The sequence below is a fragment of the Lepidochelys kempii genome, chromosome 10 (genome assembly GCF_965140285.1).
Source record: "Lepidochelys kempii isolate rLepKem1 chromosome 10, rLepKem1.hap1, whole genome shotgun sequence".
NCBI lineage: Eukaryota > Metazoa > Chordata > Testudines > Cheloniidae > Lepidochelys > Lepidochelys kempii.
Window position 1 is genome coordinate 40,598,492 of NC_136389.1, and position 71,798 is coordinate 40,670,289.

Here is a 71,798-nt window from a genome sequence, read left to right on the forward strand (position 1 = left end):
ACAAGTACTCCTGTTCTTTTTGCGACTACAGACTAACACGGCTGCTACTCTGAAACCTGTCATTATGCAAGGCACTGAATTTAGTCATATGGAGTGGAAATCTATCAACTTCATGAAAAATCTCAACGGGGGTGAAATTTAACACATTTATACCCGCCCCGGTGTCCAACAGGGCCAAGCATGGGCACTGCGTGACTACAGTAGCGATTCTGGGGTGGTGGTTAGAGTCCCAGGTTACTTTACCCCGATACTGCCAGTGGGACCCCTGGCCAACAATGGGGCCACCCTAGGCCGAGCCCTTCCCCTGGTCCCCAGTCCATGAAGATTCAGTGTGGTACTGGCAGTGATCTTCCACCGGAGGGGCAGATGGAGTGGCAGCTGCCACGGGTGCAGGTGGGGGCAGCCACTCACCCGTCTTGTGAGCCTGGGTTTTGCGAATGCTGGTAGTTCGTTTCCCCCTGCCAGGCGGAGAGGGCCAATAGCCATTCCACCAACAGGACTGTGGGTTTTCTATCCCACCGCTGCATATCTCCCACAAAGGTTATGCCAGAGGTTATGCCAAGTTTGCTTCCGAACCTCCATCTTGGTCCTTTCCAAATCCTCTTTAGTGTCCGGTAACAACTGGCCTTCCCAGGAGCGCTGGTCCGACCGGCCCACAACTGGCTCTTTCCCGCCTTCCGCCGGTACCCAGTTGGTGTATGTGGGGGTGCCTCCCGGTTTTGGGCTGGCCTGGAGGGCAGCCACTTTTACCCTTTTAATTGGCTCCCCAAAATGCTTAGCAATTTGCATGATTTTACCCCTTAATTCTTCCCAATTAGTGGGTTCATCCTCAGCCCAGAGCCCTAATTTATCCCTCCACCAATTGTTCATCCCTTCCGTCAGCTCCTGTAACTGAGCGACTGTCCATGGAAGCAGGCCCAAAAGGCACTGCCTCTCATTCTCTGGTCGAACCTGCTCCAGGACCACTGTAATCAAACTCTGTTGATAAAAATAGTCTAACGCGGTTTGCACCGTGGCCTGATCTAAATTGGATAAATGCTTTCGTTTCTCCCTGGCAGAGAGAAGGACGTCCGCTACCACTTGAACAATAAGCAACCCCTCTTCCTGCAAGTCAGCCACCGCAGTTTTCATGGTGGTGGCCAGCTCCGAGCTGGCAGCGGTGAGCATCCACTCAATTTCCTGCTGGGACAAATTATTTATATGTATGATGTTTCAGAGGGAAAGGAGCCAGGTAGTGGCCTTTTTCATTTTAAAGGGGCCCAGCTTGCGAGCCAGCATGGAGATGTCCGCTGTGCCCAGCGGACTCTGAATTCTGGCTGTTACACACTGAGTTTGGACCGAAGCCCCCTCCTGAAGTTGTTCAGTGAACCTCTCCTTGGTCTTGATGAGGGCTGCTACGGGGGCACAGCAAGGGTCTGCCCACCCTTGGGAATCCTCACAAAGGGAAAAATCAAAGCCCTCGCAAGGGTCACCTGAATCATCCCCCATGAAGCTTGCCACCTGGACTGAATGCACGACCAATTGGTGTTTTAATTGCTCAATCTTCTTTTCATGACTAGCACACTGTCATTGTGGTGTATCATGGGAACGGATAGTCAAATCTTTGATGAGTCCCTGAAGGACTGGTACCTGCTTAGCCAGTGCTTCCAGGCGGGTGCGTTCCGCCTTCTCTGCCTGGAAGTCCAGTCTCAAGGCTGTCAACTTGTCCTGGGCATAGGCCTGGGTTGTTGCCTGGTTAGTAATTTGCACTTTCAGTTGCTCAATTTCCACCTGTCGGGTACACACCTCTTCCCTTTTTCCCAACTCCTCTTTCTGTCCCAACAACATTTGATACCACATGGCTGCTGCAGTCCAAATTAATTCCACAGCTGCCCCTAGGTTTTTACTCTTCTGCTCTTCATACTCAGTATATAGGTCCAACAAATCCTGCCAAGAATGCACACTTCTCTGAAGCTCCATCATGGTACCCCAGGGATTGTATCCCACCTTGCCGGGAGAGGTCTTTACCCCCCTTTGAAAGAGGCAGCAGGGTCCCATCCCTCTTTGCTGCCTCTCCTGTGGCTCGGGCATCAGGTTCACCTGCCTCCCATGACACCAGACTGACTGGACAGCCGGATTATCGTGTCCGCGCTCCCTAATGCCCGTATGTCCAGGCTTGAATCCATCGCTGATGCCATCGCCCACGACTGCGGGACTCCTGAGTCCACAGCTGTACCCTTCTGTTTCCTGAACATGCTGACATAATCCATTGGGACAACTCCTAAGATCTGCTGATCACTTGAGATTTCACGTTGCTCACCTTGGCACCAGGGCTTATAATGTTCACCCTCACACTTGGGCCGGAGGGAGAGATGCTAAGTCTCCCTCCGTATTACTCGGTCCAAAATTACCGAGGATCCATATGCCAAAACCATTCCCGGGCACAGCGAGACACCTTACATTCTCCTCTTATACTCAGGCACACTATGGCTGAGGGCGTATGAACCGAGGATTATTTCCTTGGAGCGAGAATCTCTATATTCTCCTCCCTTCTAACACGTGGGACTTCTACAGCTGGGGTGTACCCACTTGCACCCTTCCCCCGGTGCCCGGTTCTCAGGCATACTACAGCTGAGGGTGGACACACCTTTAATCATAAAATCCTCAGCATGAAACACCAACAGTGCTGGGCTGAGCAAACATGAAATATCAAGGGCAGAACAGTTGGTGCACTCTGCAGGGCTCCCCCCTGCCGCAATTCTCCATCAAAACTGTGACAGATTTCTGCTACCAATCTGCCTGAGGTGTCAGGTGATCAGGCTGAAGCCACAGGATCATTTGGGGAGGAGATGACGAAACACATTAAGTCTCTAAATTTTAAAGCTTTATTGATAAAATAATAAAATAACAGTGGAGCGTGATGGGTGCTCCCTACATCACTCAGAGGAAGGAAGAAAGCGTTAGTGCCCCAAGCCCTAACCCACTTTCATACTCACACAGTCAGTATCTGAGGCTGGCCAGGCCTGAGTGTAACGTAAGAAGAAGAAGGGGGGATGGGTGGATGGGAGTTCTGTCCTGTGCGCACAGGTCATCCAGGGTCTGCTGTGATCTCCAAATTGCTGCAGGTCTCAGGAGGGTTTTAAGTCCTGGGCTCCTTTGGGGTGTTCCGTTCCATGACCTCTGTTCCTGGTGCTCTTTGTGCCAGTCCAAACGGGCTTGATGTGGTCTTCTCCACTTTCCCAAAACATAAACAGCTCCAGGGACGCGATGCTCTGCTCTCCCCGTCATTGTCTTGCTGGTGTTTTCCATCTCTGCAGTCTTGGACCTTGTTCTCTTCTTTGCTGGCCTTGCTGTCTTGCAGGTCTGTGCAGTTGGATTTTTCTTTCTCACGGCTGCTCGGGCACATTAAAGCCCCTGTCTTTCTCAGCTGTTAGCCAAGTTTTGGCTTTGAGTAGTGTCCTTGGGTTGGGGCCAGCGTTTTATCTTCACACTGAGCTAGCTCCAGGGTTGAGTTAACTCATTCTCTGCTCTTTTCTTCTTCTTCCCCCCTTCTTGGCCTCTTGTAACCTACAAAGGAAACTTTCACTCCTCACTCATACCATTACCCCTTCCCAGCATGCTTTGTGATGCTTGCAACAGTGTCAGCCACATACAATGCTGATCTGCCCGCCCCGGGAACTCGCTGAAGGAGGGGCACCTTGGGGTGTGACACATGGAAAGTCTGGGGCCACCCACCAGGTATTTTGCTGTGGCCCTACGGTGTCCATCTGGACCATGCATTGCCCCCATGGCTCTTCCCCTTCAGCCTTGTGCCACATTGTGGCTTGGGCCCCATCATTAGCTCGAACCATGAAGAGCTTCTTGAGGTATTTTCCCTCCTCATAATTATAATCATTCAAATAATCCCATGGACAGATGGAGACGCAGATGGTCCAGGCAGGTGGCTGGTCCACAACTGAGGCCCACGACACCATGACCAGAAACCTAGGGTGAAACATGTTTTGAGTTGATTGGCATGTACCCATTTTAGTTTACTGGATATGAAGCTGGTACACTACCGGGGAGATGTGATTCACAATGGAGTATGGACCCACCCACTTGGCGTCCAGAGTGTGGGTCACCTTCCCCAGCTTTTGCAACATTGTCTTGTCTCCAATTTGCCATCCTCGGATGTCTTTAATGACGATCCCCTTACGCTTGGCCTTTTCCTTATCTAAAGCGGCCTTTATGGCTTCGCAGGTTTTTACATAGCTCCTCCCTCCACTGGGCAAAGCTGAGACTTTTCTGGTTGTGGCAAACAGTAAATGTGATTATTGGTAAACACAGTACTTACATTACATTTGTCTACTAGCGGGTTGCTAACACTTCCCTTCTCCCAAAACACTTCTTTCCAGGAATTAACACATACACATTGCCCATTATACAGGGCTCTGGAGCAACAGGCAAGGACAAGCACATCCACTTTTGAGGAGTCCACTTGGTACAACCTCTGGTGTCCAATATCCCACTGGCTCGAGGTCTGGGGTAGCCAGAAGGATTCCATGTGCCATATGAGGAGTGGGATAACCTTTCATATCTTTGCTTCCGGAGCTTGTTGGTGTGAGTTTTTAACAACAATTTCCCCAATTAAAAGGCCTGGCCTTACTATGCTAGAAACCTACTGCATCCATTCGTATTGATAAGTATCAAACAGTGATCTTTTGCTTTGCTTTAGCAAGTGTATTAAAACCTTAGTGTTTCCTGATATTACCCAAAACATTTTGTGTTCCAAGGTGGACAAAGCAACTATCTGCATTTCACTACATCCCATAGCTATAGCAGTATGGTTTTTCATTTCCATTTGTTTCTGTATTAGGCTGTCCTGTAGCTGGGACAGAGAGCTTAATTTATTTGTAATTACCTCCAGGTTTACTGTATTTATAACCCCTGCTCCAAAACCAATTCCCCCTAATATGGTGCCTACTACCTGAGGATGTTTCCCTGCAGTTTTTTTTTTTAGTACACAACAGTGCTAGCAACAAGACAAACAACACAAGACAAAACACAGAACACAGAACACAATTTCTATTGTAACAGTAGATTCATGGAATTTTGGGTTGCTCTTCAGCTGGTGTCAGCTTTTCCTGATTTTGTGAAAGACAAAAATAACATGTTTCTACCCCTTTGGGGGTGACAAATTATTTCTTAAAATATTCCTTTCTTTTACAAATACCCTTGCTGATTGCAGGCAAAACAGAGAAATTACCCCCATATTTTCCTGTGTTTGTTCTATAGGCAGGCCAGGTTTCAATGTCTTCTACCTTTATCAGTTAGGCAATTTGCATTAACACAGATGCTTTCTGGTTTGCTTTTGGATCCAAAGCCATTAGCAGCTCAGAGACTCTGTTTTAAAAGGAACACAATCAATTTTCACCAGAGTTTTGATTACTTTTCATTTTCAACTCCTGCTTTTAAAACATACAAAAATCTGAAAAAGAAAACAACCTATTGTGGCTCCCTTTGGAGCCCTAATAGGATTTTAATTAAGTAGTATGGTATGTTTGCATTTCTTTTACCCCTTCTACAATATACACTGCACATTTCCTTTACCCTGCTCTGTTTTTACATAGCTGTATATAGATTACATTCCTTTTATACATTTGGGGGAGTTAAGTTCCAATAGGACCCCCTTATATTCTTTTAGCAAATTTGACTAAATTGTCCGTAGTCAAATGATTTCAATTAGATAGTCTCTTTGCCTGGATTATTTACAGACATTCCTTTGGAAAAGGGCCCATTTTTCCTTCAGAATGGCTGCAAAGAAACCAAGAATTTTCTTTTTTATAACACTTTTCCTTTTTAACACTTTTACAGCGTTTAACTGCTTAATTCCCTCCAGCCTCTGCAGAGTTAACTTCTCACTCTCTCCTTAAATCTCTTGCTTATCTTCCAAAATGACACCTTAATCAATTCAGATTTCACCATTCCAAATACTTTTTCAGGGATCTAAATTACCCATGTTTGCACTTACTCCTTTCCTTACTCCTGCCACTATGCCCTCAGGGCTTCCAACCTGTTTTCCAATTTCTTTATCTGTTGCCTGCCTGCTTGTCTTGGCCCAATCCTGTTTTCCTCACCGAACAGTCCCTTTTCATGGACACAAGCTTTGTTCCACTACCCATTTAGCAAGGAGGGTGGGCTCCTTAATTACCCACCACCCCTCCTGGTCCCTTTCCTTAAACATTTCTTTCAAAATTGTGAAATCACCACACTATCACTCACAAGAAATACTACACTGCCCAAACTCCTATTTGCTTCAGAGCTTGGTTTAACAGAGCAAGATCTGTTTCAAAGAAGTAATCTTTTGAACAAAGTATCATCTTTGGATTGCTTCCCTTTAAATATTTCCTACACAAGTGCTACCACTATTTGTCCACACTCCTATATCTTTCAGAGTTGGGTCTCACATAGAATATATCACCTCATTGGGTTTTGACAGGTGGTCCCAGGCTGAAGGAGAGTTCCAGCCTGCATGTGAAAGATCTGTAACCTGCTTGTACTATCTATCAGGGTGAGACACTCCTTGATTCAAATCCTGTCTAGTTTATAGAATTCAGATTGCGATTTTACTTTTATTTCTTAGGTAACCAACTTTGATCTGTATGCTTATTACTTATAATCACTTACAATCTATCTTTCTGTAGCTAATAAACAGTGTGTTTTGGTTGAAGTGCTTGGAAAATCTGCTCAGGTTGCAAGGGCTGGTGCATGTCCACTTTCTTTTGTGGAAGTGGTCGACTGGGTTATAAACTTACACTGGTCAGATTTCTGACCAGGGCAAGATGGTGTAGCTCTAGGGTGCAAGGCTGGGGAGCTGAAGGGAATTGGCTGGAGCCTCTCTATTGTCGGCTCATGAGTGGCTGGCAAAAGCATTCATGTAACTCAGTTGGGTGTGCCCCTGCCTGTGGATGTTTGTGTAACTGCAATACCTGGAGAGGTTTGCAGCTTGTCACAGCATCACAGTGTGAGAGGGTACCCTGGTTGGTAATCCAGAGGACTCAGCGTACCCCAGTTTCAGGTTGCACCCCAGGGAAACCATCACACCCATATGATACCAGAGCTCTGAAGCTATCTCCCGCATTTAGGTTAAGAAAGAATAAAAGTAAAGTCCCCAACAAGAGAGCATACAGTGTGTGTGTATGTCCTCTCTTCATCACAGGCTACAAAAGCTCTGGGCACAGGCCAGAGACAGGCCAAGAGAGCTGTTAGACATTTAAAGATGCACTACTCAGGAAACAAAACTCCAGCTTTGTAGATGTGTGAGCCACACATGCCTGCAGGGCAGAGGCAAGAACTGATGATTGGCACTGGCACATTAGCTAAGAATGCAGGTCTGTGCTTTCCATGTGGGGATCACCTCCAGCACTACTGAAGCTGGAATCAGCACTGGACTGGGAGTTTTCTCAATGGTGCACAAGACAGAACACAATCCACTTGAAGAAGAAAACGTATCTGAATGTTGCTGCACACAACAGCAATAGTGACTTGATTGCCACAGTCAAGCCACAAGCAAGCAGCCATCATAAGTGACTGCATGTGTTGTGTGCCACTGCTGCCTAGTAGCTGTTCTTGCTTGTACCTATGTCACCCTCCGATGGATGTCTTGGAGAGATTGCTTCTCCATTACTGCTGACCAGATCTACATGGAACTCAAAGGAGCTAGCCTTACAGCTCACTATCCCCTCTACCAATCTGTTGATTTGCTGGATCAGTACCATGCACAGGCAAACATGGAAGCAGTTCTGGGCTGAGATACTTTGTAAAGTTTGGTGTGTGTCCCAGAATGGGAAGAGTATGGTTCTTGCAAAGCAGAACTGAGATGCATGGTCAGAGTTTGTGGGATGGAGGACTCAAGCCTGGAACAGCAGGGGAATGCAGGTCAGGACTGAAGTGCAAGACTGGAGTAGCAGTGTCTGCAATGGATCAGGATTGATATACATTAGCAGAGGGATATGAGGGCCACAAACTGGAGTGGCAGGCAGTGTTTCAGATTAGGCATGAGCTATACTGGCAGAGTTAAGTGGGGGCCAGGCACGAAAGAGGGGATCAGGATTGGGGTGCCTTGGCAGAGCGGGTGGGGAGAGGGCAGAGCTGGGATAATAGATGAGCTGCAAATCTGGAGAAAGGGTATGGTTACACTGCAAAAAAGACCTGCGGCACTGAGTCTCAGAGCTTGGCTCAACTGACTCTGGTTCACGGGACTTAACGTTATGGGGCTAAAAGTAGCACAGGAGAGGTTGAGGCTCAGTCTGGAGCCAACACACTGAGATCCGTGCCCCTAGCCAGGTTTCAGAGCCCTGGTGACAGCCTGATCCCAAATGTCCACACTGCTATTTTTGGCCCTGTAGACGAGCCCAAGTCAACTGATCCAGGCTCTGACACTCCTGGCCCTGGGGCTCTGTCTGCAGTGTAGACGTACCCTAAGACACACTGGTGGAGTTAGGGTGGAAGGGCCAGATTGCAAGAGAGTGCTGCGTAAAGCTCGTGCAGTCTGTCACTTTTATGAGCACTTCAAATGAATGCACAAAGGTCAGATTTCAGTCATGAAGACGACAGATTTCCCAGGCAGTCCCACACCTGCTCATATATCAGCCTTGATGGAACCACAGCACTCCCTGGTTCTGCTACAACTTGTCAGAGACAGAAACCCAGTTCACTCTTCTCTACCAACTTCATTAAACAAAACAAATAAACCCACAACGTGCTTTGAAATTTAAAAAAAAAAAAAAAAAAAAGCATAAGCGAAGCAACCCCACTTGGAAGGAATAATCTTGTTAAAAATGTCAGCAGGGATGGAACATAATTAATACTAACAAATTCATTTCGGAACAGTCCCTCATTCACCTCAGAATAAATCAGCAGCTGTCACACAGCTCATTTCATCATCACAAAGAGGGAGATAAAAAAATCAAATCCATATTTCTCCAGTGATATTGTGGTGGATACAAAATGCAATTAACACAGGTACTTTCCAAGCACAATAAATCCTTGCCTTTCTCAAGAGGCTGCTAAGATGTGTGTTGTACTGACTAGGGAACATACAGTTGATACTGTGGAGGGGATATAGCTTCTTATTAGATTGTAAGTGCTGTGGGGCAGAGACCATTCTTTTGTCCTGGATTTGTATACATTAGATGAGTTTGTGAACAAATAATGGATGGGGGACAGAGAGAATGTTTTTGTTAGTGGGAGCAATAAGTATGCGGGCCCATGGCACTTCGCAGAGATTAATGAGCAGCTCTGGAGATGTGAGGGCCAGAGGTGGGACTGAGGGACACTATGCTGAGTCATTATTTTACAGAGCTGACGCAGAGAGGAAAACATGAGCAAATTCTTTTCAAACGCACCATTCAGAACCCCACTGTGCTCCTCAATGCTATTTTTATATGGCAAGATTTGTAACAATTAGGGTTTATTTTTGTTCTATGTCCTTCTATATCTCTAGACCACCGAGACCACCAAATTGAAAAAAGCTCCCTGGTGAGCTAAAATTATTCCTCACTGACACAGAACAACTGGAAAGGAACATTATGCTTAAAGCTGGAAATGCTTGGGGATTTCCAGCCAGAGATACTTAGGAATATCTAATTCCATTAGCATTCTCCATCTAAAGCCTCAAAAACAGCCTTAACTCTGCCCCAACCCACCAGATGGAATAATTGATAATAATACCTAGCTCTTTATATAGCATTTTTAAATACTATATCTCAAAGCTCTCAGGCATACAGTAAATATTACAATATCTTCAAGACATTTTCACATCACAACTTGATTGTTAGTTATGTTAACTTCCAGATACAATAGATCTCCATGGGATATGAGCTACATTGATAGATACACCAGCTTTGTTGTACTCGTAATTGAGTGATTAAAAACAGGAGACCCAATATGGGGAACACAGCCCATTGTCTTGCACTTGGTAGATCCACTGTGTGCTATGTAATGAAACAATAAATGAGGTAGGATTTCCTGTTGTGTTAAGTCTTATACAGAAGCTAGCTGGCATTCTCATACTCAATAGATTAGTGGACCAAAGATGGTGTTTGGTTTAGCTTGTACCCAGAGAACGAAGTATGAAATGTTCTGATATTTGGGTCACAATTTGAGCCTGATCCGAAACCAATTGAACTCTCTGGAAGGCTTTGACTGGGCACTGGATCAGGCCCTTGGATAGGCTGTGATAAAGTCGGTGGCCTACATCTCTGCCCTAAATGGGAAGATATTGATAGGTTTAGACATGTCTGTAGTGGATTAGCGGTGGTCCCTCCTCCTCTGGGTCAGTACAGTTAGGGATTTAGCTGGGCAACCCAGCCTGTGGCTCTGGCAAGCAGTCCAGGCAGAGGGGTAGTGGGTTAGGGTCTCTAGCCTGCAATCCGGGCAAAGGAGCAAACAGCTGTGAGTCCAAGTCCTTTGGCAGGGCAGGGCAGCCAAGAGTCTATGGCTCAGGCCTGTATTGAGGGCCGAGCAGCAAGAGGGTCAGGCATCCTAGCTCTGGTGGATGACTGACATTCGCAGGCTCCTTGGCCTAGAGAGGGGGAACTGCCACTCCAGGGGTGAAGTGGCAGGAGTAGGGTGACGCAGGCCCACCCAACCCCACTGCCTCCCAGCCCAGGGCCCTAACAGTGGCAGAGTTTTCCACCACTGGGTTAGTGGGGTATCCAGCTGCAATATGCTGACGGGGTCTCTGGCAGCAATGGAGCCAGACTAGAGTCGGCTGCCCCTGGGCCACTTCCTCTCCTCCCCTCAGGGGGTACCTGAATCCGTAGGGGGTCCTCTCATTCATCTGGGTAGAAGGCCAGTGGCAGTCCCAGTGGCTCCTCAGTACCTGGGTCAGCAGGTGGCTCCAGCAGCTCTGGCCAGTCCTCAGCTCAGTGGGGATCCGCTGCAGACTCCCAGCTCGGGAGTGGTCAGGAGGTGTCTGTCTCCTTCAGCAGCTGCAGCACAACTGAGGGGAGGGATAGCTCAGTGTGGGAGGGATAGCTCAGTGGTTTGAGCATTGGCCTGCTAAACCCAGGGTTGTGAGTTCAATCCTTGAGGGGGCCATTTAGGAATCTGGGCCAAAAATTGGGGATTGGTCCTGCTTTGAGCAGGGGATTGGACTAGATGATCTCCTGAGGTCCCTTCCAACCCTGATATTCTATGAGCACCAGAACCCACCCTTTATACTTCCTGTTCATCCCTCTGACTTCCAGTGGGAGGGGCAAGTCTGACCTGGCTTCACTCACCAGGGTTCACAGAGTGGTCCCTTTGGCTCAGTGGGAGGCTGCTCTGCCTTACAACAATGTCCAGTAGAATTTAATAAGGAAGAAATCAACCTATAGAAACAACTCTCTACACCTAGAGAGGTTACTTGAGTACCTGGTCCTGGTTCTGTAGCACTCTATAGCAGCACAGGCTTCTCTCCTGCATTCCGTAGGCTGGTTCCCAAAGTCTGGAGACAGGTGAGCCCTTCCATTCAGTTCTCTAGTACTTGCCCATGCAATCTCATTGGACGAGGGGCCAGATTCTGATCTTGTCAGCACCCAGGTCATTCTAGAGTAACTCTGCTGACATCAATGGACACATTCCTCTGGTCTGACCCGAACGGCCTCAGCTACTCAGGGCAGTATGCCTTCCCACTCCTAGCCCCTCTGAGTCCAGTTCAGCCCCTGGTGCAAGCAGGAGCAGTCTTAGAGCTGCAGCTCAGCTCTACTTGGAGCAATCCCTTTTGTATGTTCAGTCTGAGTGCGGGAAATGGCTCCATGCCTTGTCATCACTACCACATACCTTGGGGCAGTCCCTGACCTAGTCTGGTTTCTGGGCAGCCCTTTTCTATCCTGCTTTCTCCTAAGGAGGTAATGTCTTCTGATACGGCCCTCCTCATGGCACTGACAGGAAACCCTTCACTTCCATTTGGCTATGGGCCTCCCATGGTCTTTGCCTTGCTCAGCCCCTTTCCCAGGGCTAGCCTTAACTTTACAACTCAGGTCAGGGCGCTCCCGCCACAGGTGCCCCTGTCACCCACAGGCCCAGCACGCCTGTTCCCTCCCTGTTTGCCTCACAGGTGGGACTCTCTTGGGTTCTTGCTCTTTCCCGCTCTTTGTGAAAGGCTTCTGTCCCCCATCCCAGCAAGGGCATTCTCTCTTGAGAAGAGAAGAATGAGGGGGGATTTGATAGCTACTTTCAACTACCTGAAAGGGGGTTCCAAAGAGGATGGATCTAGACTGTTCTCAGTGGTAGCAGATGACAGAACAAGGAGTAATGGTCTCAAGTTGCAGTGGGGAAGGTTTAGGTTGGATATTAGGAGAAACTTTTTCACTGGGAGGGTGGTGAAACACTGGAATGCGTTACCTAGGGAGGAGGTGGAATCTCCTTCCTTTGAAGTTTTTAAGGTCAGGCTTGACAAAGCCCTGGCTGGGATGATTTGGTTGGGGATTGGTCCTACTTTGAGCAGGGGGTTGGACTAGATGACCTCCTGAGGTCCCTTCCAACCCTGATATTCTATGACTGTGTACCTGCATTCTCCACCACATGTGATGGGGTGGGACTCACCACACTAGTGCCTCCTGCTGGTCATCTTGTGGATCAGCTCCACAAGTTGTCACGCTGACTCTCAGTGGTGTCTCACCTGCCATCACTTCTGCTCCTGGACTCGTGTCACTCCAAAGACCAGGGTGTCCTCTTCAGGACACAGCCCTCCGGCTGTGTCACACTCTGTGCTCCGCACTTCTGGGGGACAGTCCCACAGTCCAGCCACTTCCTCAGTGGCAAGTGTGTGTGTGGGGACCCGGGCCCACCCACTACTCCAGGTCCCAGCCCAGGGACCCTGTAGATGGCAGCTGTGTCGCCGTCAAACCTCTCAGTCTATTTCCCTGGGTCACTTCCTCACAGCCCCAGCATCTTCTTTGCCTTTGCCTCAAGGTCTCAGCCTGCAACTTCCAGCCGCTCCCTAGCTCCCTCCAAGTAGCACTGCTCTGTCCAGAGTGCTGGCTTTCTTCCACCTCCAAGGCAGCCAGTATTCCCTCCTTGAGCTCCAGGGAGCAACTGAACCTGCTCTGCCTTGCAGCTCTTCTTCTATGGGCCTGCTGGGCCCTGATTGGCTGCTCCTCACAGCCCCTCTCCTATTAGCTGCTTTCTGCACAGCCTTCCTAGGGCTCCATCCCTTACAGGCCACTGTGGGGCAGACACCCTATCACAGAAAGCTTCTCCCATCTGAGGTCCTTCCAACTTTTTCTCTTTTCACTGGCTCTTCTTATCTCCCAAATGAAGTGTTTCAGGCTGAATTAGCTCAGCTTCCCAAATCCCCACCCAGGGAGCATCTGTTGCAAAATAAATAGCCCAATGTCAGCAAAAATGTCTGGAGTGATAAAATGCAACTCTGTGTTAATATTCACTGGACACCTCCAGAACACGTGCTCTGAATATGATTTCGGCAGATTTTCTGCTCCACCTGCCAACCTGAGCATTTCCAACACGGGCTGGCATCTCTTTCTTCATCTTAAAATCTCACTTTGTTTTACAGCTGGCCTGTCTTCATGGGGAATGACAAAAGCCCCCAAACTTGGGGCACAATTGAAGTGCGTCTCTCTGTTTTTAAACAAAGTATCTCGCTTTCCTTCACAATAATAGAAGCCTGCACTCCTGCAACATTTGTCTTTAATAATCACAGCCTACTAATCATAGAATCATAGAATATCAGGGTTGGAAGGGACCTCAGGAGGTCATCTAGTCCAACCCCCTGCCCAAAGCAGGACCAATCCCCAACTAAATCATCCCAGCCAGGACTTTGTCAAGCCTGACCTTTTAAACCTCTAAGGTAGGAGATTCCACCACCTCCCTAGGTAACGCATTCCAGTGCTTCACCACCCTCCTAGTGAAAAAGTTTTTCCTAACATCCAACCTAAACCTCCCCCACTGCAACTTGAGACCATTACTCCTCATTCTGTCATCTGCTGCCACTGAGAACAGTATAGATCCATCCTCTTGGGAATTCCCCTTCAGGTAGTTGAAAGCAGCTATCAAATCCCCCCTCATTCTTCTCTTCCGCAGACTAAACAATCCCAGTTCCCTCAGCCTCTCCTCATAAGTCGTGTGCTCCAGTCCCCTAATCATTTTTTTTCCCTCTGCTGGACTCTTTCAAATTTTTCCACATCCTTCTTGTAGTGTGGGGCCCAAAACTGGACACAGTACTCCTGATGAGGCCTCACCAATATTGAATAGAGGGGAATGATCACGTCCCTGGATCTGCTAGCAATGCCCCTACTTATACATCCCAAAATGCCATTAACCTTCTTGACAAGAAGGGCACACTGTTGACTCTTATCCAGCTTCTTGTCCACTGTTACCCCTAGGTCCTTTTCTGCAGAACTGCTGCCAAGCCACTTGGTCCCTAGTCTGTAGCGGTGCATGGGATTCTTCAGTCCTAAGTGCAGGACTCTGCATTTGTCCTTGTTGAACCTCATCAGATTTCTTTTGGCCCAATCCTCTAATTTGTCTATATCTCTCTGTATCCTATCCCTACCCTCCAGTGTACCTACCACTCCTCCCAATTTAGTGTCATCTGCAAACTTGCTCAGGGTGCAGTACACACCATCCTCCAGATCATAAATGAAGATATTGAACAGAACTGGCCCCAGGACTGACCCTTGGGGCACGCCAATTGATACCAGCTGCCAACTAGACTTGGAGGACTAAGGACTGTTGTGGCAGCCACAGGTACCACGGTTGATGGTGTCGCACCAGGCATCATGTAGGGAAGTTCTCAGATTTTGTTCACTCCTATTAATCCACAAATCTTTGTGGTGGCCCCGTGGATGGAACCAGGTAGGCCAAGACATGCATCCCTTTGTGTGTCAGTGGAGAATTTGAGAGCACAGTGTGCTGGGCTGTTTTTGTCCATCATCACAACATGGCCAAAGAGCACACAACACTGCTTCTGAATACAGTGAGCAATGGTAGGAAGGCCAGATCTTTTTGAGATTGTGACATTGAGCACAAAGTCATACCACTTTATTCTCAGGATTTGGCACTGACCGCACACCTGGAATGACTCTAGTGGCTCCAAGTCTGCCGTTGAAAGTGTCTTGGCTTCTGATCCATCTAGCAATACAGGCAATACATACATTTGATAGATCCTCAACTTGGTCTCAAAGAAAGACATTTTTATGTCCATAGGTGAGACATGGACATCATGCAGGAGGTGGCAAGACCTACTCATCAAAGAATGTTCAGTTTGCTGTGAATGTTTGAATTCTCCTTGCAGCCTAGGCAGATGAATTCATCAACATTCTCCATGGTACTCGCCACCAACCTGCACTGGGGGTTCTGGTGCCCAACTCTAAGATTTTGGATCTTGGTGTTCTTCCAGGAATGTTCAACCCCAGAGCCCAGGTGACATCTTGGAGACTTCGGAGGGCAGGGATGAAATTCTCTGACTTTTCCACAAGAAGGGCAGCATTGTCGATGGTTGGTGAACATTGCTTGACCAACCTTGATTCCAGTGTGTGGAGTGGCATGTGCTAATATCCAGTCGATAACTCAACAGAATAGTTCCAGGGTGAGAATGCATCCCTGCTGCACACCTAAGAAACATGGCAAAAGCCATGAACCAACATGCACTCTCACACCAGTACCGGTGTGATGATTGCACACCAGATTCAGCAGAACATTTGGAACACCTTCCAGTGCAAGCCAAAATGCTGACCTGTCAACTCAAAAGTTGCTTTGATGTTGATACATGCCCCTTGAAGCTGAGAAGCATGAAAAGATAGTTAGCAGCAACAATATGCCAGACGGGTGGCGTTCACTGGCACATGATGTCTGGCTGGAGATGGAAAGAGGAGCAGTATGAAGAGAAAGGCTTGGAAGACAGCCAGGGGATGGTGGCTAGGGGATTACCCCTCCCATGTTAGTGGTTGGTGGTTTTATTTCCATCAGTGTTTTATTAAGAGGTGAAGGCTGGTCTTGTGGTAGCCACAAGTGATGATGTGGTTAAGCTGGACTCAGGTCATTCTCTGGGATCCTGGAGAAGTCAATATGCCTCAGTTACCTATGGGGTAATGATCTTCCCTTTGCCCATTTCGCTCATCGGCACTTCAGGGCACGCATTGCCCATGCAATGCCCAATGCATAGCTGGGAACAACCTAGCCAGCCAGAGCTCAGAGGGATGGGAGAGTGTGGGAAGAGAAGACGTGAAGCATAAAGGAAGCAGAGCCTAAGCCAGGGACAATCTGTTTAGTCAGGGAGTGAAAGAGGCGAGGCAGAGTATGTATCTCACATGAGGGTTGATGCAAATGTGCCCCAGGCGAATGCATTGTGGCACGTTGTCCCACTCTAGTGGCCAGACAATGCATATAATTTTATGAGTCTGCCCCTGCTCTACCATAGCTGGCTTTTTTGCTCAGCGGGTGGAGGCTCATACTCTTTCAATGAACAGCTTGTGGGTTCAATCCCTGTATGTGATGACCCAGCCTTACACAAGGTCTAAGCTGAGGTGAAGGGGAAGGAGAGGTGGTGGAAGGCTTCAAGGAGGTGTGAGCGCCTGCTGCAAGCCTGGGGACACATAGGCCTATCAGAGTGCACTGCCTCTGTTCTGCAGAACCCCTACAGGTTTCATGCCTGCCTGGTTCCAGACCAGTTTTCCAGAAGGAGAGGGAATTGGATCCCAACCAATAGGGTTAGCCCTCTGGAAGGGGAAACCCCCTACTGACTTCAGTACCCCCAGGCCTCCCATTAAGCCACCAAGCACTTTGTGGGATGGATGCCAGGGGAAGGCGACCAAGCCCATTTCACAGGATCGATCTGCTGTGCCACCTGGCTGGGGCTCTAGTGGCTTTCCAACATCCTGAGTCACTCCAAAAGCATCTCCTGTCCATCCCTGTCTCTTCTGAGGAGAGTCTCCTGCAGGGCGCAGGTTCCTGGCATATCACTTAGAACACACTGCAGATCAGTGGGCAGCCCTGCTCCATTGCAGTTACAGTGCTCCTTCCCAGGCTTTGTTTATTTTGTTGGTACAGGGAGGCACCTGAGAACCTGCCATCTGCTCTCCCCACGGCATGCAAAGCAGCAAGGCAAAGAGAGCAGAGCAGTAGGGTTGGAATGGCTGCGGAAAGTGGAAGCTCTGCAGAGTGCTCTTGGCTTCCCGTCAACCCCTTAAATGGACATGGGTGACTCTCAATAAAATGTCTGCAGCAGGCTGGATATTAAAGTGACATGGGCAGATCAGAACCAACTTTGACGTGCGTTAAGATTCCCAACCAAATGTGAGCGAGTGTTAGGCAGCACCGTGGCTTTATGTACCTAGGTTCCCCCCCTCCACCTGGCATACTAAGGCTGCCCCGGGGGACTAGGATTCACTGTAGTCAAAATGGGCCCCAACAAGTACGATCAGAACTGATGGAATGGTCTGAGAGTCCTGGCACTGGACTAATGGCCTGATCCAGAGCCCACTGAAGTCAACCAGAGTCTCTCCATTGCCTACCATGGGCTCTGGGGACAGCCCTACCAGTGGGTGTTGGAGGGCAGGCTGTGACTGAGAAATAGTAGCGGAGCTGGGGGAGGGGAAACTGAGGCAGGACAAAGCCTGCATGTGGACTAGTTTGGCAGAGGCAGGATTGGTGCATCCAGTGCTTGGTCCCAGGGCCTACCAGGAGCACTGCTGTAGTTCAGCAGAGGCTCAGAACCACAGTACAAGGAGCAAGCCACTGGGCAGGACTCAGGTGCACTGGCAGAGCTGTGGGGGCCCAATCCTGGAAGAACGGGGAGCAGGGGTGGGTGCTGCTGCCCAAGACCAGACTATCTGAAAAATTGGAGTAAGTCCAGCAGAAGGCAATGAAAATGATTAGAGGGCTGGGGCACATGACTTACGAGGAGAGGCTGAGGGAACTGGGCTTATTTAGTCTGCAGAAGAGAAAAGTGAGGGGGGGATTTGATAGCACCCTTCCACTACCTGAAGGGGGGTTCCAAAGAGGATGGCTAAGCTAGCTGGGATGATTTAGTTGGGGCTGGTCCTGCTTTGAGGTTTGGGAGGTTGGACTAGATGACCTCCTGAGGTTTCTTCCAAACCTAATCTTCTATGAGTCTATGATCCAGGGGCACCAGTGGTCTGCATGAGAGTGCACTGACAGATCTGTGTAGGGGGAGTTACCAGCCCCCTCCCTTCCCAGGCACTATAGCAGGGAGTTTGGCTCGGATTATGTGCCCAGTCGGGAGAAGGCTGCACACCCAGAAAAGCTGCTGTGTCCTGCTAGGAACGCAGTGCAAACAGCACAGGATCCCAGTGGTGCCTCGGGGTGAAGGAAAGCTGCCCAAACAGGTGGAAGAAATGGGACTGGGGGGGGGGGGGCTGGAAGGCCCTGGTCTTTGAAGGGACCCTTGCAAGGTTACAAGTTGCCTTCTAACCCAGTAGAAGTTAGAGGGCTTCTTGGGCTTAATTTATAGGCCTGATCCAGACCCAAACTGGACCCAAGTCCACCCTACCTGACCCTGATCCTTCCCCCTGAACCTGAGTCAGCACTGCCTTCTGCCCTGGGATATCTCTGCTCCCCCTGACTGGAGCTGACTCATAGTCAGGTCCCATCGGGTTCAGGGCAAGTGGCAGGGCTCTAATGGAGGTGCCCACCACCTGGTTTGCCTGGGTTACTAACAGCACCTGGGGATAGTAGAATCGGTCATCTTCTAGTGCCACGAGCTGTCTGCTCAGCTGGGGCATTCGCACAGCACAGAGCCATCCATAGCCTGCTGCAGCCTATGGAAGTCCTCTTCATGCCAGGGGGCTTTGGCTCATGGCCTGAGAGACAGGGTGAACTGCAGGCTCAATTCTGCCTGATGCCACATGGGCGAACACACCAAGGAGTGGGCATGGCCCCAGGAGCCCCAGGGATTACTATGGTGGCTTTATGCCACTCTCGCACCTCCAGGATTCGGAGCTGGTCTAGGACTGGTGGCCCTGTGGGTGTACAGCAGAGCAGCTCCTGTTGGGGGCTTCCCTCCAGATGCCAGTGAACTCCAGCTGCAGCCCTTTCCCCTCCAGCGGCGGTTACCTATGTCAGTCCTGCCCCACCCCCGAACTGATAGATCTCCGGGGGGCGAGGGTGGAGTCTGTTTATATTGCCAGGGTGGCGCAGCAGCCAGGGCCAAACTCTGATGCCCACTCCGGGTCATACACACATTTATTGCTAACTCTTCTGTCTCTATGAGTCTCCCTGAAGGAAGAACTCCTTCAGCTCATCTGGAACCTGTGGAGAAAAGGGTCTGGGTGAGACACTGACGAGATGATTCTCCCAGCGCTCCCATCCCGCCAGCACAAGCCTCTGTCCATTACCTTTTCCTTGTGTTCCATGAGTAGTTTGTATGTGGAGCAGGCTTTGGAGATCAGCTCATCTGCATCCAGGTCTATGATGTTCCCACAGACCTACGGGGGGGGGGGGGGGGAAAGGAGAGCAGAGACACCACCAACCAGGGTAGAGCAAATAGGGGGCAGGAGGCTGCTCCCCTGGTGGCCGTTAGCTGTATGTGCAGTGCCTTTTCAAGCCAATAGGTATCACTGAAGCTGGCACCAGGGGTGAAAGGGAGCCGGTAGGGGCCGGTACTGCTTACCGGTAAGAACCGCACCGGCCCGTACCCAGCCCACAGTAAAGCGTTGCCGTGGCAGCGCTTTAATGTCCCTGCCCCTTTTGCCCCCCCTGTCAGTGCCCTGCTGGTGGGGTCCGGACCGGCAGGGCCACCAACGCGGGGGGGAGGGGGAAGGGGCAGCGACGTTAAAGCGCTGGCGCAGCAAAGGACCGTCCTTAAAGTGCTGCTGCTGCAGCGCTTTAATGTCGCTGCCCCTTCCCCCTGCCAGTGGCCCTGCCGGTGGGGTCCGTCCCAGCAGGGCCACCGATGGGGAGGCAAAAGCGGCAGGGACATTAAAGCGCTACCGCAGCAGTGCTTTAAGGATGCTCCTTTGCCGCTGCGGCTCTTTAATGTTGCTGTGCCCCCCTGTCAGCAGGGCACGGCAAAGGACCCTGTAGCGCTTTAACGTTCCTGCCCCTTTTGGCCCCCCCCCGGCCGCCAACGGACGGGGGGTGCAAAGGGAGCAGCTGCCCGGGGCCAGTGATTTAAAAGGGCTTGGGGCTCCGGACACCACTGCCGCTAGGGCAGCAGCAGCGTCCAGAGCCCCGGGCCCTTTAAATCAACACGGGAGCCCTAGGCGGCATGGGCCAGCCGGACTGGAAGGACTGGCTGGGGGATGCTGACCCCCCAGTCCCGCCCCTTCCACCCAAGGCCCCGCCCCTTCCAGGGGCCGGAGCCAGCCCGCCCCGAACCGGTAAGTGGCATCAGTTACTTTCACCCCTGGCTGGCACCATCAGCCCCCAACCCCACCACTGCTCCAAACCTGGCTTTGCTGCCATGGTGTGTCTGCTGAATGTTTTAACCAGGGCAGGGGGTATCTAATGTGGCAGCTAGGACTGGGTGACCCAGCTACCAGGAGCTACCTGTATCTTCATCCAAGCCTGAACACTATGCATTTTTGACATTTGCTTCACTTTTTTATTCTCACGTTTCCTATTCATAATTTCATCCCCTCCTTCTACTTCCCACCAGGGATTACAATCATAGCAATGCAGGGCTGGAAAAGACCTTGAGGGGACATCTAGTCCAACTCCCTGCACTAAGACAGGACCAGGTAAACCTAGATCATCCCTGACAGGGGTTGGGAATCTCATGAGAGATTCTGCTCTGGTACGATATACAGCCCAAAGGCAGCAGTCTCCTCTCCACTCTGCCCTGCAGATCTTTGGCACATTCTACAATGGGGAGAGGTCACCTGGTCCCATGAGGTTAAGGCCTGTCTAAGGCCTAAGGAGTAGAGCTGAGTAGGAAAAAGTTTTCCTGTTCTGTGAAAAATTTTGAAATAAAAAAAAAAAAATCTCATCCTGCATCAGGATGAACCAAAGAGACAGAGCCCCACCCCAGAATAGCTCAGGGGCTATTCCCCTGGGATGTGACAGCCTGCGGTTTCAATCCCTGCTTTGCTGGATTCGGAGCAGGAATGTGACCCTAAGTGTCCCAAGGGAGTGCTTTGATCACTAGGCTATTGACTGGAAGACATGAGATGAACTGTCCTAGGGATGGGGGTTCCACGACCACCGCTCCCAAGAGAAGGAGGCGAGTGGTGATGGTTGGGGTCTCTCTCCTCAGGGGGACTGAGTCATCTATCTGCCGCCCTGACTGGAAAAATCGAGAAGTCTGCTGCTTGCCAGGAGCTAGGATTCACGATGTGAGGGAGAGACTGCCGAGACTCATCAAGCCCTCAGATCGCTACCCCTTCCTGCTTCTCCACATGGGCACCAATGATACTGCCAAGAATGACCTTAAGTGGATCACTGCAGACTACATGGCTCTGGGAAGAAGGATAAAGGAGTTTGAGGCGCAAGTGGTGTTCTCATCCATCCTCCCCGTGGAAGGAAAAGGTCTGGGTAGAGACCGTCGAATCGTGGAAGTCAACGAATGGCTACGCAGTTGGAGTCGGAGAGAAGGCTTTGGATTCTTTGACCATGCGATGGTGTTCCAAGAAGGAGGAGTGCTAGGCAGAGACGGGCTCCACCTAACAAAGAGAGGGAAGAGCATCTTCGCAAGCAGGCTGGCCAACCTAGTGAGGAGGGCTGTAAACTAGGTTCACCGGGGGAAGGAGACCAAAGCCCTCGGGTAAGTGGGGACGTGGAATACCGGGAGGAAGCACGAGCAGGAGAGCATGAGAGGGGAGGGCTCCTGCCTCATACTAAGAAAGCAGGACAAACAGCAAGTTGTCTCAAGTGCCTATACACGAATGCAAGAAGCCTGGGAAACAAGCAGGAAGAACTGGAAGTCCTGGCACAGTCAAGGAATTATGATGTGATTGGAAGAACAGAGACTTGGTGGGATAACTCACATGACTGGAGTACTGTCATGGATGGATATAAACTGTTCTGGAAGGACGGGCAGGGCAGAAAAGGTGGGGGAGTTGCATTGTATGTAAGAGAACAGTATGACTGCTCAGAGCTCCAGTATGAAACTGCAGAAAAACTTGAAAGTCTCTGGATTAAGTTCAGAAGCATGAGCAAAACGGGTGATGTCGTGGTGGGAGTCTGCTATCGACTAACGGACCAGGGGGATGAGGTGGACGAGGCTTTGTTCCGGCAACTCACGGAAGTTACTAGATCGCAGGCCCTGGTTCTCATGGGAGACTTCAATCACCCTGATATCTGCTGGGAGAGCAATACAGCAGTGCACAGACAATCTAGGAAGTTTTTGGAAAGTATAGGGAACAATTTCCTGGTGCTAGTGCTGAAGGAACCAACTAGGGGCAGAGCTCTTCTTCACCTGCTGCTCACAATCGAGAAGAATTTGTAGGGGAAGCAAAAGTGGATGGGAACCTGGGAGGTCGAGTTCAGGATCCTTACACAGGGAAGAAAGGAGTACAGCAGAATACGGACCCTGGACTTTAGAAAAGCAGACTTTGACAACCTCAGGGAACAGATGGGCAGGATCCCCTGGAAGAATAACATGAGGGGGAAAGGAGTCCAGGAGAGCTGGCTGTATTTTAAAGAATCCTTATTGAGGTTAGAGGGACAAACCATCCCAAAGTGTAGAAAGAATAGTAAATATGGCAGGTGACCAGCTTGGCTTCACAGTGAAATCCTTGCTGCTCTTAAATACAAAAAAGAAGCGTACAAGAAGTGGAAGATTGGACAAATGACGAGGGAAGAGTATAAAAATATTGCTCGGGCATGCAGGAGTGAAATCAGGAAGGCCAAATCACACCTGGAGTTGCAGCTAGCAAGAGATGTTAAGAGTAACAAGAAGGGTTTCTTCAGATATGTTAGCAACAAGAAGAAAGTCAAGGAAGTGTGGGCCCCTTACTGAATGAGGGAGGCAACCTAGTGACAGAGGATGTGGAAAAAGCTAATGTACTCAATGCTTTTTTTGCCTCTGTCTTAATGAACAAGGTCAGCTCCCAGGTTACTGCACTGGGCAGCACAGCATGGGGAGGAGGTGACCAGCCCACTGTGGAGAAAGAAGTGGTTTGGGACTATTTAGAAAAGCTGGACGAGCACAAGTCCATGGGGCCGGATGCGCTGCATCCAAGAGTGCTAAAGGAGTTGGCGGATGTGATTGCAGAGCCATTGGCCATTATCTTTGAAAACTCATGGCGATCGGGGGAGATCCCGGACGACTGGAAAAAGGCTAATGTAGTGCCCATCTTTAAAAAGGGAAGGAGGAGGATCCTGGGAACTACAGGCCAGTCAGCCTCACCTCAGTCCCTGGAAAATTTATGGAGCAGGTCCTCAAGGAATCAATTCTGAAGCGCTTACAGGAGAGGAAAGTGATCAGGAACAGTCAGCATGGATTCACCAAGGGCAAGTCATGCCTGACTAATCTAATTGCCTTCTATGATGAGATAACTGGCTCTGTGGATGAGGGGAAAGCAGTGGACATGTTGCTCCTTGACTTTAGCAAAGCTTTTGACAAGGTCTCCCACAGTATTCTTGCCAGCAGATTAAAGAAGTATGGGCTGGATGAATGGACTATAAGGTGGATAGAAAGCTGGCTAGATTGTCGGGCTCAACGGGTAGTGATCAATGGCTCCATGTCTAGTTGGCAGCCGGTATCAAGTGGAGAGCCCCAAGGGTCAGTCCTGGGCTGGTTTTGTTCAATATCTTCATTAATGATCTGGAGGATGGTGTGGATTGCACCCTCAGCAAGTTTGCGGATGACACTAAACTGGGAGGAGAGGTAGATATGCTGGAGGGTAGGGATAGCTTACAGAGGGACCTACACAAATTAGGGGATTGGGCCAAAAGAAATCTGATGAGGTTCAACAAGGACAAGTGCAGAGTCCTGCACTTAGGATGGAAGAATCCCATGCACTGCTACAGACTAGGGACTGAATGGCTAGGCAGCAGTTCTGCAGAAAAGGACCTCGGGGTTACAGTGGACGAGAAGCTGGATATGAGTCAACAGTGTGCTGTTGTCGCCAAGAAGGCCAATGGTATCTTGGGATGTATAGGTAGGGGCATTGCTAGCAGATCCAGGACGTGATCATTCCCCTCTATTCGATATTGGTGAGGCCTCATCTGGAGTACTGTGTCCAGTTTTGGGCCCCACACCACAAGAAGGATGTGGAAAAATTGGAAAATGTCCAGCGGAGGGCAACAAAAATGATTAGGGGACTGGAACACATGACTTCTGAGGAGAGGCTGAGGGAACTGGGATTGTTTAGTCTGCGGAAGAGAAGAATGAGGGGGGATTTGATAGCTGCTTTCAACTACCTGAAAGGGGGTTCCCAAGAGGATGGATCTAGACTGTTCTCAGTGGTAGCAGATGACAGAATGAGGAGTAATGGTCTCAAGTTGCAGTGGGGGAGGTTTAGGTTGGATATTAGGAAAAACTTTTTCACTTGGAGGGTGGTGAATCACTGGAATGCGTTACCTAGGGAGGTGGTGGAATCTCCTTCCTTAGAAGTGTTTAAGGTCAGGCTTGACAAAGTCCTGGCTGGGATGATTTAGTTGGGGATTGGTCCTGCTTTGAGCAGGGGGTTGAACTAGATGACCTCCTGAGGTCCCTTCCAACCCTGATATTCTATGATTCTATGACTTGTCTTAGGTGGGTCACTTGCTCCCCGTGGTTTTGACCAGAAATCCCATCCTGGACCTTAGAAACCTTCCCGCCGAGTGTCCAGTAGAAACTGGCCCTTTACTGCAAATGTTTCAGTTTAGAAAACGCAGCATTGTTGTATGAATAACCTGAGCCTCTATACCAGGTTTGCCATTGACTGTGGGGTGACCTTGGGCAAGTCCCTGTCCCTCTGTTTCCCCTCCTAGCCCTTGCCTGTTTAGATTGTTGGGCGGGGAGTATCTTTTATTGTGCCTAGCACAACAGGACCGCAATCTCTAGTGATCCTACTGTAATATTAATAAAAAGAAATGCAGATTCAACAGGACATGCTGGTCAGTGAAGATGCTTGGAGAGCCAGGGAGTTCAGGTCAGTCTGGAGGAGGTTTAGACAACCATCCATGTTCATGGGTGATGAACTGAACCACCTCATCTTTTAGACCATCTGCAAATTTTAGGGGTGCCAATTGCAAAACTAGAGGGGGGGTCAAGAGAAGTGGCAATCATGAAAAGGTCATATCAGGGAATCTTAGACATGAGAGGCAGGAAAGAGCTGTTAGGTAACATCTTGTCCATGCCCTTGCTGGCACAAGATTATACCCTAGAGGAAAGACCACCACCACTCTACTATGCATCCCAGTTTCAAATGGCTCTAGTGCTGGAAGACCTACCATTTCCCAAAGGAGGCTACTCCACAGCCTCACAGATCTGACTGTCAGGAGAGTCACTCTGACATTTTCCTTTGCTGGCTTTCATCTGATTTTCATCTGATTTCATTTCACTCCTATTTATTTCTCTTTTGATCATCCAAACAATCCTTTTCCTTTATTGGTATTTCAGATCTTTAAATACTGAACACAGCCATCACTCCTGTCCCTCCCCCACATTTCCTTCATGGAACATATCCTATATTACACATGCAAACCTCCGTTAAAAGAATACTAAGACTGCAAAGTCAAGTATTAACATTAGGATGGGCCAGAATTAAGGTTTCTGAGCACCCTGAATTGGGCCTCCCTTGTGTGTATGCATTATGATACAGTCTTCAATTACATGATCACCTACTATCTTTTCTACAGGACCACTGCCTCTTTTAGTAAGATTTCAAGTTCTAGTCCCAAAGCACGAGGGGAGGGGTGGGGAGAGCTTCAACAAAATGGTTGTGAGAATTTTTAACATGGGCAAAACAATGTATCTTTCCCTAATCTTGTTCTCAGAAATGTCTGAATTGCTTTTGCTGAAACTTTCCAAAAATAATCAGCCTGAGGCTGACACCAAGCATGGGAAATTTCAGCCAGAATAACAGTTTGGCAAAGGTGTGAGCAAGTGTAAACATGGCCATATAAAAGAAAGTGTTGGGTAACCTTAACTCCAGGCAGCACCACTAGCTCTGCCTATAATAAATCTTTCCTCATAAACCCTACTGAAGAACTAATCTGCTGTATTAGGAAGGAACCAGGGATCTAGATTCTTAATTCCATTTTTTTATTTGAAAATTCCCCCTCTTTGTCCTTCCCCATTCATTCTCAGAGATTACAGCTTGAAAAATTGAAATGGGACCTCTTCACAAAGGTCAGGCCAGGAATCAGAGCTGATGCCAAGCTTCCTTCAAGTTCTGCATATCAGGATAGGACCAAGCTGCAGACTTTAGATCTGGCTCCTGGTCTGAACATCCCCAAAGTTCAGGGGGTTTAGAATCCTGTGTTCATATTTGGGCTCATGTCCATTAAAAACACTGAACTCACATTTGTTAAAGGCAACTGAGTGTCTGAGAAAAGTGCCACTTGACTACCTTGAAGAATGGCACCCAGGACAGGCAGAGCTCATGCTGTGGAAGTGCATGCTTCCCTCAGTGTTCCCTGCCAATATGTCCCATCCTTGAGTGAGGAGGACCACCTCAGCGGGTAAGCGTGTCCTTTTAATCACATTCATTGCTTGGCCTCTCTGCCAACAAGGGGGCTGATCCATATCAAGCAGAAATGTGTGTCTGGTGATGTAGCTAGCTGTCTACTAGGATCTGGCCTGAGACCCACCAACTCATCTCAGTCAGGGCACCAACAGCAGCCTGATAGCAACAACACTCTATTGCTATTGAGAAGGGCTTGAATTGAATCCCTCTCCTAGAGGGATGATGCAGTGCATCCCATTCCCCTCCTTATCTACTGATTTTCTGTGGGAGGGGGGACTGTGTTACACACCAGGTTCCCTGCTGGCTGGCTCACCATTAAAATGTCATCTCCACCCATATTTTCCCGGAGGATTTGGTCTCTGACACTCTGCAGCATAGTGTAGGCCACGATCACTTGGAAATTTCTGCAGGGTATCCCCATCAGGAATACCTTGGAAGAAACAGACCATGGGCCAGAATCAGTGAAAAACGTCAGAGGTGATTCCCATGCTCCACCCAAACCCAGCAGAATCTGAACCTTTTGTCTCAGGAACAAAACATACTAGCAGTCTATAGCACCTTTTATGCTGGAGGATCCCAAAGCTTTTCGTAGACTATATCTTTGAGATCACTGAGTCATCTGCCATTGAAATGCAGCCACTTGTGTGGTGGAACAAGGCAGCTATTTCAGAGCATGCAGCAACACTACACAAATAAATAGGGGAAATGGAGAAACAGTTGCTGCACATGAAATTACAGGAGTAATTTTAGGGAGGGGGACTGTATCTATTTGGAAGGTTGGGCTTGTGGTTTAGGAACATGAATGGGACTGAGAAGAGCTGGCTTCAATTCCCACCTCTGCCACAGATTCCCTTATCCTCTTTGACCATCAGCTTCCCACTTGAGTGTAAAGCAGGGATCAATTTAGAGGATACACTCTTAGGGCGTAGATCCTGTCTCCTGCTATATGTACAGCGCCTAGCACAATAGGGCCCTGATCTTGGCTGACAACACTGCAGCTAATGCTACTCCTCTTGCAAAATAAGTAGTAGGGGCTCTTTATCAAAAACAAGTGCCGAGACCCTTGACTTCTCAGACAAAACATGGCACCTCCAACAGCACAGAGCCCCTTGACTTGCTGGGTCCATACAGACTCCAATATATTAAGCAAGTGCAAATTAACCATATACCAATATTGGTCGTTCATCTTGCAATGAACTCATCCACTTGGTCTGAGCTGCATTTGCTGCTGGGTGAACTGATTCTAGGTTTTCAAGGGCAAAGTGGCTTTTGATATTTTTTTGGAGACTCACTTGGCCAAATAATCTCACTTCCAGCATTGTCTGCGCAGGGTGTTCAGACACTCTCCTCCCCATTTCAGATAGAGTTTCTCCTGCCATGGCACAGCCCTGAGACCTCAGCAGGAAGGGCGAGCATGGAGAGGGAGCTCTGTGCAAATGCCAATTGAGATATGAAAACCACTGGGAAGAGGGCTGGGAAATGAGAACACTAAGTGAGCGGTTTGGTTTGGTGGGGCAAGAATCCTGTTGCTGCAGCAATCCTCCCTTTACCTTGGAACTTGAACACACACATGGTGTGTACTGTCCGCACCTGCATGCGCCGACCCTGCAGCTCCCATTGGCCGCAGTTCCCTGGGGCAGCGCGCAGAGCTTCCCTGATCGCACCTGTGCCTAGGGGCCACAAGGACATGCCAGTTGCTTCCGGGAGCAGTGTGGAGCTGGGGAGGCAGGGAGCCTGCCTTAGGCCTGCTGTGCCGCCAGTCTGACTTTTAGCGGCCTGGTTAGCAGTGCTGACCAGAGCCACCAGGGTCCCTTTTCGAACGGATGTTCCAGTTGAAAACCAGATGTCAGGCAACCCTACCCTTCTCCTCAACACCACACCCCCTCATTACCCCTTATCCCCAGTCACCACCATGGTGCTGCCTCTTCCCTGCAAGACCCTGCCCCACCCAGTCTCTGCCCCTCCCCCTCATCACTAGCCCTTGTGAGACAGCTTGCTGCTGCAGGTGTGGGGCAGATACAGGTAAAAGTCAGCTAGCAGATTGCGGGTCTGATCGCGGGTTGATCCTGGTGGATGCAGATCCACATTTTGTATCCTTGCAGGGCTCTATCTCTCTGGCCTGCAAAATTGTGTCAGGGACCTCCCAAGATGCTATGCTGTCTAGTGAGGTTTCCATTATTCCCATCTCCCAGTCTGGCTGGAAATACCAGAAGAAACTGCCTCTTGCAGCTGTGGGAGCAAAAGCAGACTAGGATCATTCCACACTGATGCTGGACTCACTGGGCAAGGTTTTCTAGCCAGTGTGATTCAGGAGGTCAAACCAGATGATCACAATGGCGCCTCCTGGAGCTATGAAAATAAGTCAACTCAGATCCCATCAAAGCCCAGCCTAAGCTCACCTGAAGAGTCACACATTTCTCAGCCCATGTGTCAGGTTTATAACAAAACCTCTTCTTATGAGAATTTTGCATAGCTCAGCCCTCTAGCCTTCCACCACCTGGAGTTTTCAACACAACTGGGCAGGAAATGGGGTTTCATTTACAGAAAATGTTCGCAAAACTGAAACTTTTCAGCCAAACCCCAAAATATTTCTATTTGGAAGTGCTGCTGCCGATGCCTTATGGAAGCCAGCTGCCTCATTCTCCCAGTCTCAAAAATCACCATAAACATTCCTAGATTTTATCTAAGTGCTTTTCATCAGCATGTCTCATAGTGCTTTACAAATGAGGGCAATATCCTACTCCCATTTTACAGATGGGGAAACTGAGGCACGGTAAGGGGCTGTGACTTGCCCAAGGTCACCCAGCAGGCTAGTGAAAAAGCCTAAAATAGAACCCAGGACTCCAAAGTCAAGTCCACAGTTTTCTATAGGCCAGGCTTCCTAGGTAGACTTCCCAGGTAGACTTCCCATGATGCATCACAGTCTCCCCTCTTGAAGAGGAAAAGTAGTGCATAATGGAAATCCCTGGCTATGGTGCATTATGAGAGATGTAGACCCATAGAGGTTCCTAGAGAAGAATGGGTACAAGAGGCAATAGAACTACAACTCTAATGAGACACTAGGACAGTATTACCAAATCAAACTGCTCTAGGAATTGTTTTGGGGAAGTTCTCTGGCTGGAGATCAGACTGGATCGCAATGGTACATTCTGGCCTTGGAATCTATGAAATATTTCAGCTTTCAGGATATTGGTTTTTCAAAAATAACAAAAAAAAAATCAAAATTTCCCAAGGAAAGCAGCCACTTCTCATGAAGATTTTTTTCTGTCAGAAAAAAAATCCATCAAAAACAATTTAGAGGGAACATTTGTGACCAGCCTCAGTTTCCAGTCCCACTCTGGAGTGGGCCAAGTCATTGGTCCTCAATCACAGAAATGCTGCAAGAGATGATTAGTTCATTGCCCTGGAGTCACATCCACTCTGGCAAGTCACTTAGGCAGCCTCTCTGGCTGAGACTCTTTGCCCTCTGTAGGGGGAAAGGAAAGTTACAAATGTCGGGTATCCATCATGCCTTCAGGTGCCAGGAAAGCCACAGAATGTCAGAAAGCTCTCACCTCCCACAGTCTCCAGACGTCATCAAAGGATTTGAAGACTCGCTGGAAGAAGAGGCAAAACCAGGGGAACAGTGACTGCACAACTCTGCCCTTCCCTTCTAGAGGATGAGAAAAGCAAGCTCAGGTTAGGGACCGAGACACACCTTACCATCCAGCCTGTGCAGGTGTAAATCAGAGAGTGTCACATTGGGGCTCTCTTCTCAGTTGCTTTATTTGCTGCAATAGATGTTAGGTTGCCACCTTTAAAAGTTGGTTCTCCAGAGCACACATCCTGTTGCAACGCCTGGACATTGCATCACCATGTTGCCAGCTCTCATCATCAGGCAATGCAGCGTCAGCACATAGTGACATTGTCACAGAATGGGATGCTGTTACATTGCCATGCAACGTCAAGGCATTATCATGGCAACTCCATGCTATGTCATAACAAGAGGATGTTGCACAGGCCTCAAAAGATACTGAGACTCTGATGGCCCATCCCTGTGACTTGTAGAATGTGAGTCAATATTGGAACTCTCCCAGGGAAACTGGGATGTGTTGGCAACCCTAGTCATTCTCAAGCCTCCTAGTTAAACCCATGTAATGTCCCAGGGAGTGCCATGGAGGTACAGTGTAGGACCTAGAGGGGAAGGAAGAGCTTGGATTTTCCACCACGGTGACATCAATAGATCCCTAAGGAAGCCAGTCTGGCCTTTCTAGTCTAAGGAAAGTACAGCTCAGTGCAGGAAAGGAGCCTTAAAAGAGAAACTCCTGTCAGGGATGGTCTTGGTTTACTTGGTCCTGCCACAGCACAGGGGGCTCGACTTGACGACTTTGCATGGTCCCTTCCATCCCCACAGCTTGGTGATTCTATGGAATACCAGAGGACCACTCCCCCTACCCATCACAAGATAGTGATAGAGAAAGACAGGAAAAGTAGATGGGGAGGGTTGAGATCCTGGGTCCTGCTCCAATGCCAGGGAACCCAGGATGTGGGACCCCTGCTCAGGGCCTCAGCCTCCATGCACACAAGATGTGGCAGACCTAGGCAAAACCTGTCACTGTGTAAATGGTTCCTTTGTTTTGCTTCCAACGCCTGGAAATTACCTGAGCTCCAGTAGCATTTGCTTTGTTGTTCTCTGGGTGGGGAGGGAGAGTAGCAGGACTTACCCAAGTGCTTTGCAAAGACGGGATCCATAAATGATATCACTGCTTTCAGCATTATCAGATTTTTCCCGACCCCAATGTTCACAACACAGCTGTGCTCCTGGAAGAGACAATTCAGGAAGGCTTGGAGGACAGGAAGAGACCAGATGGCCCAGCTTGGCTATAGCCTCCTGTTAAATCCATAAAGCCAAATCCTTCCCATAACTCCATTGGCCTTACCCCAGGAATGAATCTGGCAAGGGTTTACACTACCAAGATCTATATGAAACAAGCCCCTGCATGAGTCACCAACTGGGTTTCAACCTGGGACCTTCTGAATTGTATTATAGATCGCTATGCTTAAGCAAAAGGTACATTCCCAGTAGCTGGTAGCAGCAGTAGGCTGTTACCCTCTGGTGGACCAGCCATTAGACACAAACTCAGTGCACACTGTTGCTTATGTTTCTCTGTTTCTGTAACCATGTACTAATATGTCTAGAGTTAAACATACATTAGATATAACCTCTGCTTGCATGGTGCTCATAGACACCAGGCCTGTGTGGTGTCCACGATGGTCTGTCTTTCTGAGACAGCTAGGGGGCACTGCCTCTGGTTTGCCAACTTGGAGGGGTGCAATGCCCTGGGAAGCATGGTGAGAAGTCAAGGTGAGGACGTCTTTCTGCAGTTTGCAGTTTTCCTGGGGTGGCTTTATCCAACAATGTGCCAAACTACAAAACCCAGGAGCCTCTTGGCTTCAGTTCTAGTGAGTTTGATCTGCTGGGTTATTAGGAGCTAGGAAACAGTTGACTCCCCTCCCACCCCTCATTCTGACTGATGGGGAGTGTTTTGCCAAATTGCTGTTCCAGGTCTTCTGGTGATGTAACCACCTCCCCAACTATCCAGCTTCCACCAGCAGCCTGGGCATGTCCTGTAAGGCTGGCTCCATCTCCCTCCTCACTGTGGCTTGGCAGGCGGGACATGGGTCAAGTCACACCATTTGTCATACAGGGGGTGGAGCAGGGTGGCTGGGAGGAAAAGTTGAGTTGAGTGACTTATCACTGGTGAAGTATGGGCGGGCTTGCAAACCAGGAGGGGGTCAGGCTGGCCCTCTTCTCTCTGGGGTGTCTGCCACAGCTGGGTGTGGGTGGTCAGGTCAGGCAGATTGCCTCCAGGGAGCATTGCTGCAGGCTGGTCAACTGGATGGCCCAGTGAGGGCACAAAGCCGGGGCCCTACAAACCCTCTGACCTACTGTTTTCTGGAGGAAGAATTGAAACAGCCAGTAGACCTCATGTTCCTTCTCCACCAGCAATTGGAATAGCAGGAGCATCTCGTGGAACCCCTGCTGGTACTCTGCCAGGAGAGAGAACATACAGACACACTCAGATGTACAAACAGACTACTGCAGCAGTCCAGAAACATGCTATGAAACAGCATGTCCCTGGGGATTAGGTTAACATGCTCATGGAAGCTCTCCTCCCACTTGATAATGGGGATTTGTGGATGGAGCTCACCAAGACAATGAAAGGCCCCACGCTCTTAAGTGAAGGAGGGGCAATAAATTCCGGAAATGAACAGATCAGAAGGGAATGAAACACAGGCATGGGGTACAGGTCACAGGGTCTAACTCAAGGGCTCACTGCCCTGTCACATGGGCAGTAGTGGAGATCAAAGTCCTTTATTTATCCATAGTTTGGGCAGTGCCATTGCTAGCCCCTCCCCTACTCCACCCCTGGGTCGCAGCTCTGCTGGGAGTGGGGACAGGGGAGTTCAGTTCCAGTGACTCATGTGAGCCTTAGCCTCTTTGTGAGACAGCCTGCATGAGTGCACAACACCCTAACACCCTGAGAAATTTCTCCCTAACACCCTGAGAAATTTGCCCTTGCACAGAATAAGAAAAGGTGCTTTTGAGACAGCTTATGGGAGCTTAGTTGGTCACTGAGGGACAGGGACCGCACAAGTGGGGTGGGGGGAGGGTTAAACTGTGTTCTGTTTTACCAGGTCCTTGTAATGTGCCCATCACTGTTGTGTCTGAGCATGTTCCGGGAGTGCATTCTGTGGCATGACTGGCATGTCACCAGTTGGTTTGGGAGAGTCTGGGAGGAGGGATTTTGGCTATGCTTGAACAGGAAACCTGAAAGTGATACAGACATCCCTTTCACTACCACCCAGCCCCCTAGTCACCCCACTTCCCATGATTTCCCTGGCCCAATTGCCACCTCCTATTCTTCTACACGTGGTTTCCCCCCTGCCATTCTGCACACCCCTCACCTATCCTGCCATCTCGCTCAGTGGAAAGCACCAGCATGTCCCTCTTTCAGAAATGAGCCTCAGTAGGGTGACCATATTTCCCAAAGAGAAAACGGGACACTGGCAGCTGCTCACCAGAGGGCCCCGCCCCATGCTAGTGCCAGTAGCTGGAACCCTACAGAGGGGGCCTCGCATGCTGGAATTCTACACTGCTTCCTCCCACAAGCCCTACCTCTCCTCTGCGGGGGGCTGATATCTCCGCTCGCCCCCTCAGCACTGCACCCCACTTTTGTGACAAAAGAGGGCATTTGACCGATTTGCTTTTGCCAACTGATCAAGTCAGCAAGAGCAAACAGGACAAATGCCCACTTTTTGGATAAAAAGTTGGGACAGCCAGGACAGGGCTTAAAAAAGGGACTGTCCCAGCTCAAATGGGACGTATGGTCACTGTAAGCCTCAGTGATATCATAAGGATCCTTTGCTGATGCCCAGGTGTGCTGCTGCCCCAGCACTCACCAGCCTCCGTGTTGCATACGTAACTTAGCAGAAGGATCTTCTCCAGCCGTTTCTTGTCCACTATGGCGTAGCCTTGTGCGTCTCGGAGGTACAGTCTCTGCAGGTCAGAATCTGTTGTGGAAGAAAGAGACTTTTTTCCCTTATGGGAGCAGGGTGCCTGGAGAAGACTACATCGCTGGCTCAGATCATGCAGCCCTCCTGAGACTCCTAAAAGTGTGAATTGGGAGTGCTTTGTTCCAGAGCCTTGAGTGGGCCTGACTGTTATAAAAAGCCAGTCAGCTGCAAACCAGCTGAGCGGTGAACAGCAGAGAGGCTAACAGAGGGAGTTTGCCTGGGATCTGTCTTAGAGGAGGTACGCTAAGGGTTGCATTAGAGAGGCTGTGTTGGTGAGTATCTGAGTGTCTGTTGTGGGGACAGTTTGACAGTTTGACCGTGTGCTTGATTGGTTGTTTGAAAGGTATGAATTGTGAGTGCTTTGTTCCAGGTGAGCCTTGAGTGGGCCTAACTGTTATAAAAAGCCAGTCAGCTGCGAACCAGCTGAGCGGCGAACAGCAGAGAGGCTAACAGAGGGAGTTTGCCTGGGGAGAGCCCACTGAGGCTTACACCTTGCCGGCTTCTCTGACTACTTACTACAACTCCTGAGGAAGCTCGTAGAAGGAAGGTAATATGGATGGGGAGTGTTCAGCTCTTGTGACCTGCACTGAATGTGCCATGTTTGTGTTTCTTTGACAGGACAGAAGTGACTTTGTCGGAACAAAGTGCAAGCTGGTCTCCATATTGGAAGAGAAGGTTCAAGGTCTGGAGCAACAGGTATCGACCCTGCGTTGCATAAGAGAAACTGAAGATTTCCTGGACAGACGTCAGGATATGCTTCTACGGGCACAACGTTTTGAAGATTCAGAGCAGGCTGCACTGCGTGGACAGGAGGATGGTGAAGAAATTTGGCAGCATGTGATCTCCAGAAGAAGAAAGGGGAGCGTCCATGTACCAGCAACGCAGATACAGGTAAGCAACTGTTTTCATATTCTTTCCACAGGTACTAATGCAGAGAGTGGACAAGATGATACATCTGAGGAAAGGGAACAGAAGGAGACTCCGCCAATTTGAAGGCATGAGATGCACTGTCCTAGGGATGGGGGTTCCACGACCACAGCTCCCAAGAGAAGGAGGCGGGTGGTGGTGGTCGGGGACTCTCTCCTCAGGAGGACTGAGTCATCTATCTGCCACCCCAACCGGGAAAACCGAGAAGTCTGCTGCTTGCCAGGAGCTAGGATTCACAATGTGAGGGAGAGACTGCCGAGACTTATCAAGCCCTCGGATCACTACCCCTTCCTGGATGGTGTTCCAAGAAGGAGGAGGGCTAGGCAGAGACGGGCTCCACCTAACGAAGAGAGGGAAGAGCATCTTTGCAAGCAAGTTGGCTAACCTAGTGAGGAGGGCTTTAAACTAGGTTCACCGGGGGAAGGAGACCAAAGCCCTGAGGTAAGTGGGGACGTGGGATACTGGGAGGAAGCACGAGCAGGAAAGCGTGAGAGGGGAGGGCTCCTGCCTCATACTAAGAAAGCAGGACAAACAGCAAGTTATCTCAAGTGCCTATACACAAATGCAAGAAGCCTGGGAAACAAGCAGGGAGAACTGGAAGTCCTGGCACAGTCAAGGAATTATGATGTGATTGGAATAACAGAGACTTGGTGGGATAACTCACATGACTGGAGTACTGTCATGGATGGATATAAACTGTTCCGGAAGGACAGGCAGGGCAGAAAAGGTGGGGGAGTTGCATTGTATGTAAGAGAGCAGTATGACTGCTCAGAGCTCCAGTATGAAACTGCAGAAAAACCTGAGAGTCTCTGGATTAAGTTTAGAAGTGTGAGCAACAAAGGTGATGTCATGGTGGGAGTCTGCTGTAGACCACCGGAAGAGGCGGATGAGGTAGACGAGGCTTTGTTCCGGCAACTCACGGAAGTTACTAGATCGCAGGCCCTGGTTCTCATGGGAGACTTCAATCACCCTGATATCTGCTGGGAGAGGAATACAGCGGTGCACAGACAATCCAGGAAGTTTTTGGAAAGGGTAGGGGACAATTTCCTGGTGCAAGTGCTGGAGGAACCAACTAGGGGCAGAGCTCTTCTTCACCTGCTGCTCACAAACCGGGAAGAATTAGTAGGGGAAGCAAAAGTGGATAGGAACCTGGGAGGCAGTGACCATGAGATGGTCGAGTTCAGGATCCTGACACAAGGAAGAAAGGAGAGCAGCAGAATACGGACCCTGGACTTCAGAAAAGCAGACTTTGACAATCTCAGGGAACGGATGGGCAGGATCCCCTGGGAGAATAACATGAGGGGGAAAGGAGTCCAGGAGAGCTGGCTGTATTTTAAAGAATCCTTATTGAGGTTAGAGGGACAAACCATCCCAAAGTGTAGAAAGAATAGTAAATATGGCAGGTGACCAGCTTGGCTTCACAGTGAAATCCTTGCTGATCTTAAACACAAAAAAGAAGCTTACAAGAAGTGGAAGATTGGACAAATGACGAGGGAAGAGTATAAAAATATTGCTCGGGCATGCAGGAGTGAAATCAGGAAGGCCAAATCACACCTGGAGTTGCAGCTAGCTAGAGATGTTAAGAGTAACAAGAAGGGTTTCTTCAGATATGTTAGCAACAAGAAGAAGGTCAAGGAAAGGTGGGCCCCTTACTGAATGAGGGAGGCAACCTAGTGACAGAGGATGTGGAAAAAGCTTTTTTTCTCAATGCTTTTTTTGCCTCTGTCTTCATGAAGAAGATCAGCTCCCAGACTAGCACTGGGCAGCACAGCATGGGGAGGAGGTGACCAGCCCTCTGTGGAGAAAGAAGTGGTTCCGTACTATTTAGAAAAGCTGGACGAGCACAAGTCCATGGGGCCGGATCCGCTGCATCTGAGAGTGCTAAAGGAGTTGGCGGATGTGATTGCAGAGCCATTGGCCATTATCTTTGAAAACTCATGGCGATCGGGGGAGGTCCCGGACAACTGGAAAAAGGCTAATGTAGTGCCCATCATTTAAAAAGGGAAGAAGGAGGATCCTGGGAGCTACAGGATTGCACCCTCAGCAAGTTTGCAGATGACACTGAACTGGGAGGAGAGGTAAGCTGGAGGGTAGGGATAGGTCACAGAGGGACCTAGACAAATTAGAGGATTTGGCCAAAAGAAATCTGATGAGGTTCACAAGGACAAGTGCAGAGTCCTGCACTTAGGACGGAAGAATCCCATGTACCGCTACGGACTAGGGACCGAATGGCTAGGCAGCAGTTCTGCAGAAAAGGACCTCAGGGTTACAGTGGACGAGAAGCTGGATATGAGTCAACAGTGTGCCGTTGTTGCCAAGAAGGCCAATGGCATTTTGGGATGTATAAGTAGGGGCACTGCCAGCAGATCGAGGGACGTGATCATTCCCCTCTATTCGACATTGGTGAGGCCTCATCCTGAGTACCGTGTCCAGTTTCGGGCCCCACACCACAAGGGGGATGTGGAAAAATTGGAAAGAGTCCAGCGGAGGGCAACAAAAATGATTAGGGGACTGGAACACATGACTTCTGAAGAGAGGCTATGGGAAATGGGATTGTTTAGTCTGCCGAAGAGAAGAATGAGGAGCGATTTGATAGCTGCTTTCAACTACCTGAAAGGGGGTTCGCAAGTGGATGGATCTAGACTGTTCTCAGTGGTAGCAGATGACAGAATGAGGAGTAATGGTCTCAAGTTGCAGTGGGGGAGGTTTAGGTTGGATATTAGGAGAAACTTTTTCACTAGGAGGGTGGTGAAACACTGGAATGAGTTACCTAGGGAGGTGGTGGAATCTCCTTCCTTAGAAGTTTTTAAGGTCAGGCTTGACAAAACCCTGGCTGGGATGATTTAGTTGGGAATTGGTCCCGCTTTGAGTAGGGGGTTGGACCAGATGACCTCCTGAGGTCCCTCCCAACCCTGGTATTCTATGATTCTATTCTATGATACTGTGATTCTATAATTCTATTTCCTACTTGCTTGCTAGCTGCAGAACTATCCAAGGAAATGCATGTGATAGTATGACTGGACATAGTGGGACAGGTCTCTGTTCCCTTTGCACTGCTTTGCGTGTGGGATCTGGCCCAAACTCCACTGCCGAGGATTTTCCTGGCTGAAGGGAGTCTTCAGTGGGCATACAGCTGGCACAGCTTGCTTCTGCTCCACCCTCTCCTTCTGGCTCTGATTCAGGGGGCATAGCAAAGGCAGACAGGGGCATGCTCAGGGAGGGGAGGAAAGAGGAGAGAAGGGGATGTATCCAGATCACATTATACTCTGGCTATCCTCAGCTGGCAGACAGTCCTTGGAAGACTGATGCTAGCCTGGAGTGCTTTATCCTGTGCCAGGACTGGGCAGAGAATAAGGGAGCCATAACTAGCTCCCCCTCCATACTGCACTGAGTGGAAAATCAATACAGTGCAGTATCTGGTCCCTGCAATGCTCTTACTGTATGTGACTGGCCTGTGCAGAGACCCCAGGGATGGGTGTATTAGAAATGCTTACAGAATGGGTGCTGCGGTAAAACAACTGTGGTGAGGTGAGCAGTATGAAAGGGCTCTGAACTCAGAAGCTCAAAGCTGCTGATTGGCAGCAGGGTATTCTAGGTCCACAATCAGTCCCAATGTGCTGGCAGTGCTCCATCTTGAAAGTGAATGTTGGATTTCAGTAGGCTGCGGTACTGCGTGTACTTCTGTGGGCTTATAACCCCTTAGTAGCAAGAACAGTCGCCAAGAAATAAAGAGAAGAGAAATTCTGCTCAAACATGCAAACTCTTTGCTAGATGAAATCCAAATGTCAAAATGTACTTCTGAGGGAAGAGTACACTGGTCAAGTGCCTGGATGTGACAGCACCAGCTGCTGCTAATCTATACTTCTACAGCTGCTAATCTATACTTCTACAGCTGCTAATAACTCACCAAATGGCAGGTAATGTGTGTTACATTAAATCAGTGTTTTGCATCCAGAATTACTGGCTGTGGGTCTTTCTGATTGGGTGCAAGCGGCCCAGGGGGAGTGGCAAAGTAGGACCTTGGAATGTTGGGAAACACAACATTCTCTAAGCCAAGCTGAACAAGGGAGCTGCGCTGGAACCACGACTGAACTTGGAGGAAACAATTGTTGGTATCTACTATTTAAGTGCATATCTGTTTACATAGAGGCAAAATGTGATTTCTTTTATACTCGGTTGGAGTCAAGGTGATAAAAACATATTCTGCTGGCTGCATGACAGTTATCAATGGTTTGCTGTTGAATTGGGAGGGCATATCTAGTGGAATCCCACAGTCCTGGGTTTGGTACTATTCAATATGTTCATTAATGACTTGGATAATGGAGTGGAAAATATGCTTACAAAATCTGCAGATGGTGCAAAGCTGGGAGAGGTTGTAAGCACCATGGAGGAAGGATTAGAATTCAAAACTACCTTGACAAATTAGATTATTGGTCTGAAATCAACAAGGTGAAATTCAATAAAGACAAGTGCAAACTACTTCACTTAGGAAGGAAAAATCAAATGCATAATTATACAATGGGGAATAATTGTCTAGGTGGTAGTACTGCTGAAGAGGGTCTGGGGGTTATAGTGGATCACAAATTGAATGTGATTCAATAGTGTGATGCACTTGCGAAAAAGGCTCATATCATTCTGGGGTGTAATAACAGGAGCGTTGTATATAAGACACGGGAGGTAACTGTCCCGATCTGCTCAGCACTGGTGAAGCCTCAGCTCACCACACTTTAGGAAAGATGGGAATAAACTGGCCAGGGTCCATAGGAGAGCAACAAAAATGATAAAAGGTTTTGAAAACCTGACCTCTGAGGAAAGGTAAAAAAAAACCTTGGTCATGTTTAGTCTTGAGAAAAGAAGGCTGAGGAGGACCTAATAACAGTGTGTAAAGATGTTAAGGGCTGTTGTAAAGAGGATGGGGATCAATTGTTCTCCGTGTCCACTGAAGGTAGGACAAGAAGCAGTGGGCTTAATCTGCAGCAAGGAAGATTTAGGTTAGATATTAGATATTAGGAAAACCTTTCTAACTGTAAGGGGAGTTAATTATAACATTCAAAAACCAGTTGGAGAACACTTCAATCTCTCTGGTCACTCCATTACAGACCTAAAAGTGGCAGTACTTCAACAAAAACACTTCGAAAACAGACTCCAACGAAAGACTGCTGAATTGGAATTAATTTGCAAACTGGATACAATTAACTTAGGCTTGAATAGAGACTGGGAGTGGATGGGTCATTACACAAAGTAAAACTATTTCCCCATATTTATCCCCTCCCCCCCCCCGTTCCTCAGACGTTCTTGTCACCTGCTAGAAATGGCCCACCTTGATTATCACTACAAAAGGTTCCCCTCGCTCTCCTGCTGGTAATAGCTCACCTTAAGTGATCACTCTGGTTACAGTGTGTATGGTAACACCCATTGTCTCATGTTCTCTATGTATATAAATCTCCCCACTGTATTTTCAACTGAATGCATCCGATGAAGTGAGCTGTAGCTCACGAAAGCTTATGCTCAAATAAATTTGTTAGTCTCTAAGGTGCCACAAGTACTCCTTTTCTTTGCATCATAACAATAATATTCCTGGCTGCACCTGGAGGTCTGCCTCCAGATAAAGTTATGTCCAATACTGCTTAACTGACAAGATGGAAAATGATCACGCTCCAAGCTAAGCTGACCTCTCCTGAGTAAGGCTTGTGCTCAGGTAGAAGAATGAAATCAAACTACAGGTGTCCTTAAGCTTCTGAAAGGCAAACACATCACAGTACTTTTGAGTCAGAATCTCCAGTGAAGATCACTGGAGCTTAGGGAGATCCATGTGACAAGGGGCTAGCGACCTGGCAAATCACATTGACTCATCTATCTGCTGCCTCCCCTGCTTCTTTACCCCTAGAAACACCCGGCTCAACCCTGTGACAACTTACTGATGAAGCTGCGGACCTGCATGAAGTCCCTGTGCTCTGTCTCTAGTAATGGCTGGATCTTGTCATACATGTTGCACAAGGCCTCGTAACTTTTCCTGAAAGAATGCGGGAGGTAGTTATTGAGAACACGCTGCAAGAATGGAGCATAACTCATAAGGGCTTTGTTAAGAGTTTTGCACCATCAGAACCTTGTAAATGAAGATTCACAGTAAATGGAGGAAATCAGAGGGGTAGGAAAGAGCAGTTGATCTGTTTTATTTAGAAATTGTCACCAGTTTTGCAACTAGGTTGCCAAAAATGAGCAATTTTACCAAGATTTTAATTTTGGTTGTCTAGCTAATATTGCAACAAACTGGCATGTGCATGTGCACCTCTACCCTCTGCAAACCTCATATTGGTAATGTCCAACTTCATATTGGTAATGCTGACAGCATTGTGTAGGTCATTGGCAGTGGAGATTCATAGAATATCATAGAATCATAGAATATCAGTGTTGGAAGGGACCTCAGGAGGTCATCTAGTCCAACCCCCTGCTCAAAGCAGGACCAATCCCCAAGTAAATCATCCCAGCCAGGGCTTTGTCAAGCCTGACCTTAAAAATATCTAAGGAAGGAGATTCCACCACCTCCCTAGGTAATGCATTCCAGTGTTTCACCACCCTCCTAGTGAAAAAGTTTTTCTAATATCCAACCTAAACCTCCCCCACTGCAACTTGAGACCATTACTCCTTGTTCTGTCATCAGCTACCACTGAGAACAGTCTAGATCCATCCTCTTTGGAACCCCCTTTCAGATAGTTGAAAGCAGCTATCAAATCCCCCCTCATCTTCTCTTCTGCAGACTAAACAATCCCAGTTCCCTCAGCTTCTCCTCAGAAGTCATGTGTTCCAGTCCCCTAATCATTTTTGTTGCCCTCCACTGGACATTTTCCAATTTTTCCACATCCTTCTTGTGGTGTGGGGCCCAAAACTGGACACAGTACTCTAGATGAGGCCTCACCGATGTCGAATAGAGGGGAACGATCACATCCCTCGATCTGCTGGCAATGCCCTACGTATACATCCCAAAATGTATTGATTGAACGTGGGACCTGTGGATCTTAATATATGAGCCCTACATCCTGAGCTAAAAGAGCTGTCTCTTCTAGACACTACTGTGGCAGACTCATCAATCACCAGCTGACCTAGACACCACAAGAGGGGGACAGAGTGCACAGTTTACACATCCTAAGCCCTATACTGCTAACAACTGATAGAGATTCTCCATTAGCTCAAGAGATAAAAGGCTGTGCTTTAGGAGCAGGAAGATCTGGGGCCTTATGCTCAGCTGGTATCTAGCAGCATAGTGTGCTGAAAGTCAGTCTTTTAGATTGTAGACTGCAGGTCAGGAATAGTCTCTTATCTACATTCATACACCACCCAGCAGAAAGGGGTGATAGCATTATATAAATATTTACTATTACACTAATGATAAAGTGGCTGCTGGACTCTCTGTCAGCCGTCACTGTGAAGTTCCTAGGTGCTCTGGCGTGCACCCTAACAACCTGGGTGGAAGGCCAGTGTTCTCCATGTAGCAGTTACAGTTTGACAGGGAAAAGGGAAGGCTCAAGAAAATGTTGCAAAATAGAAATTCTGAAGGTAACTGCAGCATTCAGGGGTGTTAGACCTGAAGCTGGGTTACCATAGGAAGCCAAGCCTCTAGCCCCTCCCCACCTTCTTAGAATATAGAATATCAAGATTGGAAGGCATCTGAGGAGGTCATCGAGTCCAACCCCCTGCTCAAAGCAGGACCTAATCCCCAACTAAATCATCCCAGCCAGGGCTTTGTCAAGCCTGACCTTAAAAACCTCTAAGGAAGGAGATTCCACCATCACCCTAGGTAACTCATTCCAGTGCTTCACCACCCTCCTAGTGAAAAAGTTTTTCCTAATATCTAACCTAAACTTCCCCCCACTGCAAGTTGAGACCATTACTCCTTGTTCTATCATCTGCTACCACTGAGAACAGTCTAGATTCATCCTCTTTGGAATCCTTTTTCAGGTAGTTGAAAGCAGCTATCAAATCCCCCCTCACTCTTCTCTTCTACAGACTAAATAATCCCAGTTCCCTCAGCTTCTCCTCATAAGTCATGTGCTCCAGCCCCCTAATCATTTTTGTTGTCCTCCACTGGACTCTTTCCAGTTTTTCCACATCCTTCTTGTAGTGTGGGGCCCAGAACTGGACACAGTACTCCAGATGAGGCCTTACCAGTGCCGAATAGAGGGCAGACCTGAGGCTGGAAGGGAAGAAACCAAAAGAGAAGCTCAGCACAGTTGCTGTGGGATCACACCCTTGGGGCTGGTACCTGTGGACAATAAGGGTCCTGAGTTTCATCTCCAGGGGGCCCATGCACAGAGAGAATGCAGTCACCAGATTAAGAACATGTTTTAATTAAATCTGTTCTACCGCATTCAACGCTGACATAACTGTGGCCCATCAATATCTGCAAAGCCTTACCCTGTTAAATCCCTCCATGGAACCCACCATGATGCTTAGCCTTCATCGGGATACACTGGGTTGGCAAGTGGCAAGCTGGGACAGATGGGTTTCTGCTCAACTATATGATATCTTTCTCCTAACCCATTCACCCTGGAGTGTCTGTCTTCTCTCCCTGTGGTGCCCTGTCTGACATGTGGACTGTGAGCTCTCTTCTTTGCTTCCTGTCTGCAGAGCTCCCAGCATAGTGGGGCCTTGATCTTTGTTTAGGGTTCACAGATTCTACCATAATCTGCATTATCATCATCAAATCTTCAGGGATGCCTGTGAAACTACCAGCTGCATCTGCGTCCTTGTGGAGCCCGATATAGAAGGACACTGCAAACAGACAGATCCATACCTCCTCATGCTGTCAACGGTCAGCCTCTCGTCATGTGAACTCCTCCAGGAGTAGTAGCCAGTGAGAAACTTCCATGCCTCTGATCTCACTGCTGGATCCAGACCCTGAAAGGGATGGCAAGGTGAATACAGGGGGCTTTTATTGGCACAAAGGGCAGTTAAGGGGGGGAGGGGGAATGGGGTAAACAGCTTTGGTATACAAGCAAAAATCTTGGGTAAGTTGTCACTGATCATTCTTACTGAAAATGGTGGTGTAAAACTCAAAAGTTTCTTGGTTTTTACTCTCAGTTCTTTCATCAACAAAACTGAAACATTTTCACAGGAAATTTCAAAACAAATCCTTTTTAAAATTTCCCATGACAAATAATTGGCATTTTCCAAATGGCTCTAGCCATAACTAGGGCTGTCAAGCAATTAAAAAAAGTTAATCGTGATTAATTGCACAATTAATTGCACTGTTAAACAATAATAGAATACCATTTATTTAAATACTTTTGGATGTTTTTCTACATTTTCAAATATATTGATTTCAGTTACAACACATAATGCAAAGTGTACAGTGCTCACTTTATATTTATTTTTGTTACAAATATTTACACTGCAAAAATAAAAGAAATACAATTCACTTAATACAAGTACTGTAGTGCAATCTCTTTATCTTGAAAGTTGAACTTAAAAATGTAGAATTATGTACAAAAAATAACTGCATTCAAAAATAAAACAATGTAAAACTTTACAGCCTCCGCGTACGCTCAGTCCTACTTTAGCCAATCACTCAGACAAACAAGTTTTGTTACAATTTGCAGGAGATAATGCTGCCCGCTTTTTGTTTACAATGTCACCTGAAAGTGAGAACAGGCATTCACATGGCACTGTTGTAGCTGGCATCGCAAGATATTTGCCAGATGCACTAAAGATTCATATATCCCTTCATGCTTTAACCACCATTCCAGAGGACATGCGTCCATGCTGATGACAGGTTCTGCTTGATAATGATCCAAAGCAAAGTGGATTGATGCATGTTAATTTTCATCATCTAAGTCAGATGCCACCAGCTGAAGGTTGATTTTCATTTTTGGTGATTCGGGTTCTGTAGTTTCTGCATCGGAGTGTTGCTCTTTTAACTCTTCTGAAAGCATGCTCACCCCTCATCCCTCTCAGATTTTGGACAGCACTTCAGATTCTTAAACCTTGGGTTGAGTGTTGTAGTTATTTTTAGAAATCTCACATTGGTACCTTCTTTGCATTTTGGCAAATCTGCTGTGAAAGTGTTCTTAAAACGAATGTATGCTGGGTCATCATCCGAGATTACTTTTACATGAAATATATGGCAGAATGCAGATAAAACAGAATAGGAGACACACAATTATTCCCCAAGGAGTTAAGTCACAAATTTAAGTAAAGCATTATTTTTTTAATGAGCATCATTAGCATGGAATCATGTCCTCTGGAATGGTGGCATGAAGGGGCATATGAATATTTAGCATATCTGGCATGTAAATACCTTGCAACACTGGCTTCAAAAATGCCAGGTGAACACCTGTTTTCACTTTCAGGTGACATTGTAAATAAGAAGCAGGCAGCAGTATCTAGCGTAAATATAAGCAAACTTGTTTGTCTTAGTGACTCGCTGAAAAAGAAGTAGGACTGAGTAGGACTAGGCTCTGAAGTTTTATATTGTTTTGTTTTTGAGTGCAGTTATGTAACAAAAATAATCTACATTTGTAAGTTACACTTTCATGATAAAGAAATCGCACTACAGTACTGGTGTGAGGTGAATTTAAAAATACTATTTCTTTTGTTTATCATTTTTACAGTACAAATATTTGTAATAAAAATAATAATATAAAGTGTACACTTTGTATTCTGTGTTGTAATAGAAATCAATATATTTGAAAATGTAGAAAAACATCCAAAATATTTAATAAATTTCAATTGGTATGCTATTTTTTTAACAGTGGAATTAATTGTGATTAATTTTTTTTAATCACAATTAAGTTTTTTGAGTTAATTGCGTGAGTTAACTGTGATTAATTGACAGACTTTAGCCATAACCTTCTCTGGGCACAGCATAGCCAGAAGCTCAGAGCACTGCAATGGCGATTTTTGAGTCCCAATGTGATATCTTGCGCACAGGCACAAGGAGAACAAAATACAAAATATGCAGACATCAGATTTTGTGCAAGTTAACTGAGGTCAGTGGAGTCATGCAAGGGAGGATAGTGTCTGCAGGAGCCAGCACAAGAGCTAACTACCTGCATTTAAGGCTGAGCACTAAGATTTCTCATTACTGACAAAGCCAAAAGGGAACTAGGACATTGTCACAGTTCTCTGAAAAGCTGCCAGGTTGTCTGGAGTCAGCTCAGATTTCCATGACTGCTTTCATGAAAATTAAAAGCTATTTTTAGAGGTTTAAAAAAAACAGGTTATTTTGTAATAAAATACGCTCTTTCTCACTGGGCAAAAGTGAGTCATTTGTAAGCCCTGGCTGGGATGATTTAACTGGGAATTGGTCCTGCTTCGAGCAGGGGGTTGGACTAGATGACCTTCTGGGGTCCCTTCCAACCCTGATATTCTATGATTCTATGATTCTAAACAAACTCCAAAATGCAAAAGCCAAGTAAGCATAATGGCTGTATTGGAGTGGGCCAGGAATTCCTGTGCTTTACTGGGAAATTAATATTTTTCACAGTGATTTTTTTGTCCAGTGATGCACAAACTTGAAAGAATCAATGTATTTCTTTTAAAAAATGCTTGGCTTCCAAATCGTCATAGCAACCTCAGCATGTGGTACCTCTAAGGTCTGATGGCCAGTGGAGGTCACCAACCCTTCAGGTGGATAAGCTGTCCTGAAATGAGCCTTAGTCCCTTTATGGAGTTTGGCATTGCTGAAATAACACCAGATCCTTCCTTGTGAAGGAGAAGGTTCATGCTTCCCCCTGGAGGATGCTCCTTGCCTAGGGAGAAGCATGGCTGGCAAAGAGCTAGTGTAGCTGCTCCTACATGATCCTTCCTGCACCAGCTGCAGAGGCTGTGGCCTGGGGGAAAGGTAAGTGGAAGGGGCATTGCATTGGCAGCCGACTGCTCTCTCTTACACTGGTGGAAGGGTCCAGCCTGGCACCAGTATGGCCTCCAGACTGTGGGAGGATACAGGAGTTTTGACCCCACCTTTGTGCCCAGCCTGAGTGTTTCTTTGCTGCAGCCGGAGACCCTGGGGCACACAAGGCCCACCGTGCATAGTCCTCCCTGCTGACTGTCGCATTTCAGAGCAGACCCTGCTCACCCTGTCCAGGATGTTGGATGAAATAAAATCCCGAGATTTCACCAGGTGGCCGCTCTCATCAAAATACCCTTCCCACTCGACCTTGTCGATAGGCACCTTCTTCATCCCCTGGAGACAGAAAGAGAGCTCAGAATTAATTCAAATCAAGAATTAGGTGAGCACACGGGTCTCATTTGGCGTTAAAAATCTCTGAAAGCCAGGGAGATATCGACTCCAGGTCCCTCCTGCTGTGGATGTTAAAAACTCAGGGAAAATTCCAGAATTGGTGCCCAGCATCCTGGTCAAATTCCCCCTTAGGCGATTTCACTGTGCTTACCTCATTCCCTGTGTACTTCAGCTAGAAAGTTATTATCCTTCATGTCCTGGCCTAAATTGTTACGTACTGTTGCTCTGTGCTGTTAAACAGCTGCTATGTTTCACCCCAGATGTGGCTGCACTTTAGTAGCAGGTAAAGTGACTGTAAAGCTTGTCTCATCAAGAATTTATAAAGTCTTCTGACTGCCTTCAGGATGAGAGTCTGTTACAGCCCCCAGCTACATAGCCTTAGCTCCAGCTGTAGTCGTTTATGCTTTTAGTTCTGGAGGTCCCTGGTTCAATCCCCAGTGTGTTAGCCTTAAACTCATGTTTTGAGATCAAGAGGTAAGGGGTTCCATATAGAATGTATTTTCATCACTAATATTCTCTATCTCAATTCTTCCATAGTCCCCCTTATAATAGCTTTGTGATCTCTATTTTCAAGACAGGAAACTGACGCATAGAGAGTCCAAATGTCTTGATGATACAGGAAGTCGAGAGCAAAGCAAGCAGTTGTTTGTCTTAGGGTGAGACAAACATTGCTCTGGAGGAAGCCCCTTGCCTTTATATGTCTTTGTTAAACTACCTTTATTAGAGGCACTGTAACGATGCTGGTTCTGGAGGGAGCTAACTGAGAGTGTCAGTTCAGGACAAATTGCTTCAAGCAGGGCAGTTACAGCCCAAGGCAGGGGTTTTTCCACCTCTAAGGCAAACCAAACCAGCCAAACAGAGCAGACTTTGGTCTCACCTCACTGGCTAACCACAAGTCACACAAGCAATTCCCTTAGACACTTCAGTTTCCCAGTATCTCCACCAGTGCCAATCGTTATGGGCATGAATGGTTATGAAAACCAATACCCCAGTAAAAGAAAAAAGGTTCTCTCGATCCCAAAGGACCAAGCCCTAGACCCAAGTCAATATACAAATCAGATCTTACCTACAAATCAGGCTGTTGCCAATCCTTTAGAATCAAAAATCTCAAGGTTTATTCATAAAAGGAAGAAGATATAGATGAGAGCTAGAATTGGTTAAATGGAATCAATTACATACAGTAATGGCAAAGTTCTTGGTTCAGGCTTCTAGCAGTGATGGAATAAACTGCAGGTTCAAATCAAGTCTCTGGAATACATCCACAGCTGGGATGGATCTTTCAGTCCTTGGTTCAAAGCTTCAGTGTAGCAAAGTTTGTCCAGAGGTATGAAGCAGGATTGAAGACAAGATGGAGATGAGGCATCAGCCTTTCACAGTCTTTTCCAGGTGTAAGAACCCTCTTTGTGCTTACTATGCAAAATTACAGCAAAATGGAGTTTGGAGTCACATGGGCAAGTCCCTGCATACTTTGCTGAGTCACAAGGTGTATCTGCCTTCTCTCCATGGGTCAGTTGTATAGCTGATGGTCCTTAATGGGCCATCAAGCAGGCTAGGCAGAGCTGACACCCACTTGTCTGGGGTGTCCCCCAGAAGCACAGCACAAGTTTGAAATACAGACAGGATAGAGCCAATACTTATATCTTTAAATACAAAAATGATACATGCATACAGATAGCATAATCATAACCAGCAAACCACAACCTTGTCTTGGACACCTTATTTGACCCCCTTTATACAAGATTTGGTGCCACCACAGGGCCTTGGTTGCAACAGTGTTCTATATGGTCCCAGTTCAGGTCAATACCATCACAGGCACCGTGGCTGGTTTTCTGGGGCTTGCTCCAACTGCCACTGAGGTCAAAGGGAATCTTTCCATTGATCTTCCTGGGCTGTGGATTTATGGTCTGGGATGGAAGTCCACTTGAATAGGGAAGAATTCACTTACCAGCAGGGATGAGAGAGATTTGATTAGTGAGACGCTCACATGTGGGGAGATGGTTTCCATAGCCCTTTCCACCTGCCCTTGGCAATTCCCACCAGAGCCCTGCAAGACAGATGGGCATATGAAACCAAACCAAACAAGTTGGGGGTTTCGTAGCACGTTTTTTTTAAGTGTGTGGTTTTTTAAAAAAGGTTGTCCTGTCTCTGCCCACTCCAAGAGTCCTGTAGAGGTGGTGCTTCCTGTCTCAGGAACAGAAACAGACTGAGCTGGTTGCTGATAGTTACCATGATGTCATAGGAATATGAGGTCACTCATCACAAAGGGTTTGTGAGTATGGATCCCTACAAAGGACATTCTATAACAGCTTGTCAAAGCTGATTCCCCACTCTGGCACTTCAAGTGCAGAAGGTGGGGGTCCACAAAGATTTTAAAAATTAATACTGGCCACTCCAGGCTTGTATTAAACTCCCAAGGTTACAGTTTCTCTCTGACCTTGGATGGGTAGATGCTGCCACCACCCAAGTGCAGAAAACCCCTTTGAAACTAGAAAGGTGCACTTGGGTATTCCTTCCTGTGGGGTACCTTCAAGCCCTTTCACCCCATCTCTGCGGAAGAGCTAAGAAAGAAGAACAAAGGAAATCAGCTGTTGCCACCAGCTAATTAAACAACATATGCACAAACCTCTTAGGACAACAAAAATCTAATACTGTTCTTAGATTCTTAGGTCCATCAACGGCTATTAGCCAGGATGGGCAGGAATGGTGTTCCTAGTCTCTGTTTGCCAGAAGCTGGGAATGAGTGACAGGGGATGGATCACTTGATGATTACCTGTTCTGTTCATTCCCTCTGGGGCACCTGTCACTGGCCACTGTCGGAAGACAGAATACTGGGCTAGATGGACCTTTGATTTGACCTAGTAGGGCCATTCTTATGTTCTTAAAAAAATAAATTTTATTAAAAACAAAGAGAAAGGAAATACATCTGGAACTTAGGCTTTTGCTAGATGTAAAAAACCCACTTACAAAATTAAAACATCAAGAATAACCTTCTTGAGGTCCAGCTTAAAGGTTACAAGCAAAACAAAAAGCATTTGGGGTTAGCACAGAAGAGTCCACAAGCCAATAAGAAATAAACAGAAATAACCATAATCACATCTTCCTAGACATTTCCTAATTTACTTACATTTCTGGGGTTTCAGATAAGCAATCTTTAGGTATGATCTAATGGTTTTTCATACCTGGCTCACAGCATAACTATTCCCTGTTCCCCTCTTTCCTCAAGAACTACAACACACAGATAAAGGAAAGTTTTTTCCCAATTTTAAAAAGTTCTAACCCTCTCATTGGCTCTTTTGGTCAGGTGCCCACTCCCTTCCTTTTACCTGTGGGCTTGTTAACTCTTTACAGGTAAAGCAAGTAGAGAACAGCTACTAACAGGGATTTTATAGCTAACTGGCTGGGTGGGTGTCCATAAAATGGAGCTACCCCCTCCCTTCATGTACCACAGAGCTCATCTCTAGACACTGGCTCAAATCTTACCCCAGCCAAGGATTTAGTGGTGACTAACTTTATCACCCTCTATTGGGTTGCTAATGACCTTTTTCCAATGGATCGGGTCAGTCTTGGGCCATATTCCATCTATAATGTGATTATGAGGCTGTGTGAACTGCAGCAGAATTGTTCTTCTTGAATTTACTGCATAGTTGGGTTCCAGGCTCTCAGTTAAAAAAAAAAACCTGAATCAACCTTAAATTTAGAAAGAAAAAAATTGAGTCTCTCCACACTTATGGTTACAAAACTAACTTACTAAAGGTGAAAGGAACAGAAACCCTTGCAGTGATGTTTTCCTGAGCCTGCAGGAAGCCTGAAGCTGATCTCAAAGGTGCAAACTGCCCTATCATTGGGGTATTAACAGACCTGCTGGGGATATTTTAAAGGGCAAAGCTCGACTGCGAATCATCTGGGCAGGATCAGAGTTGTTACAGGAGGTAGGCCTTTTCCCGTGAATATTTTATGAGGGTGGTACGTATCATTACCCTCCTTTGACAGATGGGAAAATGGAGGCACAGAAAAATGAGGTGAGGCAGGAGTCACTGGCTGAAGCTCTCTAGCCTGTGTCACCTGTGGGTCAGATTAGAGGATCATAATAGTTCCTTCTGGCCTTTGAATCTAAGGTATGTCTACACTGCACGCTTCTTTCGGTGGCATGTAGAGTACCGACCCGGCTAGTAATACCTAGCATGGGTATCAATAGCCATGTAGATGGTGAGTCATGACTTAGGCAAGCAGAGTAAAGACACTCCTGAAGCCTGGGAATATGTATCCTGCATGGATCTCTACTTTCCCAAGCCATGTCTCCCTGTCTACATACTATTTTTAGTGACCAGGGAGCTTTGTGAACAGGGGCCGCTAACAGGGAGTTTCAAGAGGGAGTTTGGAAGGGGGCAAGGTACACTTGCCATTCTTTAAAATCTTTACACTAAACTATAATCAAAACTTCTTGATTTAAACAAAAACCCTGTCATTAACCTAGGTAACTGTAGGAGAAAATGCAGGCAGAAGCCCAGCAGCAGAGTGGGGGCTGTCCTGTTTATTGCACTCAGTGTAGCATGTATGATTACCTGCCCTGTGGGAGGGTGGCATATGTGTGCATTCGGTGCAAGGAGCTCCTGGTCCTCAGAGACCGTGTACAGGCTTTGGAGGCCAGGGTGGCGGAACTGGAGGAGCTAAGGGAGGCAGAGAGGTATGTTGATGAGGCTTTCCGGGGCACTGTAGATTTGTCCCACCACTGCACTATTAAGGAGGATTAAAGGCCCAGAGAAGGAGAGCAGTCAACGGGAACAGAGGGAAACCTTCTGATAGTTGGGATCCTTCTTCCAGATGATGTTGGGGTATCCTCTCGCACTGAGGTTACCTCTCCAGGGGAGGGAACTCTAGTCATTAGGAAAAGGCAGGTGTTAGTAATGAGAGATTCAATCATTAGAAACATAGATAGCTGGGTTTGTGATGACTGGGAGAACTGTATGGTGGACTTGGCTTTCTGGTGCGAAGGTTGCGGATCTCTCGAGGCATCTAGATAGACTTATGTGTAGTGCTGGGGAGGAGCCGGTAGTCGTGGTACATGTAGGTACCAATGACATAGGGAAGGGTAGGAGAGACGTCCTGGAGGCCCATTTTAGGCTGCTAGGAAAGAGACTGAAATCTAGGACCTCTGTGGTGGCATTCTCAGAAATGCTACCAGTTCTATGCTCAGGGCCAGGTCGGCAGGCAGAGCTTCAGAGTCTCACTGCATGGATGAGATGATGGTGTAGAGAGATGGTGTTTAGATTTATTAGGAACTGGGGAAACTTTTGGGATGCGGGGCAGTTCTGCTAGCTGTTCTACTAAACAACCAGTGGGGCCCCTGGACAATTGAGATACAAAAGGAGCACTTAAAGACGATAGTCATTGCAGAGTAACTAATTAATTAAAAATTAATTCTTCGCTTCAGTCTTCACGGCTGAGGATGTTAGGGAGATTCCCAAACCTGAGCCATCTTTTGTAGTTGACAAATCTGAGGAATTGTCACAGATTGAAGTGACACTAAAGTAGGTTTTGGAATAAACTGAGAAAATTAACAGTAACAAGTCACCGGGACCAGATGGCATTCACCCAAGAGTTCTGAAAGAACTCAAATGTGAAATTGCAGAACTATTAACTATGGTTTGTAACCTGTCCTTTAAATCAGCTACTGTACCCAATGACTGGAAGATAGCTAATGTAATGCCAATATTTAAGAAGGGCTCCAGAGGTGATCCTGGCAATTACAGTAAGTCTAACGTCAGTACCGGGCAAATTAGTTGAAACAATAATAAAGAATAAAATTGTCAGACACATAGAAGAACATAAATTGTTGTGCAAAAGTCAACATGGTTTCTGTAAAGGGAGATCATGTCTTACTAATCTATTAGAGTTCTTTGAGGGGGTCAACAAACATGTGGACAAGGGGGATCGTGGACACAGAGTACTTAGATTTCCAGAAAGCCTTTGACAAGGTTCCTCACCAAAGGCTCTTACGTAAATTAAGTTGTCATGGGATAAGAGGGAAGATCCTTTCATGGACTGAGAACTGGTTAAAAGACAGAGAACAAAGGGTAGGAATAAATGATAAATTTTCAGAATGGAGAGGGGTAACTAGTGATTTTCCCCAAGGGTCAGTCCTAGGACCAATCCTATTCAACCTATTCATAAATGATCTGCAGAAAGGGGTAAACAGAGAGATGACAAAGTTTGCAGATGATACTAAACTGCTCAAGATAGTTAAGACCAAAGCAGACTGTGAAGAACTTCAAAAAGATCTCACAAAACTAAGTGATTGGGCAACAAAATTGCAAATGAAATTTAATGTGGATAAATGTAAAGTAATGCACATTGGAAAAAATAACCCCAACTATACATACAATATGATGGGGGCTAATTTAGCTACAACTAATCATAGAATCATAGAATATCAGGGTTGGAAGGGACCTCAGGAGGTCATCTAGTCTAACCCCCTGCTCAAAGCAGTACCAGTCCTCAATTAAATCATCCCAGCCAGGGTTTTGTCAAGCCTGACCTTAAAAACCTCTAAGGAAGGAGATTCCACCTCCTCCCAAGGTAACGCATTCCAGTGTTTCACCACCCTCCTAGTGAAAAAGTTTTTCCTAATATCCAACCTAAACCTCCCCCACTGCAACTTGAGACCATTACTCCTTGTTCTGTCACCAGCTACCACTGAGAACAGTCTAGATCCATCCTCTTTGGAACCCCCTTTCAGGTAGTTGAAAGCAGCTATCAAATCCCCCCTCATTCTTCTCTTCCACAGACTAAACAATCCCAGTTCCCTCAGCCTCTCCTCAGAAGTCATGTGTTCCAGTCCCCTAATAATTTTTCTTGCCCTCCTCTGGACTCTTTCCAATTTTTCCATATCCTTCTTGTAGCGTGGGGCCCAAAACTGGACACAGTACTCCAGATGAGGCCTCACTAATGTCGAATAGAGGGGAATGATCGCGTCCCTCAATCTGGTGGCAATGCCCCTACTTATACATCCCAAAATACCATTGGCCTTATTGGCAACAACTGCACACTGTTGACTCATATCCAACTTCTCATCCACTGTAACCCCGAGGTCCTTTTCTGCAGAACTGCTGCCAAGCCATTCAGTCCCTAGTCTGTAGCGGTACATGGGATTCTTCCATCCTAAGTGCAGGACTCTGCACTTGTCCTTGTGAACCTCATCAGATTTCTTTTGGCCCAATCCTCTAATTTGTCTAGGTCCCTCTGTATCCTATCACTACCCTCCAGCATATCTACCTCTCCTCCCAGTTTAGTGTCATCTGCAAACTTGCTGAGGGTGCAATCCACACCATCCTCCAGATCATTTATGAAGATATTGAACAAAACCGGCCCGAAGACTGACTCTTGGGGCACTCCACTTGATACTGATCTAGCCAGCTTTCTATCCACCTTATAGTCCATTCATCCAGCCCATACTTCTTTAACTTGCTGGCAAGAATACTGTGGGAGACCGTGTCAAAAGCTTTGCTAAAGTCAAGGAACAACACGTCCACTGCTTTTCCCTCATCCACAGAGCCAGTTATCTCCTCATAGAAGGCAATTAGATTAGTCAGGCATGACTTGCCCTTGGTGAATCCATGCTGACTGTTCCTGATCACTTTCCTCTCCTCTAAGTGCTTCAGAATTGATTCCTTGAGGACCTGCTCCATGATTTTTCCAGGGACTGAGGTGAGGCTGCCTGGCCTGTAATTCCCAGGATCCTCCTTCTTCCTTTTTTAAAAGGTGGGCACTACATTAACCTTTTTCCAGTCGTCCGGGACTTCCCTGAATCATCATGAGTTTTCAAAGATAATGGCCAATGGCTCTGCAATCACATCTGCCAACTCCTTTAGCACTCTTGGATGCAGCGCATCCGGCCACATGGACTTGTGCTCGTCCAGCTTTTCTAAATAGTCCCGAATCACTTCTTTCTCCACAGTGGGCTGGTCACCTCCTCCCCATATTGTGCTGCCCAGTGCAGTAGTCAGGAGAAAGATCTTGGAGTCATCCTGCATAGTTCTCTGAAGATGTCCACCACAGTGTGCAACAGCAGTCAAAAAAGCAAACGGGATGTTAGGAATCATTAAAAAAGGGGTAGAGAATATCTTATTGCTCTTATGTAAATCCATGGTACGCCCACATCTTGAATACTGCATACAGATGTGGTCCCCTGATCTCAAAAAAGATATACTGGCATTAGAAAAGGTTCAGAAAAGGGCAACTAAAATGATTAGGGGTTTGGAACGGGTCCCATATGAGGAGAGATTAAAGAGGCTAGGACTTTTCGGCTTGGAAAAGAGAGACTAAGTGGGGATATGATAGAGGTATATAAAATCATGAGTGGTATGGAGAAAGTGAATAAGGAAAAGTTATTTTCTTGTTCCCATAATATAAGAACTAGGGGCCACCAAATGAAATGAATGGGTAGCAGGTTTAAAACAAATAAAAGGACGTTCTTCTTCACACAGTGCATGGTCAGCCTGTGGAATTCCTTGCCTGAGGAGGTTGTGAAGGCTAGGACTATAACAGGGTTTAAAAGAGAACTGGATAAATTTATGGAGGTTAAGTCCATTAATGGCTATTAGCCAGGATGGGTAAGGAATGGTGTCCCTAGCCTCTATTTGTCAGAGGGTGGAGATGGATGGCAGGAGAGAGATCACTAAATCATTACCTGTTAGGTTCACTCCCTCTGGGACACCTGGCATTGGCCACTGTCGGTAGACAGGACACTGGGCTGGATGGACCTTTGGTCTGACCCAGTATGGTCATTCTTATGTTCTTAGCAGTGTAGTGTCTCACTACTGCCCCACTGCTAGAGTCTGACACAGGGAAAGACTCCGGTAGCAGAGAAAGGCTCTGCCAGCTCCCCACTGCCAGAGCCTGTCCCTACTACCTCCCCCTGGCCAGAGCCTTTCACTGACATGTGTTGCTACACACCACAGCATGGACACAGCTTGCTTTTCACTGTGGCGTGTAGCTACCCTAGGGATACCACTCGTCTGGTTTGACCCAGACAATCCTCTTTTGGGGTGGTTTGTCCCCTGTCTGGCTCTGGGACAAAACTGGACTTGGTTTTGTCTGATATTGGATGCGGGACACCATTTTTAATAGCATGCCACTCCTCCCCCTTCCAGCATGACCTCAAAAGTACTGTTCATGTGAGATCACACCTACGGGGGTGGAACAGTGCACTCTTACAGATGGCTCCCCTCCCCCCTGTGCAGGCACAGTGCATGTGAGGTCACGCAGCGGAGTCACACCAGCAGAGGTGGGCCCACAGCATTCCCTGAAGTACTGGAATGTCTGGTATTGTGGGAACGTGTGAGTGTCCACCGTAAGCTACCCCTTGCCTACATGCCACCAGCACTAGTGAGGAGAGTAGACATAGCCTATGGATGGATCAATAATTGTCTCCCTTGTAGCTAGTCTAAGCAGAGGAGCAGAGGACTGTATGGGGCATGAGTCCAGCTGACCCTTCTCACCCCTAGAGGCCATCCTCCAGGGGAGAACTGAGAAATGTGCATCTTGGGGGCAGGAGAATAGTAGGAGAGAAAGGGAAGCTATTTCTTTCCTCCCCTTTCAGCTGTCAGATGAAATATCTGAGCCAGATCCTCAGCTGGTGTAAATCAGCACAGCTCTACTGACTTATGCAGATTGGAGCTGAGTTGCACCAGCTGCTGCTCTGGCCCCCTGTATCTCCAGAGATGCCAGAGTGAGTTACAAAAGGGTTGAGAGAGAGTGAAGTGAAGAGGAAAAGAGATGAGCAAGATCCCTGCAAACTCTGGGGATGACTAATGGAGAAGGAGAACTCAGTTAATTATATGTTGTGAAACAGAGCAGCTCCAAAATGAATTTTTAATGAAAAAAATGATGCACTTTCCCAGCTATTTCACAAAGAAAAGTGAAGCTGGGCAGATGGCTCCCAAAACTATGACTTCTGGGCATTGCTGGGCTGCACACACACCACAAAGTGACAGGCCAAACTTTCTGCTAATATAACTCTCTTGACTTGAGTGGAGCTAGTTCTAGCAGACAACTGAGCTTCATATTGACTACAATGGAGCTAGACCAATCTACTCGCTGATGATCTGACCCTTAAAGTAAAGCGTGGGAGATGTAAACTTATGTCTCCACAATGGAAGAAATTGTCTGAGACAGTCCCTGAGAACTGAAACAAGCACCATTTGTCATAGAAGGGTCAGTTGCAGGTTGTGTTGAGTTTTGCATTTAAAGCAGAGATACAACTCAGTTAAATCATCATCCTGGCAAATCCCAAAAGACGTAGCCTCCTTGCAGATCTAGCACCACCAGGATCCATCTATAGCTAGGTCCTTAAGGAAGTCTGGATGTTCAGTCAACCTCTGCCACTGGCGATCTTATCTCTCCTACAACTCTGCCTGCCTTATACATCACTTATTACCAATGAAAGAAATGGAGGAGGAGCCCGGGGGTCTTAGTATGGAAAAGGGGTCAAGGTGTGAAAATGGCTGAGAACTAGAGTTGTGTGAAATTTTTTTGGATATAATTGCTTTCCACCTAAAAATGAAGGTTTTGGCTGACCAAAATATTTTGTAAATTTCTGTCAAATTATCCACATTAGTTTGGCTGGAAACCTCCCCCTTCCAGGCAATTTTTTTTTAAGTTTCATTTTGATGTTTTCAAAGCAAAACACTGTAATTTTCCAGTTTGAAGCGACTTCTCATTTCTAATTTGATTTCATTTTTAAATGTTTAAGGTTAAAAAACCCCCTTGAAAATAAAATGTTTCATTTGACCCCAAGTCAATTTTTTCCAACTCTTTTGGTTTGCCAAAATTTCACAAAATTGTTGTTTCAGTCAACCCCAAACTCCCCTGCCTCTATTTTGGCCAGCAAACCAAAACACTGCTTATTCAAACTACTCTACTGCGAATTAGTGGTTTAGGCCTTGTCCACATGAAAAAAACCTACACTGGTTGAACTTAAATTGGTTTTTAAACTGATATAGTTAAACCTGTCCAAACTCATATGTAAATACTCTGATTTTGGATTAAGAGAGCCTTATTTGAGGTGAATTTAATACTGCTTCCAACTGACTTAAACAAAATGAAGGAAACCAAACTCAAACCAAAATCAAAGCATCCACACAGGGATTAGCACTAGTGTCAGGGTTCCTTCCCCACTCTGAACTCCAGGGTACAGATGTGGGGACCCACATGAAGGACTCCCTAAGCTTATTCTTACCAGCTTAGGTTAAAAACTTCCTCAAGGTACAAACTTTGCTTTGTCCTTGAACAGTATGCTGCTGCCACCAAGCGTTTTAAACAAAGAACAGGGAAAGAGACCACTTGGAGACGTCTTTCCCCAAAATATCCCCCCAAGCCTACACACCCCCTTTACTGGGGAGGCTTGAGAATAATATCCTAACCAATTGGTTACAAAATCATCAAAGACCCAAATCCCTGGATCTTGGAACAATGGAAAAATCAGTCAGGTTCTTAAAAGAAGGATTTTATTAAAAAAAAGAAAAGTAAAAATCATCTCTGTAAAATCAGGATGGAAAATACTTTACAGGGTATTCAGATTCAAAACACAGAGGATTGCCCTCTGGGCAAAACCTTAAAGTTACAGAAAACAGCAATAAACCTCCCTCTTAACACAGGGAAAATTCATAAAAAACAAAAGATAAACTAATCCGCCTTGCCTGGTTTACCTATACTGGTTGCAATATGGGAGACTTGGATTAGGATGGGTTGGAGACGATGGATTTCTGTCTGGCCTCTCTCAGTCTCAAGAGAGAACAACCTCGTTAACAAAAAGAAAAGGAGTGCTTGTGGCACCTTAGAGACTAACAAATTTATTTGAGCATAAACTTTTGTGAGCTACAGCTCACTTGCATCCGATGAAGTGAGCTGTAGCTCACAAAAGCTTATACTCAAATAAATTTGTTAGTCTCTAAGGTGCCAGAAGTACTTCTTTTCTTTTTTCAGAGTAACAGCCGTGTTAGTCTGTTTTCGCAAAAAGAAAAGGATTACTGTGGCACCTTAGAGACTAACCAATTTATTTGAGCAAAAGCTTTTGTGAGCTACAGCTCACTTCATTGGATGCATACTGTGGAAAGTGTAGAAGATCTTTTTATACACACAAAGCATGAAAAAATGGGTGTTTACCACTACAAAAGGTTTTCTCTCCCCCCACCCCACTCTCCTGCTGGTAATAGCTTATCTAAAGTGATCATTCTCCTTACAATGTGTACGATAATCAAGTTGGGCCATTTCCAGCACAAATCCAGGTTTTCTCCCCCCTCGCCCCCTCCCCACAATCCCACTCTCCTGTTGGTAAGAGCTTATCTAAAGTGATCACTCTCCTTACAATGTGTATGATAATCAAGGTGGGTCATTTCCAGCACAAATCCAGGGTTTAACAAGAATGTCTGGGGGGGGGGTAGGAAAAAACAAGGGGAAATAGCTTACCTTGCATAATGACTTAGTCACTCCCAGTCTCTATTCAAGCCTAAGTTAATTGTATCCAATTTGCAAATGAATTCCAATTCAACAGTCTCTCGCTGGAGTCTGGTTTTGAAGTTTTTTTGTTATAAAATCGCAACTTTCATGTCTGTAATTACGTGACCAGAGAGATTGAAGTGTTCTCCGACTGGTTTATGAATGTTATAATTCTTGACATCTGATTTGTGTCCATTTATTCTTTTACGTTGCGACTGTTCAGTTTGACCAATGTACATGGCAGAGGGGCATTGGTGGCACATGATGGCATATATCACATTGGTGGATGTGCAGGTGAACGAGCCTCTGACAGTGTGGCTGATGTTATTAGGTCCTGTGATGGTGTCCCCTGAATAGATATGTGGGCACAGTTGGCAATGGGCTTTGTTGCAAGGATAAGTTCCTGGGTTAGTGGTTCTGTTGTGTGGTATGTGGTTGCTTGTGAGTATTTGCTTCAGACTGGGGAGCTGTCTGTAGGCAAGGACTGGCCTGTCTCCCAAGATTTGTGAGAGTGTTGGGTCATCCTTCAGGATAGGTTGTAGATCTTTAATAATGCATTGGAGGGGTTTTAGTTGGGGGCTGAAGGTGACGGCTAGTGGCATTCTGTTATTTTCTTTGTTAGGCCTGTCCTGTAGTAGGTGACTTCTGGGAACTCTTCTGGCTCTATCAATCTGTTTCTTCACTTCCGCAGGTGGGTATTGTAGTTGTAAGCATGCTTGATAGAGATCTTGTAGGTGTTTGTCTCTGTCTGAGGGGTTGGAGCAAATGCGGTTGTATCGCAGAGCTTGGCTGTAGACAATGGATGGTGTGGTGTGGTCTGGAGGCATGTAGGTAGGAATAGCGGTCAGTGGGTTTCCGGTATGGGGTGGTGTTTATTAGCACTGTAGTGTCCAGGAAGTGGATCTCTTGTGTGGACTGGACCAGGCTGAGGTTGATGGTGGGATGGAAATTGTTGAAATCATGGTGGAATTCCTCAAGGGCTTCTTTTCCATGTGTCCAGATGATGAAGATGTCATCAATATAGCGCAAGTAGAGTAGGGGCGTTAGGGGATGAGAGTTGAGGAAGCGTTGTTCTAAATCAGCCATGAAAATGTTGGCATACTGTGGGGCCATGCGGGTACCCATAGCAGTGCCGCTGATCTGAAGGTATACATTGTCCCCAAATGTAAAATAGTTATGGGTAAGGAGAAAGTCACAAAGTTCAGCCACCAGGTTAGCCGTGACATTATCGGGGATAGTGTTCTTGACGGCTTGTAGTCCATCTTTGTGTGGAATGTTGGTGTAGAGGGCTTCTACATCCATAGTGGCCAGGATGGTGTTATGAGGAAGATCACCGATGGATTGTAGTTTCCTCAGGAAATCAGTGGTGTCTCGAAGGTAGCTGGGATGGAGATTCCACCACCTCCCTAGGTAACCCATTCCAGGGCTTCACCACCTTCCTTGTGAAATATCCAACCTAAACCTCCCCCACTGCAACTTGAGACCATTACTCCTTGTTCTATCGTCTGCTAACACTGAGAATAGCCTACCTGAGAACAGCCAGCTCTGTTACGAATTACACCTGGTAGGACACGTACACAAATGCTATGAATTATACCTGATAGGTCACGCACAGTTCGAATCTAGGCTGAGGCACATAAACAAAGTCCACAACTGCAGAGTTCCCAAAAAACACCAAGTTTATTACGCTCGAGCGTGGTGCCCCCCCGCTAGCCAGGAGGGGACCCCAAATACAGATTATACAAAGGTTATATACTTTTTAGCAAAGCATGTTGCCCTCGTGCATCGGAAACCTTAGCCAATAAACAAACCAATAAACAAACCCTTTTCTTATCTACCACCTATCCCTGCTTGGTGCATTCCTCGTGCTATACTAGTATGTTAATTACACAGCATGGTCCTAAAGCCATACATCAATTACTTTTATTATCAGGATGGGTGGCCTCACATCAAAGGCCAGGAGATAGGGAATTAGGGACTGACAAAAAACAGATCCCGGGAGTCAAGGCAGGCTGGAGAGAAGGAGGAGGATTTTCACAGGAATGCAGTATCGAAGGAACACTCCTCCTGTTGCATGATGTGCTTGCGTTGACAATGGTGGGCCCCAAACCAAAATGGAATCACATGTGCTAACTTTTCCTTACCAGCTCCATCCTCTTTGGAAGTCCCCCCTTCAGGTAATTGAAGGTTGCTATCAAATCCCCAGTTCCCTCAGCCTTCCCTCAGCCTCATAAGTCATGTGCCCCGCCCCCTAATAATTTTCATTGCCCTCTGCTGGACTTTCTCCAATTTGTCCAATCTGTAGTGGGGGGCCCAAAACTGGATGCTGTACTCCAGGTTTGGCCTCACCGGTGGCGAATAGAGGGAAATAACACTGCACTCAATCTGCTGGCAATGCTCCTACTAATACAGCCCAATATGCCATTGGACTTCTTGGCAACAAGGGCACACTGCTGACTCATATCTGGCTTCTCGTCCACTGTAATCCCCAGGTCTTTTTCTGCAGAACTGCTGCTCAGCCAGTCGGTCCCCAGCCTGTAGCGGTGCATGGGATTCTCCCTTCCTAAGTGCAGGACTCTGCACTTGTCCTTGTTGAACCTCATCAGATTTCTTTGGGCCCAATTCTCCAATTTGTCTAAGTCCCTCTGGCCCTATCCCTATCCTCCATCATAACTACCTCTCCCTCCAGCTTAGTGTCATCTGCGAACTTGCTGAGGGTGCAATTAATCCCATCATCCAGATAATTAATAAAGATGTTGAACAAAACCAGCACCAGGACCACCCACTGGGGCACTCCGCTTGATACCGGCTGCCAACTAGACATGGAGCCGTTGATCACCACCCATTGTTCTTGACAATCTAGCCAGCTTTCTATCCACCTTATAGTCCATTCATCCAATCCATTCTTTTTTAACTTGCTGGCAAGAATACTGTGGGAGACAGTGTCAGAAGCTTTGCTAATGTCAAGTTTACCTGGTTGCTGACCAGAAGGGTCAGGATGGGCATTGTGGGATACCTCCTGGAGGCCAATTAAAGCGATAAAATCACTTGCACTTTGTCGACAAAAATTTTGTGCAAAAAGCTTTTTGTCTCTCTTGGGGTGGTTTTATTTTATCGCCAAAACAGGGCATTTTTGCCACCAAAAGTCACAGCTCAGTGTGTATGCATCCACTGTTCTGTTGACAAAAGTTGTCTTTTATTGACAAAACTTTGTAGTGTAAACAAGGGCTTACAAAACTAGTTTTACACATGCCCAAGGGAATAGAGGCAGCAAGACAAGAGAAAAAGCAGCTTCCAAAGCATTCTTCAGTGCGAGAGCAAGTGGTGCAATGGCTAGTTTTTCATTTCCTTTCATACCTACGCATACCTGAAAGCGACGGTGCTGGTTTTGTCTTGTGTCTGTCTTTTTAAAATTCACCAGATCAAGGAAACAAATGCTTAGCTCTGTCATCTCTTCTCTTGGAGCTTTGAAGGAATATGGATGGGCATGTTCTGAACTTCACCTTCATATTTTCCTCCAATCTATCTTTCAGTCATATCAGAGCAGTGAACCCAGCCTTGGTGAGAGCCACAGTGTCTCCTCCCACTGTTGGGCCCTTTGGATTGTCAGATTGATATGATGCAGGTGTAGGAACAACCTCCCGTTCTGCTGCAAATAAAGGTTGTGGCTGAAATTTTTTAAACAGCCCATGTGATGCGGACACTCTCCTCATTCATTTTAATGTGAAGTGGGCATCTTTGAATACCTCAGCCTGTGTCTTTTTCACCCCCTGTCCTGCTTGACAGGATATGAGGTAATTCACCATGTTTGTATTTCTTCCCTCTTTTGCCGTGATAAATGAAAATGGTGTAGGGGTAGCTCCCTTTTATGGACACCCAGACAGGCAGTAGCTATAAAAATCCCTCTTAGTAGCTGTCCTCTAATTGCTCTACCTGTAAAGCGTTAAAAAGTGTCACTGCTATGCATAGGTAAAAGGAAGTGACTGGGCACCTGGCCAAAAGAGCCAGTGAGAAAAGGGCCACTTTTTAAAAGTGAAACAAAGCCTCCACTTTTGTCTGTCTGTGGTTGTTCTCCCAGAGAGAAGGGACAGAACAGACATGCTGTAAAGAGCTTGGGCCAGGTATGAAAAAAGTCATCAATATTGTGGTGGAAAATTGACCACATGTTAAGTTTGAATCAGAACCCGCCTGAGGCGACCTTTATTCAAGCATATGTATACAGGGAGAGTCAGCCATAGCTGCTTTGCCCTTCTTAAACTTTAACCAGCTTATAAAGGTTAAAACAAATTACACATTACATTACATTACAGACAAATTACACATATTTCCGTATTAATTACCTTATTTGGAATACATTGCAAAATCAATACTGGTCCAAAGCAAAAACAAGCGTCTCCCCATCTAGGCCCCCTCCTGTTACTCACTATCTGTTCTTTTGCGGTCAGCGACCTTTCTAACACAACTGTTACGGTTATATATTTCATAAGCTTCACTATTGCAAATTTGTTCTATCTGGAGACTTTTCAATCCTGCCCCTTCATGCCCCTTATGCACGGAAAACCACTGTTCCATTTTTGGGACTTCCCACTGTGACTTCTCCTACCGCTTGACACACATAAGCAAGCAGGATCTCAGTTTACGGCCTGCAGGCAAGCTTGACCAAAGTCAGAACCTTGACCTGAGTTTTATGTCCTGTTAATTTTCCCTCACAGTATAATACCTAGAAACTACTCATTTAAAACCCCAGATATGTAAGTAGATCAGGAAATGTCTAGGAAGACGCAATTAGGTTTATTACTTTTGTTTCATTATGGCTTGTGGATTCCTCTGTGCTAACCGAAGTGCTTTTATTTTGCTTGTAACCTTTAAGATGGACTTCAAGAAAGCTATTCTTAATGCTTAATCCTTGTAGGTTTTTTGTTTGTTTTAATCTAGCAAAAGCCTAAGTTCCCAGATGTATTTTCTTTCTTTTTTTATTAATAAAATTTACCTTTTTTAGTAACAGAATTGGATTTTTGTGTCTTAAGAGGTTAGTGCACATGTTTAATTAGCTGGTGGCAACAGCTGATTTCCTTTCCCCCCCACTCTTTCTCAGCTCTTCTCTGAACGGGATGGGTGAAAGGTCTTAAGGGTACCCCACAGGAAGGAATTCCCAAGTGCACCTTCCTGGTCTCTCAAAGGGGTTCTGTACTTGGGTGGTGGCAACATCTACCAATCCAAAGTCAGAGAAAAGCTGTAACCTTGGAAGTTTAATACAAGCCTGGAGTGGCCAGTATTAATTTTAAAAGTCCTTTGCGGACCCCCATCTTCTGCACTCAAAGTGCCAGCCTTGACATTTGCCCTCACCCTTACCCTTCATCTCATGGGGACACCTCATAGAACAGGTTTGGGAATGGGAATGGCAATCCCAGTGGTCAGGCTGGTTGAAAGCAGACCAGGGAAAACACCGGTTCTATATTGCAAGGGGCAGTCTTGTGCTGGTTGGGGATAGATTGCAACCTGTAGAAATGGTAGGTGTAATCCATGGACCACATTTTAAACTGACCTACATGCTGTGTATATTCACCCAGGTTATAAATAGGCTTGGAAGAATTAGATTTTTATCAGTAAACATCCACTTTACTACATGCGCACAAAGCAACAAAAACTACTTCCATCAGTAATAATTGAAATGTACATCTCGGGATAGTAAGAAAACTGCTGCCTGAGAACTTACTAGAGCTTGATTTAGGGGTATTTACTTTGTATATTTGGACACATGACCATGACAATTTGTGTTGGAATGGTTTATAAAAGAACTAACGTTTTGAGTCTCAGTGCCTACTGTCAAGTAATTACAGCCTGACCCCAGCCAGGTAACTCCTCCGAAGTGGGGGTGCTCCTTCTGCCCCGCTCCACTGCCATCTGCAGCTGCCACAGCTCCTGCCCCTACCCCACTCCCCGCCCATAGAGTCACCCCTGGCCAACCTTGGAGCCTGTGGGGTTCAGGGGCAATGTGGGAGGGGAACTTGGGGTGGAGGGAGTCATGAACAATGGGGCGGGGGAGAGCCCACAGGGATATGGGGCTCCAAAATAAAAATTTACCCAGCGTGCTATTTTCCCTAAGACCAGCCCTGTCCACTACCCTTAAGGGCAGACTACCCCATTACACCAATTTTCAGTGAAGGTGACATGTCCCTTCTCGCTGCCCAACCCACAGAGGATGAGAGCTGGTGCAGCTCTTAGCTGGAGGGTGGGGGGGCTAGTCCTATAGCATGAGGTGTTTTAACTTCAGTCACTGGTCATGAGCAGGATGGTGGTCACTACATAAACCCAGGCAGGTTTTGGCCTAAGGACTCCATCTCAGCATTAGCTCAGTTTACAAGATGCCATCATTGGAAAGCCAATCTGGGAGCTGAAGTACAAGCTAGGGTCTTTTCTCCTCTTGTCATCGCCTGTGATCCTGACCCAAAATCAGATTCACATAGACATCCCTTAGTTATCTCTCATTTGGATTAGGTTTTCAAAGATGATGCATAAGAAGGAATACACACACCACCTACCTCTCAGGGTCCAAGTTGAGTTTATAAGGTTGGTAATTAGTAAAAAGAATCCTGTGTGTAAACTTGGGCCAAAATCTGCTTGGATTTGATCAGGAACAGTCAGCATGGATTCACCAAGGGTAAGTCATGCCTGACTAATCTAATTGCCTTCTATGACAAGATAACTGGCTCTGTGGATGAGGGGAAAGCGGTGGACTTGACTTTAGCAAAGCTTTTGACACAATCTCCCAGAGTATTCTTGCCTATGGACAGAACTCTGAGGTTTTTCCAGACCATGTGATGGACAGCTTGTCCTTGGGACAAAGAAAGAAAGACCACATAGCAAGAGAATATAAAAAACTGCTGCAGCTCCTCCATCTTGTCTTCAGTCCTGCTTCTTACCTTTGGAGGAACTTTGCTACACTGAAGCTTTGAACAAACGACTGAAAGACCCATCCCAGCTGTGGACGTACTCCAGAGACGTGATTTGAACCTGCAGTTTCTTCCATCACTGCTGCAAGCCTGAACCAAGAACTTTGCCATTACTGTGTGTAATTGATTCCATTTAACCAATTCTAGCTCACATCTATAGAATCATAGAATCATAGAATCATAGAATATCAGGGTTGGAAGGGACCCCAGAAGGTCATCTAGTCCAACCCCCTGCTCAAAGCAGGACCAATTCCCAGTTAAATCATCCCAGCCAGGGCTTTGTCAAGCCTGACCTTAAAAACCTCTAAGGAAGGAGATTCTACCACCTCCCTAGGTAACGCATTCCAGTGTTTCACCACCCTCTTAGTGAAAAAGTTTTTCCTAATATCCAATCTAAACCTCCCCCACTGCAACTTGAGACCATTACTCCTCGTTCTGTCATCTGCTACCATTGAGAACAGTCTAGAGCCATCCTCTTTGGAACCCCCTTTCAGGTAGTTGAAAGCAGCTATCAAATCCCCCCTCATTCTTCTCTTCTGCAGGCTAAACAAGCCCAGCTCCCTCAGCCTCTCCTCATAACTCATGTGTTCCAGTCCCCTAATCATTTTTGTTGCCCTTCGCTGGACTCTCTCCAATTTATCCACATCCTTCTTGAAGTGTGGGGCCCAAAACTGGACACAGTACTCCAGATGAGGCCTCACCAATGTCGAATAGAGGGGAACGATCACATCCCTCGATCTGCTCGCTATGCCCCTTCTTATACATCCCAAAATGCCATTGGCCTTCTTGGCAACAAGGGCACATTGCTGACTCATATCCAGCTTCTCATCCACTGTGACCCCTAGGTCCTTTTCCGCAGAACTGCTGCCTAGCCATTCGGTCCCTAGTCTGTAGCTGTGCATTGGGTTCTTCCGTCCTAAGTGCAGGACCCTGCACTTATCCTTATTGAACCTCATCAGATTTCTTTTGGCCCAATCCTCCAATTTGTCTAGGTCCTTCTGTATCCTATCCCTCCCCTCCAGCGTATCTACCACTCCTCCCAGTTTAGTATCATCCGCAAATTTGCTGAGAGTGCAATCCACACCATCCTTGTTGCCAAGAAGGCCAATGGCATTTTGGGATGTATAAGTAGGGGCATAGCGAGCAGATCGAGGGACGTGATCGTTCCCCTCTATTCAACATTGGTGAGGCCTCATCTGGAGTACTGTGTCCAGTTTTGGGCCCCACACTTCAAGCAGGATGTGGATAAATTGGAGAGAGTCCAGCGAAGGGCAACAAAAATGATTAGGGGACTGGAACACATGAGTTATGAGGAGAGGCTGAGGGAGCTGGGATTGTTTAGCCTGCAGAAGAGAAGAATGAGGGGGGATTTGATAGCTGCTTTCAACTACCTGAAAGGGGGTTCCAAAGAGGATGGCTCTAGACTGTTCTCAATGGTAGCAGATGACAGAACGAGGAGTAATGGTCTCAAGTTGCAGTGGGGGAGGTTTAGATTGGATATTAGGAAAAACTTTTTCACTAAGAGGGTGGTGAAACACTGGAATGCGTTACCTAGGGAGGTGGTAGAATCTCCTTCCTTAGAGGTTTTTAAGGTCAGGCTTGACAAAGCCCTGGCTGGGATGATTTAACTGGGAATTGGTCCTGCTTTGAGCAGGGGGTTGGACTAGATGACCTTCTGGGGTCCCTTCCAAGCCTGATATTCTATGATTCTATGATTCTATGATCCTCCAGATCATTTATGAAGATATTGAACAAAACTGGCCCCAGGACCGACCCTTGGGGCACTCCACTTGATACCGGCTGCCAACTAGACATGGAGCCATTGATCACTACCCGTTGAGCCCAACAATCTAGCCAGCTTTCTACCCACCTTGTAGTGCATTCATCCAGCCCATACTTCCTTAACTTGCTGACAAGAATACTGTGGGAGACCGTGTCAAAAGCTTTGCTAAAGTCAAGAAACAATACATCCACTGCTTTCCCTTCATCCACACAACCAGTAATCTCATCATAAAAGGCGATTAGATTAGTCAGGCATGACCTTCCCTTGGTGAATCCATGCTGGCTGTTCCTGATCACTTTCCTCTCATGCAAGTGCTTCAGGATTGATTCTTTGAGGACCTGCTCCATGATTTTTCCAGGGACTGAGGTGAGGCTTACTGGCCTGTAGTTCCCAGGATCCTCCTTCTTCCCTTTTTTAAAGATTGGCACTACATTAGCCTTTTTCCAGTCATCCGGGACTTCCCCGGTTCGCCACGAGTTTTCAAAGATAATGGCCAATGGCTCTGCAATGACAGCCGCCAATTCCTTCAGCACTCTCGGATGCAACTCGTCCGGCCCCATGGACTTGTGCACGTCCAGCTTTTCTAAATAGTCCCTAACCATCTCTATCTCCACAGAGGGCTGGCCATCTCTTCCCCATACTGTGCTGCCCAGTGCAGTAGTCTGGGAGCTGACCTTGTTCGTGAAGACAGAGGCAAAAGAAGCATTGAGTACATTAGCTTTTTCCACATCCTCTGTCACTAGGTTGCCTCCCTCATTCAGTAAGGGGCCCACACATTCCTTGGCTTTCTTCTTGTTGCCAACATACCTGAAGAAACCCTTCTTGTTACTCTTGACATCTCTGGCTAGCTGGAGCTCCAGGTGCGATTTGGCCCTCCTGATAACATTCCTACATGCCCGAGCAATATTTTTATACTCTTTCCTGGTCATATGTCCAACCTTCCACTTCTTGTAAGCTTCTTTTTTATGTTTCAGATCCGCTAGGATTTCGCCATTAAGCCAAGCTGGTCGCCTGCCATATTTACTATTCTTTCGACTCATTGGGATGGTTTGTCCCTGTAACCTCAACAGGGATTCCTTGAAATACAGCCAGCTCTCCTGGACTCCTTTCCCCTTCAAGTTAGTCCCCTATATATATCTTTAAAATCTATATCTTTTTCTTTTTATGAATAAACCTTTAGATTTTCGAGTCTAAAGGATTGGCAACAGCATGATTTGTGGGTATGATCTGATTTGTATATTGACCTGGGTCTGGGGCTTGGTCCTTTGGGATTGGGAGAACCTTTTTTCTTTTACTGGGGTATTGGTTTTCATAACCATTCATCCCCATAAGGAGTGGCCCTGGTGGAGATACTGGGAAACTGGAGTGTCTAAGGGAATTGCTTGTGTGACTTGTCGTTAGCCAGTGGGGTGAGACCAAAGTCTGCTCTGCTTGCCTGGTTTGATTTGCCTTGGTGTGCATAGAAACCCCAGCCTTGGACTGTAACTACCCTGCTTGAAGCAATTTGTCCTGAATTGGCACTTTCAGTTGGGTCCCGCCGAACCAGCCTCATTACAGCTCGCTTTTCTTTTGCTCCTCCACTCTGTCCGTTCCCAGCTCCTTGCTCCATGATAGGACTAAGCACCTTCAGAAAGGATCATTTTGAATACAGGTAAAGTACATGCGGATCTCAGGCCTGGAGAGGTGATGGTTTGCATGTTGAAGGGTAGCACTGCCAATTGCAAAGCCCAGCAAAGCATGATGCTGCAAAGAAGAGCAGGCATGTTTGGGGTAGAACACGGGAGCAGCAGGAGTATGGTTGGAGGGAGTTGGGGAGGAATGTAATGAGAGAGCACCAGATCCTCCACGGTCTGGCACATAAGTATTGCAGTGATGGCCACAGTGGGGAGTCAGGAGAATCTCCTGGGTAGGGCACTCAGTGGGATTTAGGAGATCTGGGTCCAGGGCCTGACTCTGCCACAGATCTTGGGCAAGTCACTTCATTATTTTTGCAGGACAGTAGCAACCACAGGCCCAGTATTTAAAGTGGGTATCTATCTATCTATCATCACTATATGGACACTAACCTATATATCTACTATGATAGAGCCATGCCAGTTGGGTACAGTAGAGTAGTCCTTTTGGGACCCAGGAAGTGGGCAGGAAGAAGCCGACTGCTAAAAGGACCTGCCCCCACCTAAGGGGAGGATCCACAGGTCCAGGATACCAAATAATTGTGTGGGACAACTCAGGAGATAACAGGAACGGGAGTGAGGTCACAGGGCTAAACGAAGGGAACCGGACGGGGACACCAAGCAGAGAACCTCAGACAGTGCCCACTGCTCCTCGAAGGTGTCAAGGGAGCCAGCGGATGCCGCCCAGAGGAACTCTGCCCGGATGCGTGAACGGATTGAGGAGTGGAAATAGGCCCTGCAGTTGCAGGAAACCCCGTTGGCCAACCTCCTCTCCCTGGTTTTGTAGATGGCCATTTTGGCCAGGGCTAGGAGGAGGTTGACAAGGAGGTCCAGCGACTTTCTGGGGTCATGGATGGGGAGTGCGTAGAGGAACAGGTGAGGGGAAAAGTGCAACCAAACACATAACATGATGTCCAAGAGGAGCTGGAATAGGGGCTGCAACCTGGTGCCCTCCAGATAAACGTGCGCCAGGGCCTCTCTCATGCTGTAAAACGGGCAGGTGTCCGGGAAGGGAGTGAACCATGTCAAGTACATGCTTGTGCTCACAGCTCTCTGAAGGAGCCACCAGCTGATGTCCCTGGCGGGCCTCAGGACCAGGGTAGTATATAGGCTGGCCCACCGGGATTCCTCACCCTCCAGAGGTGGCAAGAGGTCCTGCCACTTCGTGCTGGGGCAGAACACAAAGGTGAGGACATGAAGAGCGTGGAGCACGAGCATGTACAGATGTTTTCTTAGCACGGTCTGGAACCAAACTGGCTGCAAGTCATGCAGCCGGCTTGCGGTAAAGGGGTGGGATGGCCTGGCAGGGCCATGGGGCACGGGCCCAATGAAAAGGTCCAGAGGGCCTGAGGTGCAGGGTGGGTGTGGTGTGCCCTCTCACAGGACCCGGTTGAGGAAGATCCGAGTAGTGGGTGGTAAAGCAGCCCTCGCCTCCTGAAGTACGTGCTGGGGAGCACAAGGTCTGGAGTGCCCCGTGCGCTGAGAGAGTGTCAGGGGATCCAGCCAGTCTCCCCGGTCATGGTCCAGGAGGTCTCAGACTCTGGTGACTTCTGCCAGCACCAACCTCTGGTGCACCGAGGGGGACTCTGCCACCGGCACAGGGAGCTGGGGGTTGTGTGGCAGAGGTTCCGC

General features: G+C 47.2%; 1 protein-coding gene across 1 annotated transcript; it reads right to left on the reverse strand.

Moving 5' to 3' along the window:
• Positions 1–10,785: 10,785 nt before the first annotated feature.
• On the reverse strand, positions 10,786–49,267 carry TBC1D21 (TBC1 domain family member 21). The gene is made up of 11 exons (XM_073361424.2): positions 49,208–49,267; positions 43,816–43,919; positions 40,943–41,037; positions 33,984–34,094; positions 32,470–32,570; positions 31,244–31,340; positions 30,095–30,192; positions 26,854–26,970; positions 19,320–19,409; positions 18,910–19,233; positions 10,786–10,963 (listed from the first exon to the last, which is right to left on the reverse strand). The coding sequence occupies exons 1-10, from the start codon at positions 49,265–49,267 to the stop codon at positions 19,189–19,191; spliced, it is 918 nt and encodes a 305-aa protein (XP_073217525.1). The 3' UTR covers positions 10,786–10,963; positions 18,910–19,188.
• Positions 49,268–71,798: the final 22,531 nt, after the last annotated feature.

Coding starts and splice junctions, on each gene's coding strand:
- TBC1D21 (XM_073361424.2), bottom strand. CDS start 49,267: ATGGAAACCATCTCCCCACATGTGAGCGTCTCACTAATCAAATCTCTC. Junction 30,193..31,243: donor CGTCTTTGCAAAGCACTTGG/GTAAGTCCTGCT, acceptor CTCATCCTCTAG/AAGGGAAGGGCAGAGTTGTG. Junction 19,234..19,319: donor TCATGGAACACAAGGAAAAG/GTAATGGACAGA, acceptor TTTTCTCCACAG/GTTCCAGATGAGCTGAAGGA.